We start from the raw sequence: 55,390 nt of genomic DNA on the forward strand, positions 1-55,390 counted from the left end.
TAAAACACACAGAACATTTTGATACAGTTCATTTTTGAGAACCTGTGTATGTAAATCTAAACAAGAACATTATGCATACTTTTAAACAAGTGGCCCAGTGCTTAAAATCTCAATACAAAATTTTCAGGCAAATGTGTTTAGGAAGCTAAATAAAAAATAAAAAAAAATACATAAAACTATTAGCAGCCTCGTCATTTACACATATGGTACGGCTTGGCCATATGGCGCTGATTAACGGAACACCTAAATTTCAAAATTTTAGTGGTACAGGAAAAAAGACTTTTATTCTCATATTAATTTCATAACATTTGATACAAATCATATTTTAAGAAAGAAAATCCCAATCAGAACAGTACCTGTCTGTCTGTCTTTTGTTGTATTTCACTTAGGTCTACAGAGAAACCAAAATGTATCCCTCACATGAGAAAAGTATGTGAAAAATATAGCACATAGTTTGACCTTAAAGTTACTTCTAATTGTGGACTCCTAATTAACCCAAATGCTTAAAAATGGACCGATTTTCCATTACAATGTGCAAGAAAACATCCCTTTTTCATATAAGGAGGAGTCTACTTTCTTCAGTTGGTGTATGTGTGAAAGGCAAATTTCATGCCGAGCAAACGCTGAAATGCTAGGAACTCGTGATATACTCAAAATTACACTTGCTTGTACAGTACGACTATAGTACCTAGAACGTGATAAAAATGATAGGATATCTAAATGCGACTCGGAAGGGTTCACAGACTTACAAGTGCAAAACTAAAGCAGAACATGTGGAGGAGTTTGGCACGACATACAGAAGGGGGACATAGTACTGAGGACCAAATGAACTGCCGCACTACATTTACTGTGTCACATACTTGAATTACAAAACCCACTTAAATAATAAAACATCTACAACACTAATACAGATTAAACAAGGGGGAAAATAATAAAAAAAAGGTTTAAGAATCATGCAAAATTGCACAAGGATGTTTTTAAATAGATACATTAAAAGCGACAAACAAAAGCAGATGGCCAGGGGGGTGGGGGTGGTGCTAATCTCTGCTAAGAGCTGGACGACCCTTTGCTACTGTACTAGGTGCCTTACCTAGTTAGGCATTAAGATCTTAGAGAGAACAGAAAAGGTCCATTTAAAACACTGCGCGGGGCGCCCCCTAGAGGACCGCCCGGCACGTTTCACACCAGTCCGATTACCCTGCTGTCGAATGCTCTATGGGTTTTCAAAAGGCACTTCCATGTTGCACGTATCATCTTCACCCCGCTGAGGAAATTTCATGTAGGGAGGGGACCGGTGGGGGGGGGGGGGAGAGCAGAACTGGGAGAGTAACTAAGGGAAAGCTACACATTCAAGTAAGCGTTACATAAAAATACTTCTTTTGTAAACGAGTGTTTTAAATGCAGCATCACTAAGTCAGATGTTTAAGTATGACAAAAACAACAGACGAAAAAATAAAAAAATAATAAAATAAAATCAGTGCTATATATAAACTTCCTCCTGTAGACAAGTGTAACTTAAGCTCTGTGTTACAGGTTATATTGATTGCAATAATAAAATGCTGACAAATGTGAACAATTTGCTATTTAAATATTGTTCAGTGTATTGTACCCCTTCATGTAGTTAAGGTTTTAGTGTGTGTGTGTGTGTGTGTGTGTGTGTGTGTTTTTCTCTTTCTAAACAGATGCAAAGGCTGCAAGCTTCAGCAGTCGCTTCCACCACATCTACGGAGAGTCATCTGGAACCCACAGGACTTTATTCTGCTCCTGATCAACAATAGTCGTGATCTGAGTGCAAATGTAGGACAGGCTCCCACCTTGGACAATACCTGAAATCAAAATCAGTCGCATTTTAGTCATGTTCAATTTCGTTCAGTGTTCTAATTCAATATACAATACAGAGTTTGCCCTGAAAAGGATGTAAAAAAAGTGCTGCTCTGTGTTCTAGAACTATTCATCTACTCGTCCATGCTTTTCGTAGGTGTGAAGTCCCCTTTAAAAGCTAGTGCAAACGGAGAAACACAAAAGGCGAACCTGTGAAGAACTTGCTGTACTCCTGCTCCATTTTCTGCGCAACCTCAAACTGCTCCTTGGAATGTTTTTGAGACACTTTATCCCGCAGAAACACTGGATCCTTCTGCTCCCTGTAAGAGGAAAAGCAGACGTGTATAAAAATCTTACACATAGAAAAAAAAAAAAAAAAAACATATGACATACCACCTGCAACAATCACAGGAATCTGACAATTCAAAGGAATTCCCAAAAAGTCACTTGACTACTTCAAGTCCTGAATCAAGGCAGATTAGGCTCCCGCTGATCAGTGAGGTAAAGGTCAGGTAGAAGATTAGCTCACTGAATGTCCTGCATCTTGTTCACAATGTCTAGCGTGAGCCAGCTGGCTTAGTACTGTGCCACTAGGTGACGTTTGAAGAGGGCTGTCCCGGGGACAGCTGACTCATGAACTGTGACTGTGGGTCAAACAGCCATTCACCGACACCTCAGAGACAGAATGGCTTTTGATTAGGTGGTGTAATCTGTCTACCATGCTAGAGACCAGCACATCCTGTACTGGCATTTTACACTGGGTGAGGTGTTTGCTCTAAGGACGATGCACATCTTTCAGTGTTTCCCACTGCATTTAACTGCAATGGCGTAGGTTGATGTGAGAGAGCAAAAAAATAAATAAATAAATAAAAAAATCAGAAAGCTGGCCCACAATTTAAAACAAATAAAATGCTCTATGGCTTCATTTCACGAAAGATTGATTTTAGCCAAAATCAATTACTTTATGCAACTGGATATAGCACAACCCTCGGTAATTCTTTTTGTGCTTTGATAATGTTACAATCTTGCCAGGCAGCACTCCTTTACAATTTCATAAATTAAAAATGAAACATCACTTGCGTACTGCTCCCGAAAGAGCCACCAATCTACACTGTTTACAGTTTCAAAGTACTGTGGATAACGGGAGGACAGAGACCAGGCCAAAGAAAATGGTAGCTAATCCTGTTAAAAGTTTCCAAAAAAAATAAAAAATAAAATAATAATAATAATTAAAAAAAAAAAAAAAAAAAAAAAAAAACCACCAGATTTTGGAAACCAGATTTGATCACTATATTAAAAATGGGAAAAACAAGCTCTATGCAATGAGAAGCTCACCCTGTCTTACAAGACATTTTACAGGAAAAGGTCTTTGTAGGAACTCAGATGCTTACTTTATCTGTTTTGCGTTTTTGTACCGAATGAAAACGACGATTGGGTAAATGTGAACGCTGTGAAGCCTTTCAATGGCGTGAGGTGCAATGTCAAGCAAACAGTGACAGTCCTACGAAGAAAATGACAACAATTATTATATACATGAGCAATGAAAATGCACTGCATGAGTCATAATTGCATGGTGATTTAAATCAATTTACACATCAAACTGATGCTAATTTAGCTCAAATGCTAGTTTCAGCCACAGTGTAATTGCAGAGACTTCGCTTCGTTTAATAAACTTACCATTTCACAAAATAAGAAATTGAAGATTTCAAAAAAAAAAAAAAAAAAAGACAGCACAAACCTTTTCTGTTATTTCTGTTATTGAAGCGACTGTCGTTACATCAAAATGGCCGCTTCTCCGTTTGTAATCGATAAAAAGGCAGTCCTTCACGCCACGCTCTATTGCTTGTTGGGAAGCCTTCATCACCTCTAAAAGGCGTCACAAAATTGAAGAAAGTTAGAGAAGGGAGTAAAGGGACTTGGAAAGCAGAACCATGGAAGACGGAATGACAAACATGAATACATAAATGGCAAAGGCTAAACCTAGTTGAATCATATCTAGAAATAAATAATAATAATAATAATAATAATAATAATAATAATAATAGGATTAAATAACTAACCAAGCACACATCTGCAGAACTTCCCAGGAGATTCTTTGACCAGCATGTCCTTGACAGCATCCACTAAAGGCCCCAGAATAAGCACGGGTCGCGGCGAAGCACACTCCACTTTCTGAACCCTCTGATAGGCCAAGCTGACACAGTCTGTCAGCAGCAGAGCACAGCTGTCAATGACCACTCGGCTCAGGCCAGATGTCTCACGTCTATTAAAAGAAATGCGGGACCAGGCGGCTCACCTTCCATGAAGGGGATCGAATCTGTGCTTATGGCGTCGAGGGCCAGCAAATCCTTGCCGTCCTTCGACCCGCTGCGTTTGTGTTTGTTTTTCCTGCGGAAGAAAGACCTGCGGGCGGCGGCTGACAGCGTTTTGCTGGAGCCGTTCTCGTCCTTCATCTCAGACATGCTGTACCTCCGGTAGAACTCCTGGTCCATCCTGTAGGTAATAAGAGAAGCGACGGTGTAAATGTTTGCGAAATCATTTCATTATGCCGTCATAATACACAGTTAAGAATAATTTAAGTATTGACACAGGGTAACGTACACCCTTATTGGAAGACACATTTGATTTTCCATTGACTAAGTATCTATACAGAAAGCGACATCACTCACATGTATTTACTGGGAATTTGTCCCCTTTCCAGCTTTTGAGCATTCTCGTCCAGTTGCCAAGCCATCCAGCAGCCGAAATTACCCTTTGGTAGAGTGTCTTCAACAAATAAAATGTCGTCTTTCTTAAAACTAAGCTCCTGCTCCATCTCAGCAGCCTTGTCATAAAGTGCTCTGTAAAAGGGACAGGGGACCGATCAAGCAAACGGACCTCGGCGTACGTCAAAAACACTACAGCCGACAGCTACTGTCAGCATGATGATCTGCCAAAGACGTTCGCCCTTGTATATTTACAGCGAATTGCATCAGAAAAAGTGAGCAACGGCAGTCATGTTCACAGAGGAAGTCCAGAGAATCATAAAGAACCAGTCAAGCGCATTGAAATCCTAAATGCTACAGGATAGCAAAACAGGATTTTACAACAAGGCATTACTATATTAAAAGCTGTGTCCTCAAAACCTCTCAAAATATTTTAAAAAAAATTGTGTGTTAGCTGACATTACACCGTTTCTCTGCATTGCGTCGATAAAAAAATAATTCAGGATCACCGTGAGTGATGCTTCAAGTTTCTTGACCCTCTCATTCAAGATCAACTCCAAGAAAAACAGCTTAGGGAAGAGTTGTAGAAAGGAACCTCCATCGATAATAAACAAAAGGATATCGGATTCGCTAAACTGCACTAAGATTACAACTGCAATCCAGTGTCATGGTTATGTCAAGCCAATAAACAGCTTTTTGGCACACTGGAGCGTTTGCATGGAGACAGGAGTACGAGGTGCATTTCACAAAGAACTGCATGACTACATTCTTCTTGCATTAACAGCTCCTGGGGCCACTGTTATGATTCATGGAATCCGGATTCCCTCCAAGTTGCAGGAAATTCAGAATTAAAATTAATTTTCCCTTTTCCCAAGTCTGAAGTGTGCCACTAAATGGAATTTAAGACCGCAATCCCAGCCGTACACCAAATTCAACACCACACAACCAACTACCAAACAAACCAGCTCAAAACATTCCTGATCCCCTAACCATGATCCAAATTCATATTCTGTGGTTTCACAAAGGTAAACAAAAAACGCAACACGTGTAAACACACACAAATATCCAACAACACACATTAATGATGCTACGTACAAGACGAAAACGCGGAACATAGAGTCCGTCTTGTAGCTCACGTACCTTATATAGAATGCATCTCCTGGAGTATCTTTAAATACTTTAAACTCATCGATACGGTGCTGAACTTTCAACGTGACAGTTTCTGCAGGTTTTAACATTTCAAGGTAAGCTTCTTCAGCAGTTTTATGTTTCATGCTAACTGAATTGTACTGCAAAAGAAGAGGGGGAAAAAAAAGGTTTATCAAAACCAATTTTCACTGAAGGGGTAAGAAACATATATGACATACAAGATGTCCTGGCTTTGGTGTTCATTTAGCTTTTCTAAAACGGGTAAAAGCTACTTAGCTTTTCTGTACTCCCAAAAAAATGACCTAGATATCTATAGTACAATAAATCGGAATTTAAAGCTTTTAGAAGAGGCACTAATTGCAGGGTCTTCCCAGGGAGGACCAGGGCTTTCCTCTAACCTCTAGTATCATGTCTCCTGGCAGAAGGACATCAGCGTCTTTGGCAGGGCTGCTGTCCTCCAGCTTCTCTACAAAGATCCCACGCTGGTTTCCGCCACAGATCTGGATGCCCAGCTCCCCCTGGGTCTTCCTCAACGTCACCATCCTTGGCTCGGGGATCTTCCTGGAAGCCCCCACAGACATCCTGTGAAGCGGCCACAGACCGAAAAGGCAGAAGAGGAGTGGAACCAAATGGTTTCTGTTTAAAGTCACTTTAGGCATTAAACCTCTCTCAAACATTTTTTCCTCACCACCAGAAAATGCATAAAAAGCCAGAAAAGAGCATATATATTTAATTCGCCGACCTCTAAACTGCTACAGACGTTGCAAAGATCGCAGCTTTATATTCCGCCCGTTTTATCTTATATTTCTTTCAATAAAGGAGATTGTGTTTGAGAGTAACTGAGCGCCGCACCTGACTGAGCTGCGGGGGCTAGTGGTGGGCGTGGTCTGTTTGGAGGGGGGAGTCATGGTGCCTTCATCCTGCTCGCTCAGCGTGTCGATGGTGGAGTGATTGTCTGGGGTCGTGGCACCACTGCCCTGGGGGGTCGACTGATTGCTCATCGGCTCCATCCGGGAGCTGGAGAGGGACAACGCAAAAACCCCACGATGTTGACAGCCCGCTAGTTTGAAGCACATGTGACCACTTTCCTGAGAACCTCTCCACAGATCGGAATGAATGAGGCACATTAATGCATTTCATGGAAATTGCCACAGGATGCGGGTGGAGTCACCTGGACCGCGAGTGGTTGCCGAGCTGGTACATGTGGGGGTTGTACTGGGCCAGGATGGTGATGGTGTCGCACTGCTGCCCGATGATCAGCCGGGCCTGCTGCTCCGTGGCGTTGCGCAGGTTAATGCCATTGAACTGTAATCGGACACAGGCAGTCAGGGAGGGCAACGCCAGGCTTTACCGCCAACTGAGAGAGGAACCGGACGATGGAAATACCTCTAGCAGCTGGTCCCCGTACTCCAGGCCAGCTTGGTGAGCGATACTGCCCCCCGTCACCTTGGAAACGAAGATGCCGCCGTTCTCGCCGCTGACGATGGAGATGCCGAGAGGCTCTGCGCCCTTGTGCACGATGACGTTGCGCGGCTCTTCCAGATAAGGCCTTAAGGAACAGAAGCACAGAGAGCACAGGAGGGTCAGATACACACACACACACTCATTCATTCCACTGCAGAACAGACATACACTGGAAGAGGATCTTCATGCGGTCTGTGTTTTTTCTGCAAGAACTCTGAGCAAATGGATTTAATGTTAAAGACAGCATCCTCACACCACAAGGTAATAAACACAAAAAGTGCAGCAAAGGGGGGGGCGATCACACACAAAACCGACAATATACCAGGATTTAGGAAACATCTCTGATATAAAAGATACTCTGAACATCTATCATCATGGTGGAAATTTCACAAGTCATGTAGATGAGTGTTTCCCGAGCTGGTCCTCGAGGACTACCAGCAGTATACGGTTCTACCCCCTCCCAGCTCCCAGTAGGGAGCAAAAAATGTAGACGGACTGTGGTTCCCCGAGGACCGGGTTGGAAAACACTGGTGTAGATATCATGCAAGGTAATAAATCCACTTGAAAAGGTGGGGGGAGGGGGGATGCAGAGACCAGGCATGCAATCTCCAGCATAAGCAACAAGTACAGTAACATCCCGTGGCAGGCTGTGAGGTGGTCTGTACAGAGCCTCAGGATGTACCCTGGCATGGATTTCAACTCCCATTTCCCAAATGGAATTTTCACCATTTTCAAAACATGAACGCAGTTTGTTTTTTAAAAAGTAAAATGAGTGTTCAGTATAAGAGAGAGGCGTGTCCCACTTTGCGGCTATAAACAAAACTCAACGCCGCAACAAGGGTAATGACCCCCCCCCACCCCAATCCCAACAAATTTACTAAAGAAAAACTTCAGCTATACTTTGATCCAACTGACATTTTCAGCGACTTTTCAAGCAGACCCACATTTTAGGGGTCATTTACATAACCAGACAGTTCCTGTAAGTAACCAGATACTAGCGAAGCACTCCGCAGTGCTGCAGCATGTGTGATCATCATGCTTGATCTTGAGTGAGCGAGCTTTTCACCCGTGAACGCTTTGGGACATCCCCTTCCCTTAACTGGCAGAGACACACACCTCAGGCTTCTCAGTGATGAGAACCTTGGCCTAGAAGCCACAGGGATTCTTAGAAAGGATCTGTTACGGAACAGATATCTGTAAGATTCAGAAAAGTAAAAGGTGAAGGAAAGAGGGATAAATGGAGAGAAGGATCACAGAGAAGCTTAATGCAACACCTTCAAAAATGCGCAACTGTGGGAGGACAAAAGCAAGCAGTCCAGACAGAATTCACAGTGAAATTTATAAAGAACGAGAGATGCACGAGTTAGAACCGAAACGTCATTGGATCATGTCAGATTCTTCATATTTGAAGGATTAGCCAAAACTTTTTTCAAACCGGCATTTCTCAACGCAGTCATGCAGGACCCCCATACAGTCCATATTTTTGCTCCTTTCCAGCTCCCAACGTGCCTGCATCAACCAATCAAGCAATCAAGAACACTGGATACCTGGGTACCGGTGTTGGGAGCTTGAAGGGAACAAAAAAATGCAGGCTGGGTTGAGCAGCACTGTTCTAAACTATTGCACAAACTAGAGCAAGAAGTGAGGGTTCCTCCAACCAGGACAAGTGTCTTCTTCACTGCTAAATTACAGGTTTAAAAACAAATAAAGACGAGTTATTAATGAAGCATTGAATGTAGACCACTAAACTGGAAAAGCAGGCCCTGAGAGAGCAACTAGCACGCTCACCTGTCCTTCCTACGATCTCCCATGGGAACGGGGCTGATGGATATTCTGGGCAGCGTGGAGATGGAGCTCTGCGATTGGCTGCTGGCGAAGGAGGTGGTCTCCAGGTTGAGGGGGGACTGGGGAGGGGTGATGAGGCTGGGGCTACTGCACTCCGAGTGAGACAGCGAGCCTGCCAGGCAAAGGTCAGCCAATCACAAGGGAGCAGCCCAAGAACGCCACGGCGCATCACCGTCCACAAGAATCAGAGGCTGCGGTTCTCCAACTGTTACTTATTATTCTTAAGTCACAGAACCGAAACCACAAATCATCTCAAACCCAAATTTAAAAATGATGATAGGTTTATAAAAAAAATTAAAAAAAAGTCTTTGAACTTTCAAATGTGCAAGGATTGGAGAATGGCCAAGAGCAAATATGGCTCCAGAAAGCATACCTCGATCGGAACTCAGCATGGACCGAGGGTACCGTGGAGTGGATGGGATTTTAATTCGCTCTGTCCTATACTGGAGATTACTCGATGAACCTAGAAAAAGAAAACGGTATCGCTTTAGGCACCCATGAGCAGAAAAACAAGGTCGTTTTACGCCTGACAGAAGCATTCTAACAACGTAGTGGTTTCCCTGCTGCATGTGGGCGGGACTGAATGGAGGTTAGCGGCCGCGTCCCCTCACCCAGTCGAGCGCTCGAGGGCAGGGAGTTGGTTCCGTGAGGCGTCCGACTGCGCGCCGGCTCCGTGAAGTCACTGGAGCGCTTGTGGCTCAAGTCCAAGCTCAGACGCCCTTGGTGCTGGGGGCTGCGTTCCAAAAGAAGGAGAGACCCATGGCTCAAACTGCTCTATTCTCCCCCCAGCATCGAGCATCTGTGGAGATTTGACTTCATGGCAGATCTACATTCTTAGCCTCAGAGATGTTCAGTGGGGACAGAGAGAGTGGGCGTTCTGGGACACTTAGAGGGCTTATAAGGCAAGTTCTTCCCCTGCATTTCTTACACCAACTCTGACTGCCCTTCAGTAACCTTTAATCACAACACTGAAAAGACTTTATACGGTTCTTATGAAGGGAAAACACAGAATTATGACAAAAGGGAAGCGGAAAAAGCAGCACACACTTCCACAGTAAGAAGAACAGCGAGACAAGCTATGAGATCTAAGCAATTGTACAGAAAAGAAATGCTACATTTGTCACGCTCGGAGAGATGTGGAGCGGGAACATTGACTCAGCCAGAGGTTGCGTCTCCGTGGGTACCTGGGGTGTGAATGCGGATGGCAGATTTGGCTGGGGACAGAGCAGTTATTAGTGTGAACCCGGTGACTCCAGGCTGTGTAAATTGGATTTCTCATTACAGCCGTTACCGCAGGGCACGGAGCCAAGCCTCGGTGTGCAGAGTCTGTGACAAAATAAAACGGAAGGGCAGAGGTTTAACACCGAGACCCCTTCAGATCCCGAAGGACGGTACCGACACAGTCTCGTCCAGTTCAGAACAATCGGCCTCATCCAACTGAGGTTTTACTTTAAGATTCGAAACAGTAAATGTTAGTCGTTAAAAGTATTTAATGTAAGCATTTAATGTAATGTAGTTATGTACACCTAGCTAACGACAACGGCTAAACTAATCGTAGAAGTTAAAAACAGACAAGTGCCCAAAGGGGTTCTGGGTATTTATATCACTGAGGCTGTGAGTGAACATTTACAGACAAGACAAGACTCACACATGCTGTGAATGGATTTTGCATATCTCCAATACATTCGACATGACTATTCGTTACACAAGAAAACATCACACGGAGAGGGCCTTATGAAGAGGTCACATGACCCGAGAGTGTGAACTAGATAAGGCTCTGCGTGAACAGAAAGAGCACCACGGGCAGTGTAAAATGACATTCTAGCACCAGAAATGTGTCCAATATATAGAGGAGCACCAGGAAGGCAAAGGCCTTAAGATGCACAATTTCTGTCCACTGATAAGGCTTCTAACAGTGGCAAGTAATAGATAACACTGCAACAACCTTAATAAATTGCATGCATTACTATTTGCACATTCCAGTACGTTCAAGACCACAAAAGCCTAAAACACTGAAGAATAACACAAAGCAAGGAGGTCAGAACACCAGGAGGAAGAAGTCGTTAAATTTATAAGAGAGAACATGCAACAAAGACAACTAGCAGCGTGTCCAGTATGACATACGTGCTGAAATGGTTCCGTTGTAGCCGGGCGGGGCAAAGCCCGTGCTGTGCCGATGGGAGCGCTTGGGAGAGAATCGGCCCATCTCGTTGGGCTCAGGAGACTGTTCATCATTAGAGTAACTCTGAACCTGCAAACATGTGGAAAGGCAAAGCAACGTTATAATCTGACATCCAGCTGCAGCTCAAGGAAGTTGGACAACCCAATATGCAGCTGTGTTTTCCAGTGATTTCCTGCCCTACAATAATTGAGTCACTTAAAGATTTGGAGGTTCCAGAACTACAGCAATGTTGTTTTCTTGCACAAATTAACCAAGGTGCCTTGCCGGCAAGTAATCTGAGTTTCGAAAATTAACTGGGACCATATCAAATAATTCCACTGGTCACAGAATGCTGTGAGTTGAGTTGCCTCCCATCGCATTTAATGCAGGGATTGTTCCATATTGATCCAGGAAAATGCACAATTTGTCCCACACTTTTCTGTACATTCTTAACCAGCTTAGCAAATTTTATTGAGTTCTGCCAGAGAAACCAACAGCAGTAGCGCTAATCAAAGTGGGACGGAGTTTGACGTAGTTTCTGGGGACCTCTGGCATTACCTGAAAGGCTGGCATGGGAATCTGCAGGGGAGTCATCTTTCGCCGCAGTGCAGGCGCCGATTTTGGGCGGGGCCTCTTCACTTCCTGCTCCTCTGTCCTCAGGCGGCCCACGTCGTCGTCACACGACTTCCTGGAAGGCAGGATCTTGCAGTCCACACCGGCCTCCAAGAAGAAATGGTTGCCGTTCCTGTCGCGCACATCCAGGATGGCCTCCTGCTTCACAGTCAACGTCGCGGGGGATGGGGAAGGGGTGGGGGGAGGCGAGCCCTTGGTGATCGTGGAGTCTGACGCGGAGCTGGTCTGCGGCTTGTGCTTGAACTTGAAGGAGTCGCTGCGAGTGGGGGGAGTCGGGGGGGCCGGGGAGGACGCCTCCTTTGAGGGCTGAGGGGAGTGTGGCGGCAACTGAGACGAGGACATGTAGTCCAGCTTGGATGGCGTGTCGGGCCGCTTGAAGGTATCAGCATCGAAGATGGACTTCCGCGGCTTTGGCACCTTGAATATGGAGAGTTGAGCGCTTTCTGTCGCCGACGCGCCTCCCGCCATCATTTTGGGCCACGTGCCCCCGCTGTGCTTCTGGACGAGTTCCTTCTCCAGCGCCGCCTCTGCCATCATGCACTCGGACTCGAAGGCGAACTGGCCCTTGATGGACTCCACGCGGCCATAGCAGCGCTCCTGGAAGGCTTCGCCGGCGAAGGAGCTCGCGGCATGGTCCTCGGCAGGCCGGAGGGAGTGCGTGTGCAGGGAGCCCACGGAGAAGGGCTTGTGGCGGCAGAACGGCGCCTCCTCCGACTCGGCAGGGTCCTTCTTCCCCTCTGCGCTGCTCGGGTTGAAGATGTCCGTCTGGGTCGAGCTGTTGTGTTTCAAGTTCTTGTAGTTGCGTACGTGCAAGTCGGAAGAGTGGAACCTACAGTTTGACGATTTCTCTGACTCTCTTAGGTTCTCGAAGATGTTCTGTCCGGAGCAACTCTGTGGAAAGAACTATGAAAACAAAAAAAGAAGTGATCTCAGCATTTTCAAATAAATTTATTAACACAGATCGGTAACCACGTATCTGACTATCAAATTAGCCTTCATTAATCCTCAATTGGCCAACATTTGCTGATGGGATTAACAGCACATGAAAGGCGTAAGCAGAATTCACCTTCATCAGGGAGAGACTTAGAGATTCCCTGCAGTTCCGTACCAGAGCTTCACATTCAGTCAGTGATTTATTATCTAGTGCAATTCCATTTATCTGGGGGAGAAAAAAAATCAGGTCAGCACTTCAAATGATCAAAGCTTGATGAGCTCCCAGAATTCCCCCACTGCCAGGCAAAGCACGCTTGAAATGAATTATGAAACACGGGCATGTCAAACTACGCTGCGCGACGATGGGAACAGAAGCAGCACAAACTGTGATAACACGGCATGCATTAAGCATGGTTATAAAATTATACCGTGTCCATTGTTCAGCCATACTGAAATTGTTTTGCTGAAACACTGACTACAGACAGAGTATGGCTGCACAATATCACATTGTGATCTGTGATTTAATCGTGATTCTATAGCGCATATACAGCAATAACCAGGTCTTTAGAAAACAGGTAAAACATTTGTCCGGTCGCCGGATTCTCAGCACCATACTGATATTTATTTACACCTACAGTTTGGTAAGCAGATTAGTAGTGCGTCTAAAAAATTCGATGCATATTGTGACACCAAAATGTTGTTAATCTGTACAAATTCAGCGCATCTTTTTGTTTATTACATTTGGTTAACAAGCACTGAAGTGGCGGTGAAGAAACGAACAGCTCAGCAGCCACGACATCTTTTAAAAGGAGAGCTACTGCGGATAGACAAGGTAAAAAGATGTCAGCGGTACTTTTTGCAGTTTCAAGTCCAACACGTTAATTAAACAAAGATACGCCAAATTTATACAGTAACTTCTGGGCATCACAATATGCCGCATTAATATTTTAGGCGTACCACTAATCTGCTTAAAGTGCGGGCATAAACAAACATACGTACAGTACAGGAAAAGCCGGCATCTGGATTAATGTTTCACCCAGGTTATTACTGCGCATGCGCCATACAATCGCGATTAAATCGCAATGTGATGTCACGCAGCCCTAATACAGACAAAATTCACGCCCACTTCTGCAGAAGTCAGATTACTGCTGCAGGTTTGGCACACAGTTTAACGAACGTGGGAGTCCGGCTTGCACATTAGACACTGCACAGAGGCTGTGAAATACCAGGCATAACAGGGGCCGAACGCTAATCCGGTAAGGGACACTCACAGCGATGAGTCTATCGCCGACGGTAAGCGCTCCGTCCCTCGCAGCGGGACTGCCTGGCACTACAGCCGTCACAAACACCCCGCTTTCCAAGCTGATGCCACTGTCTGTAGGGGAGGGCATACAAGAGCACACAGTTTAAAATATCTTGATGCAACCTTCATGCAACAGGAAATAAAACCAGCAGCCTGTTTAAACAGCTACAAACTGACTGCTATGCACCATTCAGAAAGGGAAATTAGACTGAATCTTTTGCAGCACACAAGACAGTGATTTAGTAGCATATATGACTCAAATCCTTCTTCGGCATTTTCAGAAATATTTATATTTCTCTCCTTCGGTTGTCCAAATATCCGGTCAGACTGAGCACTCTAAAGCAGCTTGTTAGGCACCCAAATAACAGCTTCGCATTCTCCTGCTGCTAACAGCCAGTAAGACCGAACTTCAGCTCTGGACACAGAGGGGTGCAAAGACAGCACTTACCTTTATGCCCTGCAAGATTTAAATGTACGGGAGTTATAATTCTGCCGCCTAACGATTTTCTCCGGCGAACCACCATATTGATGACCCCTCCTCCATTGAGCACGGCTTTGATGACCTGCTTCCTGTCCTTGTTAGTGAGGTCTACATCATTAATCTTCAATAACCAATCGTTCACTCTGCAGTACAGGATAAAAAAGGTCCTTATTAGGTTAACGAGCAACATCAGCTACGGGATTCGCTGCTATGTTGAAAAGGTCAGCAGTCTAGCCTCACCTTAACCTTCCATCTGCAATACTTCCTTTGTCCACCTTTGTGACAAATATTCCACAGTCTCCTGGCAAATATGGATCATTTACCCCCTCAGCCACATCAAACCCAAGTGCCTTCAAGTCCATGTCCTCCTGTTAAATTAGCATAACACACATTCCTCTCAGCGACACGCCGCACAATTTTGACAGTGCAAAAGAGCAAAGGTAATTCTCTCAGCCCACGTGTGATCGGACTGGAACCAAGCATACCCGGTCTTTCTCAAACTCCACCACTTCCGTCTCCCACTCTAACGAATCGGTGTCAATGGCCGAGTCGTGAGAGTTGTGCGCCATCAACTGACGAAACCGAGCCTCCTTCTCCAACTGGTTTTCCATCTTCTCTCTGTGGAACAACAGGCACTTCCTTTTGGCATTTCTGCTTGACGCCACAGCAAATCGGGGGCAAGGTTCTCATCAGGCAACAAGAAGCATCGATTTGCTAGTTGTTGCTCTAAAATCGAGTTTCGAATGACAGACTTGGTGGTAGGTTATGCTGTTGGATGGGGAAGGTGTTATACACCAGCCAGCCACCAGGTGGCAATCAACAACAAAAAATCCAAACAAATAAAACCTCCTACTTCAACTCCTTCAGCTCCCGCAAGGCGTCGTGCTTCTGCTTCCTCATGTCATCCAGGTTCCGCAGAGCTTCAGCCAGGTCACTCACCGCTCTGTCCCTTTCTCTCCGGAGATTATCGCACAGAGTCCTGAAGGCCAACACACACAAACACACACATACCTTGAGAGACCCAGCCACCTGCCTGCCTCTCTCCCAGCATTCCCGCCCACAGCTCACTCCCACTTCCGACCACCGCCGCACGTTACCGTATGCTCTCCCTCTCGGCCACGATCTTGTCCCTCTCCTGAAAGGCCCAGTCCCTCCTGCACTTGGCGACCTCGGCCTCCTGCATGGCCTCCTTCAGCTCCTGGGACATGGCTTCGTACTGCTTCCTCAGCATCTCAATCTCTTTGTTCGCTCGCTCCATGTCCAGAGTGGCAGAATCTTGTTTCTGGGTTTTCCCCAAGCACAAAAATAGATTTACAGTTTTACAGCTGGATTCACGGCAACCTTCCAGCAAACCAGCATCTTCCCAAATCGACAGAGTTCATGGGCATCTTTGAGAGGTCATTTCAAGAATGACAGCATAAAAATATTAAATGCAGACATTGTGATTTACAACACACACCTTAAAAAACAGTCTTTGGACAAATCTAGCGCGCTTACAGTTACATTTAATATGGAAGTCCATGTTTGAGGAGACAGCAGGAAGTGCATGTAATGTGAGTGTTTCTGTCAACTTTTAGAGGTAGATGAAATGTTCTCCTCAAGGGGAAGGTACTATATGCACTTTCAAAGAGGGCCATCCTGGTGCATTCTGGATGACTACTGCCAACCTGCCTGGTGTTCCACTCTGATCCTCCCCTAGGAGGGCGATATGCCAGGCAGACAGATGGGGAGAGAGGATAATCCACCAAAAAGCCGGGGCACTCCGCAATTTAAAAGGAATAAGTGGAATAAAATGCAGATATGGCAATGGTCTCCAAAAAGTATGCAAATTTGCAGAAGTTCAAAAACAATTTAAATGACAAACGCTTTGTGTGACTGGTGTAAATGGTGAGTCCCTTGAAACAAGAATATGCCATGACAAATGATGCAACTTCGATGTAAGGTTGCTGGTTCAGTTCCCAGAAGTCCTTGCTGCAGTTCTCTTAGGCAAGACACTTAAGTACCTCTAGTAAAATACTGAACTGCAATGAAAAATAAATATCAGCTAAGCTAATAAGCAAAAGGTACAGCTCTCCATTTGAGCTTGTCAAACGAAACGCTTCCCGCAAAGAGGTAGGTCTCCCTTAATTTTACAACACCAGTAATGCAACTTGCTTGTGTGGCACTTTTACATTACATTTTTCTTATTTAGCAGATGCTTTCAACCAAAGCAATGCACGTTTTTGAAAAAGCAGGGTCAGACAATCCCTGGAGCAACCGAGGGTGAAAGGCCTTGCTCAAGGGTCCAACTGTGAAATCACTCTGCTGACCCTGGGATTTAAACCAGCGACCTTCCCATCAGACTTAGCATCCTAACCCGCTGAGTCACACAGGCCCCCATTCACACTGTAAGCATCATTCTGAGGTCCAGATCTTCCAAATGCGCAAAGCAGCAAATCTGTCCAACTAATCAAGCAATAAAAGGACGACTGCTAAATTCTGTGTGGCAACCAGCCCTTGGTAACACCCACTGAAACAACTTTAGCCGAAGGTACATCAGGCAGGAAGACACCAGAGTGAGTCTGAAAGGAACAAATGCATCCTTCCTCCAAAGATAAGAGTCGAAAAGGGAGAACTCCGACTATAATTGGCTGTCCTTAAGCATGAGGACAGATGAGGGGGGAAAATGATACAACCGCAAGCCTGTATTAATCAGGAACTGAATGTAAAATTTCCAGGTGAATATACAGTAGATACTGCGAAACAGTACAGGCAAGTAACAACACATCATGGCGATCAAGAGGCCAAGCACGCAGTGGACACAGGCTGACCTGTCTGGCCTGGTAGTACTCCCTCAACAATTGGTCTCTCTGGATGATGGCCTCCGTCCTCTCCTTCCGAGCCACGTCCCTCTCCTCCTTGACTGTCTCGATGTCCTTGCAGGCCTGGTTCAGCTCCTTCTGGGCCTCGGCCTTGTCCTTAACTTCATGGCAGTACTTCTCCAGTAGCTCGTTCCTCTCGCAGATGGCCCGATCTCGATCCACCAGCGCCGAGCTGAGCTCCTTAACCACGCCCAAAATCAGATCGCGATCAGCCACATTGCTAAGCCCACACAACGCAAGGTTGAATTTACAGTTCATGATTCATCACGTTTCTTGTTAAATTCTGAACGCTCACTTGGCGCAGAGCTTCCATCTCCTCACTGGCCACCTTCCTCTCAGATGAGGTGTTCTTCAGTTTCGCCTCCGCCACCTCCAGGCCAGACTGCAGCTTGTCCACCTCCTTGATGACCTGGTCCCTCTCGCTCATGATCAGGCGGTACTCATTGAACACCGAGTCGCGCTCCTCCTTGTACTTCTCCAAGTCCTTCAGCGCCTTCAGCTGCAGGGTCTTGTAGCGCGTGGCCTCCGACTGCCAGCGCTCCACCTCCCGCTGCAGCTCCTTGTTCTGAGCCGCCGTCTTGTTCAGCTCCTGCTGGATTGAGTCGAACCTGACCGTAGCAGGAAAAATAAAACAGACACCTTTTTCACTCTAAATCACAGCTATTTAAATCACGGTCCACAAGGTCCCAGCACCCTGTACCATGTTAGCCAGGTGTGAAACCTCTGTGGCCAGTCAGAATCAGTAATTATTAAACTGCCTGGGAGAACTGAAAACAAAGCCTGGATTAGGAATCAAGGTCCAGATTTGAAAAGCCTGGCTTGATTTATATGCATTATATGGTTCCCAAAGATGGCTTTAAAAACAATCCGTGATGCAGCAAAATGTACAGAAGCTACAAGATACAATAGTAATATATGAATAATTGCTTGAAGTTTGGCTTTTATTAGGCATAGCTAATTAATGTTGTTCTGTTGTAGGGCTGGGCAATGAATCGAAAATTAATCAAAACCAACATTCAGAACCTCTAATCGATGTAACATTGCCCATGTCGGTTATTTTTTTATTTTTTATAGTCAATACTTTGAACTTCGGGGGGGGGGGGGGGGGGGGTCCCTACTAGATGACTCATGCAGTCGCCTAATCCAGTTTACAAAACAAAAGCCTCTTGGAAGCATTTCGGTGATGTACAACTGGGAGGAAACCCCAAGGGAGACCCAGACATGCTGGAGAGACTCTCTCTCGGCTGGCCTGGGAACGCCTTCGTATCTCCCCCGGCAGAACCGGGGGAGGTGGCTGGGGGGAGAGAGGTCTGGGATGAGCGGAAGATAACGGATGGATGGATGAAAAACGGGTATAGAACACATCAGTCAGTGGATGGTATACATCAGCTGATCATGTACATGTGAAGGCCATGCTTGCCTTCTCAGGGAGGACGAGTATTGCTGCTGGAAGTGGATGGCAGAGTCCCTCTGCTTCATCAGGATGTCCGTCTGCTTCTGCAGCCGCCGGTTCTCCTCCTCCGCCTTCTCCAGCCGGCTCAGGTCCGTGTTGTGGTTGGCCGTCTTCTCGTTGTACCGTTTGCGTAGTGCATCGTAGTCTTTCTTCACGCCTTCCAGTTTGTCCATGGCAGTGTCGTACAGCTTGTTGAGGATCTCCGACGACCCGTTCTCTCTCAGCACCTGGGCAGAGAGGACACATGCCACCATCTGCCATTTATGGCTGGAAGTCCTTTAACGAGCATCTCGGCGTAATTTGCCATGCTGCACAAGCACCACTGCCACCAGATGGCAGCATGTCGCCATTTTTTTTTTTTTTTTTTTTTAACAGTGTTCTTACAGTGTTCAGTAACCAACAACAGGGTCAGGGAGTTCAAACTCATTGTACAAAGAGTACTCACTGTACTCACTGTATTTCAGAGTCTATAAATGTACTGTAATAAATGCTATATAATCAATGCTTACTATTACACCACAGCACAGAAAAATCTCAGACTTCTGAGCTCATTTCAGGGAACTGGCCTACAAATCCGTCATTTATGAATACTGCAACATGCATGAAAATTTGCAGTGCTACAAAATCAGTTCCCCTGCTCCGAACGATTCTGTTCATGTACAGCATTATCGTGGCCTATATTAAAGTCTATATCTAGTAAGCAACTGACTTTCAAACAAATTCTTGCGCAGCAACCAACGACAACCTAACCATTATCGTTCTAATGCCTCAATCCCATTCTAGGAACTGGGAGGGAACAAAAAAATAAAAAAGTGTGGACTGTCTGGCAGAGAGCTGGGAGGGAAGCAAAAACGTGGACCATCTGGGGGGGGGTCACCGAGGACCGGGCTGAGAGGCTCTGCATTAAATCAATTACCAAATGAGTAAGAAAGTGCAACATTTACTGAGTCTTCATCAGTTCAGAAGAGCACATACTTGGTCCTGGAAGCTTTCGCCTGCCTGCCCCAACCCTTCCACCCTTTTTCACCCGATCTGGAACAGACAATTAATCCCACCATTGGTCGTCTTCTCAAAGTTCATCACCCATGCCAGCTCACGAGGAGGAGTGAAGACCAGCGCACACCACCTCCAAGGTCCATACTGTCAAACACCTGCTCCGCCTCTTTGCTCCAAGGGCAGCCAGCTTCAGTGCGCGACATGACACACTCGGGGAGTGCTACCTACCCGGTCCTACCCAGGTGCCCATCTGCCAGGTGTCATACGCCAAGACAGCCTGTTCACCCACCCAACCGAACACAAACCAATGCGTCTCTCCCCTCTGGGTCCCCTTGCTACAGATGGCCAGCACAGCACAGCACAGATCGAAGTCGTACCCTTAAATCTGACCGACGTAATACTAAACAAGGTCTGCAGTGGGACGACAAAAACTCAAATGCGACACCTCTCAGTCTCGCCTATGAAACTTCTCAGCTAAATACCTGTGGGAAATGTCTCAACACTGAGGGTGCACGCAGTTCGAAGGGGCTGTTTTTTTTTTGCCCTGAACTTTAGATCGGCAATTAAACAAGGGCCTTTGTCAGGTATATAAAGAGGCTGAGGCAGCATGAAAAGGTTCAAGAGAACGCGGGCGATTCAGACCTTCCCATAACCTTTTTACATCGTCAAGGCCCCAGCTAACGGGCCATTCGTGGCCTGCAGACGTGTGAGGAGACGCCGCGAGCTGAACAATGTGTGCTGACGCAAAGTGAAACAAATAAAAACGTCTGTCCAATATCCTTATACGCAAACGACTCAGGAGGACTGGGAACACGCCAAGATTTCTCGCATAACATTTCCTATAAGACTTTCCAATTGAGACGAAATTTACAGAATGACAACGTTGAAATACGCCCAGGGAAACGGCAACCATTCCGCCTGTGATAACAAAACGAGGCATTTCTGTAGTATTTCACATTCTTAGGATAACTTCAGCTTCTTATTTCAATGTCAAAGTTATTTCATATCTCAGCGTCTTAAAACACATCCAACAAAGAATGCATGGAGGTAGCCCCTTTCAGCCCACTGTCCGGTGGAGATAATGTCCGGATTCTTTAATATGAATATTCTTAAAATATAATATTCTTAAAATATATAAAAACAGGAATCCAAGTTTCTCTTTTGTTGCAATTAGCAATTACAATATAAATCATTAATCATGTATTTAATAGATTTCATTGCTGGCTGTTGTAGCTCTTCGATTCCGATTCCATTTACTGCTTATCGAAACATACTGAATTTGTACAACAGAAAGCAACATGACTCATGTGAGTAAACCACATGACCAAAAGAAAAAAGACTGAATGAGTAATTCAGGGGTGGTATGGTGAATAGCACTATTCAGTCACATCTCCAGGTTTGACCTTCAGATTTCCTCCATGTTATCTGCATGGAATTTACATATCCTCACCGTGTCACACAGGTTTCCTCCCACAGTCCAAAGACGTGCTACATGGCATTTCTAAGTTTCCCTTAGTGTGTCACTGAGCACATGCATGCATGTGCCCTACGATGGACTGGCAGCCCATCCAGAGTCAGCCCCAACCTAAACACCAGGTGGTAGGCTCTAGGCCTCAGGCCTCCTGTCATCCTGATCAGGATAAGCAATTGGAAGACTGACAAAGTTTGTTCCAACAAAAAAAAAAAAAGGAGTAAGAACTTTTCCAGTACTGCAGCAGATACTTGGAGACCTGTGGCGACCATGCATGGTACCGGACTGGAGAACGGTGGACCTGTGGAGGACCGGTAGAGCCGAGGAAGTCAGACGACATCCGCACGGACGGGAATCTGGCCGGCGCACCTGCTGCTGCTGGAGCCTCATGTCTGCCGCCTCCTTCAGATCCTCTTCATGCAGCCGCCGCAGCTCCTCGCAGTTCTGTTTCAGGTGGTTGTGCTCCCGCACCAGCTGCGAGTTGTCCCTCTTCATGGAATCCATCTCCTCCTTCAGCTGGGATTGGTCAGTCAAGAGGCGACTGTGCAGGGTGCTGGGGGGGGGAGAGCGACAGGGCAGAGGGTGTTAGCGGCGGGGGACGCAAGCAGGAGAATAAAGCGGGGCAAATCGCAGTGCCGGGTATATCTGCGCACACTGGTGCCACTGTGCAGCTCTGTAGGATAGGACTACAGACAGAAGGTTACGGGTTCAAATCCTCGGCTCTCGAACCCTCATTTGGATGCAGCTTCGGACACAAGCATCTGCTAAAAATAAATGGGCGCAACGCAAAACGGAAACAAAAACAGCATGAATACCGGCACCGGCATTGGCCGTATAGCGGAGCGTGATAGGTCACACCATTATCAACATAATCTGCCGCATGAAATAATGGATTTCGTTTTGGAAGCATGAGGCACAAAACACTGTTGCGTGTCAGGCGGACGTGCATCTCAGGCCACTTTCCAGATGGTTACATCGCTGAAACCCGCAGCCGGATCGTTCATCATGTCACAGCCTAGCACGCAGAGGGATATAAACGTGGCCCCGAGGACGAAACTTAAAATTTTGTCATGGTAATCCCTCATCTGGTCGGGGAGCGGCTGTTTGCGCCGCAGCCAGCTGCCGACATGCCAGACGACGGGGGCAGCGTGCCGCCGTGACGCAAGACGGCTCCTCGTGCCCCCGGAGCCGCATTAGCTCCAGCAGACGAGCCAATGAAGGGCGGGATTATGGCGCCAATTCAATGCAAGCTGAAAGCGACCTCATAGAGCCCCACACATAATTACTTCATAAAAAGGAGACGTCCTAAAAAACAAACCAAAAACAATCATGGAAATGCAAAAATGAATCAGAGCTGCACATCATTACCCCTTAGAAACGAGAACCTGTCCTTTCGAAAGGGTTACCGCAACTCAGGGCTACACACAGCACCCGTCACGTGGTGTTTCAACATGCAAAATGCCCAGATGAACCACGTGCAGCTCGATGCCACATGACAGGATCGCCACAGGTTTACATGATACGCTTCCAGCAGAAGTATCTGCTATTTTTCATACTGTCGCCTTAATGCACGGCTGCTTTTCGACCCATCAGAAGCTGCAGATGGACAGAAGCCCGGCAAAAAGCGCCCCTGCCAGCAGTGGGGTGAGCGAGAAGCCAAAAAGGCGCTGCGAGGCGGCGGCTCGGTCAGGGGAGCGCGGGCTGGTCCGAGCATATGCCAGCCTCCGGGCGTGATGAATAAGCCAGCCTGACACTCGACAGAAACTACCGCTGCACTTTAATACATGGTGACCTCACTAGACTCCTCCTCACCCGCGTGGAGAAGTAACAGGGTGTACCAGGAGGCAACCAGGGGCCAGCTATCCCCAATTAACACCCACCAAGGACAGGCGGCAATACAAAGAGAACAGGAAAGCTTTCAAACTCCAACGTACTGACCAGGACAGTCTGAAAGAACTTACAGGTTAACCGTTTAACAGGACTCGTTCCAAGACAAAAATACTTGGAGCGAGAATGAGTGACGAGATGATATAAACTACAGCCGATTAAGCAAAATGCTAACGATAAAGGATCTACGGAATTCACGTCAGACGGAAGTAACATTTTAATAGCTACATTCGTGGGGCTCTTCTAAGCCAAACAGCCAAGTTGTAGCATGACACAATGAGGACCAACACAGGCTACGTTCACACTGCAGGACAAATGTAGCCAAAATCCGATTTTTTGCTCATATGTGACTCGGATCACATTTTTTCATGACAATGTGAACAGCAGAAGTCACATGGAATCAGATTTTTTCAAATTCCAATTTGGGTCACTTCAATATGTGGTCACAAATCAGATACAGGTCTGATTTTTTGCAATACGAAATCGGAATTCATGCGAATTCATACGCTACTCTCGATCGATGCTCGTCACAATTCTGCACAGGCCGGAAGTCACCATATGTCTCCGTCAGAGTGCCAAACATGGAGGAGAGCATAGAAGCTGGCCAGTGGAGGGACAGTGAGGTGCTGGATTTAATAAGCATTTGGAGAGATAAATCCGTTCAGGCAAAACTGGAAGGCTCATATCGTAACCGTAATTGGAAAAGAAATGGCCAAACAGGGTCATAAACGAAAGTGGCTCCAGGGCCAACGAAAAGTGAAGTGACTTAAGGCAAAAATCCGAGGGGCGAGAGCCTCAACCAGACTTTCTGGTTGACTTCCTGCATCAGTAAAGTGACGTCTGTTTTTGCGCATCATTGCGTCCTTGTTGTTTTATGTGCATGCGGGCCAGTTCAGTATAGTGAACCCTTCACATTGAAATCTGACGAGCAACGTGAACAGGCAAACAAAAAATCCGATCCGAGCAGAAAATCAGAACTGAGCATTAAGGCCTGCAGTATGAACGTAGCCATAGAGTGGGCAGGGGTTCGAACTACATAGTCGAAACTGAAAACTGAACGCAGGGAGGAGCAAGCAGACCGCAGTGTATATAAATTCAAAATCATCCCATATTTCAGCCTGGAAGAAAATAATCCCACTGCTCTTTGGAGCTTCATGAATGATGCAGAGAGATGCGGCAGTGAAGCATGCTGCCGCTAAAACCCAGCACTAAGTGCTTCCTGAGCACCCGCTGCCTGTGGCCCCGCTTATGCAGATCCAGCAGCAGGGTCGCCTCGGCCAGCTGACCTGTCCCCATTTCCACCCCGAGCGCCTGGACTGTGCATCAGTGTGCACTCCCTTTCCGAGATGACGACACGCCATTTCTCGCGGAGGGGGGGAGGAGGAACGCGGCAGGCACTTACTGATAGAAGTCGGCTTCCTTGACAGCCTCCTCGCACCTCTTGAGCGTCTTGGTGTGCTGGTTCTGTAGCGACTGCAGGTCGGCCATCGCCTTCATGCACTGCATCTTCAGCCGCTCGTAGTCGTGGCTCAGCTTGGAATTGGGCCTTGGGGATGCAGGACGGGAAGCACATTTCAAAAGCGAGGCAGGATACGACTTTGCTCAGTAGGATGATGCTTTACCCTGACGTCACAAGACTGCAAAGCCAGCAACTCTGGCATAAGCCCTTTCATGGGAACTGGACCAGCCTATATTTGGGTAACCAATGTTAAACCATGTGTAGCTGTAATGGCTGAAAGCGGATCAAACTGCATACTAATTATTAACACATAAGAGCCTCCCCCCCACCCCCCCAAGTTTAGGAATCTAGTTCCTGAGCCGTTTCAACCGGGAAATTTTGTAGTTCCTGGCCACTTGTGTGTCTCTTTCACGCCACACAACAGGAATTGGGACCTTTATGCTAAACAAGCACAGTTTGTGGGGTGAACGTCACATGCAATTTCAAAGGAAACCACACTGCCTAGGGCTGCTCGATTGTGGCAAAAATCATAACTGCGATTATTTTGGTCAATACTGAGATCACGATTATTTAACTCGTTTACTCATTGACTTTAGAAATATTATGCATTCACTGAACTTAAAAAAACTCAATATTATTCAACTGAGAAACAATTAGGGTCTGAAAAAAAGGGGCACTGGATTTATAGCAAGACTAAACCGGAGCACCATGCATGTTGCACAATAATCATTTTACCGCAATTATTTTTAATTGATAATCACTGGAAACCAAAGTTGTAACAAATTCGATTAAATGGCCATTCCTAACACTGCTACAGTTATGCTTTCGTTTTTTGGAGTATTGATAATGCAGTTTGAAAATATGGGACAAATCACATTAATACTCACGCAGCCCAACATGTTTATGACTCATTATTAAATCTGGCCAGGAGATCAACTTCCACAGTACAAGAAACCATGAAACGTTATTTCACTAATAAGTGCTGGCAAGTTTCACTGCCAGCATGGGCAATGTATGTCGGTTATCGATCGAATTTTCCGACGCAGAAATATGGAGACGCAAGCAAAAATTGTATCTGTAAGCAAGGCATGTAATGCAACCAAGATAAAAGAAAAAAATTATTCCATCTTCACATTTTTTTGCTCTGCTGCTTCTCTCTCTTTTCGAAGTTAGTGCTGGTGCTTATGGTCAACTGATTAGCAAATTTTATCCCTATAAGCCCCACCCAGTAGTTCTTGGTCGAGCAAACAGTACCTACTCTGGAGTAGGGACTAAAAAAGGTCTAGGAAATACCCCCGAGGACCTACAATAAGGCCAAGCTCCTGTGGTGGGAACCAAACTTAAGTTCCTGAAAAATGTTCCTGCAGTGAGAAAGCGCCTATTCAAAAGGGCGTAAAGAAAGGATGAGCACTATGCTACCACTGCACCCAGTGGCCTGCATGGTGACACAAACACCAAGCCGTCATACCCAATTAAGACGAACTGAACACAACCACTAATAGGTCATTGACCTCTGTCAGGCAAACCACAGCGACATCAACAAACATCGGTTTCATGTTACGCGTCTGACTCTTCAGTAATTACATCTACTCACCAAAAAACATTTTTTAATAAACACTTCTTTCACACTCAAAAGCCCAAAACAAACAAAAACCAATTTAATCAATGAGCCACAGAGGAACCGGTTTTAAATTTAGGCTGCTGATCTCACTGATGCGCAGCAGAGAGGATGCACACAAACTGGGAGCTGCTCCGTGTCCCGTACCGGCAGTCGTCGAAGGTGGTGCCGGGGGAGGAGAGGGCGAGGCGTTTGCGTAGCTCATCCCGCTCACGGGTCACCTGCCGTAGCTGGAACAGCACCGTCTCCAGCTTGTCGTTGGCCTGTTTGCTGTCCGTCAGCGCCGGCGGGGGGGAGGAGGCTTTGCCGGTCGTACCTGCAACGGTAAGCATGTGACTGCGGGCAAAGCAATTCCCTCGAACGACGGCGCATGGGAAGCAATCCAGGGCCCCAGGCCAGGGCACGTACAAGTATAGCTACTAGCTTACAGCAGGACAGGGCCTTAGAACTAGTGATATGATCATGTCGGCATAACTGAACTGATCATATAGACAGTATGTGTTTACAGCGTTATTAGCTTTAACAATTAGCTAGCACTTACGAAAAAACTTAAGAAAATGGAAATCCAAGGGCGCATATGCTGAACATTTTGCAGTACTGCAGAATGCAGCAAATCCAAGTGCATTAGGAAGGGAAACTGTTATGCTCTACAATGATGACAAGGCGTACAATTACAAGGGACAGGATGCTGACTGGCATGCCGAATCCTTCTGCCCTCGCTTCTGCACATGTCAGAAGCATTAAACACCCAAGTGCCGCACAATGACAAAGCAGTAATCATTTTCCGAATGACAGGTAAGCCCGGAGCACAAGTAAGTGCGATGTGAAAAATCTCCGATACCCTTCCCTCCCCATATTCACATCAGCTACACTACAAAGCATTTACTTTACAAAATTCATTGTGCAGTTCGGAATAACTGATCTGGGTCTTACAAAACATTCCTGACAGCAATGTCGCAATTAAAATTTACTGCTGTAAAATGCAGCTGGGAGCTCCCCCAAGGACGCATGTAGCACCTTTAAAGGCTACAACATATTCTTTGCATTGGGAGAAGAAAACTACGATGGCAGCTACTGACCACTCCCACAGCATCACACAGTCACCCAATTGTCGACATTGGCTGAGATAATCGTTCCTATGCTGTATTGCTGCAACAATGTAAATTACGTTCAACGTATGTGGCTCCCTTCAGCCAGGAGGACGACAATTTACACCTCATCTGCTGTTGAATAACGACATTTAAATTATAGCCCTTGAAAAAAAGACGATCCAGGGTTTTTAGATGCATCTCTTTTTGGTAAAAAAATAAAAATAAAAAATAAAAAACACCATCATATATTATACTTGCAGCAGTTCATATAAGAAAATTACAGACATATCATAATACCGAGGATCGTGTGTGTGTATTGAACCATTGGGGGCGTACCAAATGGTTCGGTAATATACTGTGTACCATAACACCCCTAATAAAAACACACTAGACTAACACACATCAACCATGAAACATTCAGCTGAATTTGAACCTCATACCTACCTACACTGCTGAGCGAGCTGCTGCTTTCAGAGTCAGATGGCATCGTGGACAACACACTGTACGTAGAACCTTTATAAGAGCGAGAGGAAGAGAGAAGGTTAGAACATAACCACAACACTGCAAAACAAGCTTTCCGTCAAAACCCAAAATGTACAAATAAAATGGAATGGATGGAAAATGGGATGACTGGAATATGAACCTGCAACTTTTGTGTGGTAAAAGGCTACCAACCAAAGTTGTCCAAACAGAGAAAACCCCCTTCAAGGTCTCATACAAGGCACTGGTTTCCAAATTCTGAAAGCTGAATCCCATTCAAAGCCAAACCAATGGGTTCTTCTGCAATCCACTAGCCTTTTCATTCCGGCTAAATAATCATTTATGATTTCTTAACGGAGTATAACATATCCCCAGTGACTATTTTTCTGTCATCGCTCTAAAAGACCAGATGATCCAATTGACGACTTCCTGAGCTGGGTGGGTTTCAGCAGGGAGCTTTGGCTTTACCATCAGAGTGCCGGCACGGCTTACAGTACATGAGAAACCGAATGACGCCCAAACAGAAGAGTCACACTTACAGGAGAATTCCATCTGTTTAAAATGGCCCAACGATGTTGCAAGCATTAAAGAGAAATAACAGCATATTGACCGCAAACAGAGCGCCTGCAATTCATCATATGGAGAGAGGAAAAAAAAATAAAAATCACCACACTCTAGTATCACCAGAAACTCGAGCTCCAATTCATGCCGGAGGTCCAAAGTAGTAAGACTTACAGTATTTCTGGCATTACAGACAACACCGATATTACACTGTCAGATCTTCCCTACCCTTCCATTTGTAATCCTCAGTTTCCCATGAATCCGTGCTACTTTGAAACCTGTAGTCTAAATGGTGGCGAAGTGCTGCCAAGGACCATACTGTGCTCCATATGGCGCACGAAACAATCCCCGAACCGTATGAGCAGGGAAAATGGACGTTACTTCATGGTTACTCCTACTGCAGCAACCATGAACCTTCTTCAGTGTCTCCTTCAACAACCCAGACCAAAATCACAGATCCATGATCAAAATATATCACAGACTTTTATACCTAAAGAAATAAAAGACACAAAGTTAAGCTTTTCTATAATGGCAGATGTCATATTAATGACACGAGGCAAGCAAAGGGCAGATGCTAGCTAATGCCAGGTGATCCAAGCTAGAGAGTATGCATGGAAAAACAGCAAGTTATCTACATAATATCCTCAATGAATGCCCTTTAATCCGGTCAAAAATAATAAAGGTAAAACAACACAACCCATCTTTCCAAGCATGTATCTATTTAATTAAATAGCAAACCACTTTTAAAACCCTTTTAACAAAAAAAGAGCAAACAATAGGAATTCCCTTATTGATACTCTTGAAAAGTCAGAGTGAACAGTGCAGCTTAAAGCCCCCACCCCCACCAATACACACAAAAAAAAAAAACAAAATCCCTCCTACCCAAAGGATACCCTGGGGCTGTGACAAGGCACAGACTAATTAACTATGAGACATTAAAGCCTTGAAGCTGTCGAGGCAGGCCCACGCAGCAGCTGCAATACACCCAGCAAGGCCTTGGGAAAGGGGGGGGCTTTCATCTCCTCTGACAGACAGTGGATCTGCCCCTGTTCCAACAATACTCCACACAGTCACTTTCCAGAAAGCTCTGAAGCAACACAGCAACCCCCCCCCCCCCTAAGAAATGCAGAATACTCTGAACAAAATAATAAAGATGAGGTGGTGTGGGGTTCAGCGGGTTAGGATGCTGTACTCGTTATCGGAAGGTTGCCAGTTCAAATCCTGCAGCTGGCAGAGTGATGTCATCGGTGAAGAAGGCCCTTAACTCCGAATGCTCCAGGGACTGCCTGACCCAGCCAATAAAACAGCGGTGGTTCTCATCTCCAGTATGGAGGACCCACTGTTATTGGCTGATTGAGAGGTCATCCCAAAAACCCTCACCCATAGGTGCTCTTCATGGATCAGGTTCCCTACCCCTGTGCTACATAAAATGAACACAGTTCACATTAAGAGAGCTTTCTGTGCATTTGCTCTACCTGGTTACCACTGGCTCAATGCTGTTTCGTGTAAAAGGAGGTGTCATTAGACTTAACACTGCACAAGACATGGCTCATTTTAACCTCTGGTATATGGGCAGCTCACTAAAAACACCACCTAGCTGAATTCCTAGCCCAATCATGAGACAAATTAACTATCCTTTAACAGGGAGATCTAACAGAAGTAACTGTCACACAAATCTAGTTTTTACCGAATTTTCCAAACAGACAACTGCTGATCGGTTACTCAAAACTAAAATCTGAATGATCTAAAGTGATAACTGAAAAAACATAGTTGCAACCAGAAACCAAGTTACTTATGTCATTGGTGAGAATATATGGTGCGAAATATTCTTTTCTGAATGCTGAGCATCGTACGACGGTTCCACATTTAAAAGGACCCAAAACATAGGATTGTGCCGTGCATTTGCACACACAAAAAGAAACCCACAAATACAGTTCAGCGTATTAAAATATGACATCACTCCAAAGCAAACGAGAAAAGCTTTTCAAGCACTAAATAACTAGGTCAGTGGAGGACTGTGCCTTGCCGGGGGTAACTTCTCTTTGAAATATGCACATTTCATCCTATAACAGTCGCTGCTTTTTTTTCCCTCCCCTCTAACCAACACGAACCCGATGGCAGAAACTCGCAGTGGTTGTGTGTGTGTCTGGACACCTGAACCCACTTAAAAAAATACCTCATTACAAAGACACGCCTTAAAATATTTATCAGCCTCTATATTATGTATAGCATTCAATCACATAAATTTGTGCTGTCTTTATGTTTTTTTTTAAAAAAAAGGAAAATACCCAGATCATTTATTCTAGCCGCACACACACACACACACACACACACACACACACAGTCGGAGGACTGCTCCATTTACAAACGACCAATAAAACTGTGAGCTCACTGGACAGAAAGAACAACAAAACCACTGCAGAGCTACAGTGCACTAGTGCGGACACAAGCTCCAAAGGCTAATGCTGGACCATTCCCTTCTCCCCACTAAGGCTAGTAAAGGTATTTCTTCCAAGACGAGAGGATCAAGTTTGTTTTCCTGGTTTTCTAAATTACCTTCACCAACTCTACCAGGATGATCGTGACGTGCAAGGAGCCCTGAAATGCGACTCATATCAGCCTAACCCAAACCATGATTTACCTTCTCAGTACAGCTCAGTACCGATACCGGTGAGCCATTTCCCTGAACAGGCTCCCCGGTCACAGCCCAGCATTCTCTATGATCTACCCCAACATACAACCTGCAATGATTTAGCCTGAAATGCTCTCTGGCCACTTATGTTCGTATACAACAACAGAAAAAAAAACTATTCTGCTTTTCAGCACTAATTAGTTTCTGCTCTGCTGTGGGTGGAATTGCTGATTCAACTTTTTGTCAGCAACCTCTGTCCCTGATGTAAAACCTCGTACTCGGGATAAAGAGAGAGCCTGACAAACTGTTCTGTTTACCCACATCTCAGGACACTAAATCAAACCGACTCTGGCAGTTTCTCACTTGCTGTAGGAGCCTTTGCTGTGAGTAAGCCAGGCTCAGGCCAGTTTTAATCAAAGTCCCCCTTCCCATCAGACAACTGTGAAGGGGGGGTAATATGCCTGCAGAGCAGGGGCATCACATGGATCAGGCGTTCTTTGTTTCCTTTGCCTGCAGTTTCCCATGAGTCTGTTTGGCTAGACATCCTCACAATGGGCAAGGTTCACAGCAGCCAGCCACTTGCTGCTTCTTGGCAGTCATGTGATCTTATGCTGTACGTGGTTCTTCAGCACTGAACATGAATGGGCAGTTGTCTGCTGGCGATTGTCTCCTTGAGAAGTCCAAGACGTTCTGGCCCCCCATTTCTCCACTACACAGCCTTTTGGGCATCGTGATCCCAGATGCCACCCAAGGTGAAGCACAACCTCCCACATAAACACTGACTAAATGCGCGCAACTGTACTTAGCCGCTGAATTCTAGAACAACGTATGCCTATTGTGAAACCACCATGGCCACCAGCCAATAACTGCAGAAATTGTATGATTGAAGACCGGTCCTCTAAGGGATGTTGCAGCACTAAATACCACCCATTCTGCTTCTCTGTGGTTTTTATTAGGGCTTGGAGATCTCCTCCCTTACTTTTCACATTCCAGTCCTCCATCATCTCCCACATTCCAGGTTTGTACATACAAAGCTGCCGTACCTCCCATACTGATGAAGGAACACATCTGGTAGACCTTACATTAAAATCCAATTTAACATTTTTCAAAGAAAAACTTTAAGAAGATAAGGTTTAAGAAATATTAAGGTGAGGGATGAGGTGGCCATCGATCCCACATGAATTGACAGGTCGCTTACAAGGCACTGTCTCAAAAGTAAAACACCCCAGGACTTTCTCATGGGTTTCAGGACCCATAAATAAGGGACCGTGGGAATGGTGGGTTCTCGATATTAAACACCAAGATGTTCTCACTATAATACACGCCGCATTATAACCACAAAGCATGAAAAGTCAAGCAGTCACAAAAAAAAACTGGTTAAAAAACCCTGAAACATAAACCTAAGATATACAAAGTTTGTGTGTTCAAAGATTTAAATTTGGAACTTTAATTTTAACCTGATTAACGCATCAACTCCAGGTTCACAGACACCAGACAATAGAACCGTCTATAGCAAGAGGAACTCAGACGCAACCCTTCAACCTTGCCACTGAATCTTCTACAGCCAAAGGCACAGGATATTATTTAGCTCCCTAGCAGTGCAGTTCTTCCTGTTTTGTTGCATCATAAAACCTCACTAAGGCTGACCGGTGAGGTCACCGAGTCTCTCCTGCATCCTTATGGGAAGTGAAGTTCTCACAACACAATGGCGGCCATTTTCTGTAGTGCTGTCTTCAGCACGCCACAATACTTGCTCATTTTATATTAAAAAAAAAAATACATACATGCACGACAGCACTAGTGAGGAGAGAGAAAGATCTAAAAATAAGGCACAATAAGAAGCTTTCCTTTAAAGAGTTGTCAGGGATTATATAAAAAAAAAAAAAAAATGGTTCTTGATATGTCTGAACAGCCAGAGTCACTGTTTAAGTGAGAAACGTTTCTTTTCAAAAGAGTAATAGTGACCTGACCAAACAAAAATGCCACTAGTACACAAAACCCTCAGTTAATTTAAAAACTTTAATTATAAGATGAAAAGAGGCAGCAGTTTCATTCGCTTTCAAAGCAGGCCGATCACTTAAGCACAACATTACTCTCCTGAACGGGAATTGGCCATCTTGATCACCTGTTACCAGGTGCCAGCAACCTGGTACAGAACTGGTGTCTTTAATGTGCATATTAAATGGGGGGGGGGGCGTCAGAGACATGGCAAGGATGTCTAGCTATCATGAGTGTCAAAATTTTGCTCCCTCATTCTCTGCACCAACACACAGACAAAACAACAAAAAACAAATGTGCAAAAAAGGGACAGATCTGCCTCCATCCACCAAACAAACGTGGGCCACATTTGCAAAAAAGCACAGTTTATCCATAGCAGGGGCGTCACAGTGCGTGCATTATGCTGCAATCTCCAGCACCACTTTGCATATGGCTTTCATCAACCACTGGTGAACACGGCAACAGGCACACAAGATGGATTAGCTCGTCTTCACTAATTATATATGGCAAAAATAGAAGCCTTTTCTGAAGAAGTGTACACAGCATATGCAACCAATCATCACCCAGCATCACAACTTGCGACATTAAAGTTACAACTGCATGTCTTTATGTGCACAATATCCAATAAGAGTGTGAAAAAGAATCACAACTCAGGGACGTGTAAAACAATGATGCATTATGCAATATGTAATATGCTGTAATATGACGCATTTCATCATATTATCAAATGAGTAAAATCATTCGTAGAACAGGGCACCATACTCGTTTCACTCCCACCCGCCATGCACATTAAACATGAGCCCCATTATGACATCAAAACACAGATTAATGGAATAAATCAGCCTTTCAGGATCAGCTAGCGGCAAATGTACGTTCGGTGATAAAAAAGGTTAAGCGCTCAAATGGAGTGGTGGAAATGAAATGATTCTGCACGTGGTGAAAGGTCATGTGACTGTATCGCAATGATTACAATATCAGATGAAACGGACAACAGAGTTGGCAGTATGGGCACACTGCTGGTCCCAGGTCAGTAGGCTGTGGCACCCCCCGGGCCAGGATACATGCAGAGATACGGCGCGGAACGGACTCGTACAGCCGTTATATCCTCTCCTGCGGCAAGTCGACCCACAGCTGTTGTACAGTAACTGGCCCTCGAGATCCTGCAGATTGGCACTGGGTCTGAGCTGATCCCACACATGTTCGATTGAGGAAAGATTGGGGGACATGGCTGGCCAAAGGAGGACCTCAACATGACACAGCCAGTCCATAGACACGTGTGCCGTGTGTGGATGGACGCTGTCTTGTTGAAAGACTGTGCCAAGGTGCTGTCTCAGGAGGGGTAAGACATGCAGATGCAGGATGTCACCCACATGTGCAAACCCACAATGCAACCCCCATTAAACTCCGTCAAGTGCTGATAATGCTGTCTAATGCGTATAAGGAGCATCCTCTGTGTCTGGTGACTAGACATGCAAGCTCCTTGAAAATCGAATCATTTACATGCCCATTGCTGATCTGCACGTGTATCAAATTACATCCAAATCGGACCAGTACTGCTGGGTGCCTAACTATTTTGTCACTGAGTGTATGTTGAGGTGTTCCTATTCTGGATGCCAAGTGCATCAAGCCATATTTTTTTATTTATTTTTTTTTTAAAAAGAGGGATATGCACCTCAGGTTATCCAGCAAAAAGCCTTGATTTCTCTGCAAAATGCCATTTGTCATCCAGACATCGTGTTTGCACGTAACCTCAAAGTACTTCAATCCGTTGCGGAAACAAGCAGCAATACTATGGCAGGGTGTGGTTTATTTGTGAGTCATAGCACACCCACGTTTTATTATGTGACGGTGCACTTTTAGACATGCACAGAGGATAGACGTTTAATAATACCAGAAAGTACATCCAGCTTAAAATGAAAGGATTTCCATTCAGCTAAAAAAAAAAAAACATTATATCTGGGGAATTTTGAGTGTTAAATTGAGGAAAAGCCAGTCAAATAATCATTTGTCTGTATTGGTGATAAGGGAGTGAGCGACACTGGAAACATTAAGAGAAAAGCTGCCTGATTTCCTCCCCGATCCATTTTCATTAAGCTACACCTGTTTCAGTACTTCCTCCCACACGATAAGGCATCAAGGCTAAGAGCAACACAGAAAGGCACACAGAAAGACATGAGGGTGGAGTTTTATACCACATTAGCCTGTAAATCATTTTTCTGAGTATTCAACCAGCTTTGGACTTCATATTCTGCCGTTCCACAACCTACGTTTGAGACTTAAGAGTCACCTTCTTAGCACATTTTCACCATAATAGCAAAAAGACACTTCTCAATAATAAAGGGGGGTTAATGTCACATAGAAAAGTACCTGAAAATGTGTTAGATGTTTTGCCTGTGTCATCTGACGAAGTATTACATCTTTGCCACTCTGGCCAAGTGAATTTCTCTGGGGAGAGAGAGAGAGGGGGAGAGAGAAAGAGAGAGAGAAAGAGGGGAAAGAAGTATTAGGTGAGTACAGCAGATGTATTAGTAAATTGTAAGTGTTGAAGGTTTGAAAAATGAATAAGCTGAGTAAAAGAGAATACATGCATTTTAATTGATGTTATTTGAACAGTTTTAGGTAGAATGACAAATTTTCCTTCCATTCAAAAGCATCTTGTCACAAATGTAAAGTAAATGAATTAACCATGAACGAGACCTTTCCCAAAACCTTTAACAACAAAAACAATATTATGAACATGCAATTTACAGGACAAAGAAAATTCTTTCACGCAAGTTCTGAGCTTCATCCATCTATAAATCTATAAAGATTGCAGGCTTCATGGAAAGTTCCCCTGCAGACTGGGGAGGAGGGGGTGCATTAGAAGTCAACAAAAAGCCCAGGCGTGTTTACTCGCCTAAATTATTTACTACCGTTGCCACTAGAAAGACAGGAAATGCTCTGGAAAGCCAATCTATTTACTAAAAAGTCTGACAAGGACATAGTCAAAGAAGCAAAAGTGTGGTGCATGCAGCTCTGGGCAGTAACGCCTCTCCCGAGGTTACGATGGGGTTACATTCCGATAAACCCATCGTAAGGCAAAAAATGCATTTTAACACAGTACACCTAACAAACATAGTTTAACCCAGCGTTTCCCAATCCAGTCCTCGGGGAACCCCGAACGGTCCATGTTTTTGCTTCCTCCCAGCATTACATTATATGGGATATGGTACACAACATACCATGAAATAAACTTGCAACATTAATCCCTGATAGAGAAGCATTCTGCCTCTGCAACGGGACAGCTTTCAGCCACGGAGCTTTCCAGACAGCCTGCACTGCACTGATCACTGCAGAGACCGTCTGCATAGAGCTAACATTTGGTGCAGTTAGACCTTAAGGCCTTTCTTTGCGTGTCAACACACTAGGTTTTTTTTTTTTTATTTCAGTAAACATCATGTGTAAGTACACATAATTGGGGTTGGCTTTCTCCAGAGATGTCTACAAATTCAGCAGTAGCGCTGATATAGTGCTGTGTGACACAGTTCAGTAGGCTACTGCCTTGTTTTAAAAATAACCATCTTGTGCAAGGATTAACTTGCAGAAAACAAATTACAATGCTATGCATTAAACTAAAAATATCTTACACAAAACAGGAAGTTAAAAAAAAAAAAAAAAAGACTAATATAGTCCCCTGAGGATTTTCCATCTGCAATTAGACTGATAAAGAGGAGGTCTGACTTAGATGTGCTGAAGCCTGTGGACAAAAATATAATCCAGGAAGGTTTCAGAACATGTCATTCAAGGGAAAAATCCCTCTGCTGTAGCATACAGATGCATAAAATAACTATCCTAAGGCACTTCGAAGTTCAGAATAAGTCTATCACAGCCATTTACTTCGTTTCTCCTTCAAAATTCAGAGGGGGATTAAGCTCTGCAGCACATGCCACACAGCACAAGGCTGAGTAACGTCATGTGACCGAGCATTTCTGCAGGAGAATGTAAGTGACACTGTCTTATGGGGGGGTGGGAGGAGTTTAAGTGGCCCGGCTCTCTCAGCTGACCGCTGCATTGGAGCCTCACGGGAACCTGCTGATGTCCTGGCAGCCCACATTCAAAGATGTGCCATTCCACCCAGAGAGACTGGCTCTTCTGGACTGCGCTTTGTAGCTTTGCAGTGTGACAAACAGCCATTGGCTGGCAAACGTGTCTATTGGGGGGAGGAGGGCTCTCTGGCCTCCGTGCTTCCTGGGAAGGATCAGGGAAGGGGGGAGGGGTAGGCAGGGAAAACAGGAAATAAACAAATGAAAACATCGGGATAGACTAAATCTGTTTCTGATAGACAAATCAAAAAGGTACTCTACAGAGGGGGGTTAAAAATTTCAATGGTGAGCGGAGGGAGGATTTGAGTGCAATGTTTAAATTTAGGCTGAAAGGGAAAGTTCACCGTATCAAAGATTTAAAATCCAGACAAAAATGAGTTTGATTACATTAAAGCTCAAAAAAATAGAGAGTAGCTGAAACATTAAAATCTACAAACTGGAAGGATTGTTTGACCAGAGATGGAATGTGTGTGGCAATGGTTAAAAGCATTAGCATTAACTCTACACACAGAATCTAAGTGTAGTTCTACAGTGTCGAAACATGCACACTGCTTCCAGAAACATCTCTCTCAAATGGCTCATACAGCAATTCCATACTTACTAATCTAGCACATTTCAAGGTTGTGGAAGCACTGCACATAATCTGTTGTGTTTTTGTTCTTTTGTATTTTGGTGGAGGGAGAAAGCAAAAATAGAATGCTAATACTAATATTACCGCCATTATTCACAGGAGATGAAACTCCCAACAGGAATAAGGAGAGAATGTTCGGTTTTATACGCAGTAACACCACCATAATGTTACATCCTTAATCAACTCTACTGGGCTTTTACTACCCTCTCCCAAAATATTACTCATTACCCTTTTCCACAATACATATCACTAAATGGCATCTTCAGACCGGAAAATAAAAATTAACCACAGTAATTTTGCGGTGGGCTCATAGAGGCTGTCTTTTACTGCTCCAGGCATGCAGGTGACTGAAGATAAAAAGGTCGTTTCCGTCTCCCGGGCAATGTTGACGGTGACATATGTTTAGGGGCTCCGTAATGAAAGGGCCCGTGGACACGTTTAACACCGGTGTAGTCACGCGCGATAAGAGCATGCGCTTTGATTAAAGCGATTTTTTCAGGATGCTCTCCGTTACGCAGCTTTATCTGATCTCGGCTCCTTCGGGGGAGTTGGCAAGCCTGACTGTCTTCCCCCGAATGCTCACTTACGGCGCAATTCAAACGACCAGGTCAAAACGAAACACAAAAAGCTTGTTGTTTCCCTGGCCTGGGCCCTCCTTTCCGGGGCACAGTAGCAAAACCAGTTAGCCCAGTAGCGTGGGGACTACTGTAACCACGGCTCAGCTTCACAGCCTCCCATGAACCGGTGGTTAATGCGCCGGTGTAGGGTTGCAGCGCCATGCTTCTAAAGGAGGGGGGAGCTCACGGTTCAGGTGCGATGGGACAGCAGATGCCGGGATTCTTGGGGGCGTGTCATGGGGCTTCCGCAGGGCCCACTGGGCCGGAATGAAGCGTGGCGTTCTCCACCCAAAACGCCCCCAGCAATGATACATCTGCATATTAACTCAGAGGGCAAACAAAAAACTGCACGCAGACGGCAGCCTAGCAAAAGTAACACAGACGGAACATAGTAACTCCTGGAGTGATGCTGACCTGAACTAGACACCAAGAGCTTCAGAAGTCAACATCTTGCAGCAGATTTCCCTCCTGCCCCCTTTCTTAAATCTAATTAAACTGTTGAACAGAAGGGAATACATATTTGAAAACAGAAATCATCAATTACATGACCACTCTTGGGATACACAGGCTTGTACGCATATCTTTGTGGGGACTGTCCATCCATTTCTTCGCAAAACTTCTTAATCCCAACAATGACAACCTTAACCCTTACCCAGCTCTAACCTTAAGTAACTAAACGAAATGCAAAACTTTTGGCATGTTTAAGTTTTTGGCTGCATTCACAGATTTTAGAAAACCGAATTTCCTCATTGAGGCCAGAAAAGAAATGTTCCCCACAACATCAAAACAACAGGTTTTAATCACGTTGTGAGGACATTTGGTCCCCACAATGTAATACATCCCACACACAGTCCAAACTCGAAAAAAGAAAGAAAAACCTCAATAAGGAAAAGGACCTATAGAGGGGGGTTTAATGAACTGAAAATAGGTCAACAAGGGTGGGGGAAGGGCTGCATGCGTGAGACACGCATCTCAACCCAACATTGCATGAAATATTTCACAGTGGAACAAAATAGAAAAACTGTTGGCTTTTATTCAACTCAAAGTCCAATAAAAACACCTTTGTTACCGATTAACGTACCACAGCAAATGGTGAGCAGAGCACCAAGCAGGGCGAGACACCCGCTGAACTTATGCGTGTGAGAAGATGTTAAATATAACGCTGCGCCATTCATAATCTGGGTTGCCGCGCTTGTGCAATCGAAGGGGACAGGCCAGAGGGAGGCAGGAAGAGCAGCACTGCGAAACAGACTGGGAAAAGTACAGCGGAAATTGGTGGCTAGCAGCAATCCCAGCCGTCTGTGCCGAGGTGCTCGCTGCCAGGGGGGTGGAGCCAGCCAGGTTTGTTTTCCGGACACTTTAGGTAAATTATATCAGCAGAATCGAGTGAAAAGGAGGGGGAAACCAATCAAAATAAGCACACTTAAATCCAGATGGCTGCGGGAAGCCTGTTGGTACGCAGATTAGAATCATATAAACGTGAAAAGTACTGCCAAAAAACAAAAAAAGACACTAAAAATGCAAAACAGCGGAAGACAGCGGTGCATTTTTTACTAGTTCATTTTATGTTACTTCACTCCACAGAAGAAAAGCTCTCTGAAAACAGCTCCCTAGAAAAGTATCCCATCCAGAACTGGGTTCCACGAAACCCCTATAGACTAAGGGAGTCTAGCTGCTGTAGCTGAGCTAAAGGCAAAATTGTTTCCAGAGGAAACCAGTTGCTAGACGAAAGAGTCATTTAACAACAGAAATTGCAAAACACAGTTGAAATGAGTCTGTGGAACGCAAAACTTGTAACATAGCAGATGAGTCCCAGAGCAATGATGTATTTTGGAATGCATAGTGAAACTCACCCGCAAACCATTAAAAAAAATGCTCAGCTTTATTTACAGGTCAACAAGGGCAATCGGCAGTTCCTAAATTCTAACCACTAGAGGGGAAATCCATCTAATCACATACAATTATGATTTCAATGATTAAATATATATAGGAAAACAATGTACATGCTTTTACAGTTTAAAACTTCAAATAAAAGCTATTGGAAATACAAAACAGAAGAGCATGCATTAAAGGATTACACAGGGCGAAATCTATACTATAAGATTTACTATATTTTGTAAAGTGTTCAACATGTATCATACTACTGGTGACAGATGCAAATTTATATTTGTACAAACGTTGAATTTGTAAAATGCATGCAAGTATAAACTGAAGACTGTCAAGAGATTGAAAACCACCACACCACACTTCCACTTCGTTCCGCCAAGCAGATACTGTAATTATTTCAGCTGGCATAGTGCTAGTCAATGTGATGGTGCTCATACCATCTTAAAAGGCGTACAGACAGAATAAGAAATCAACAGCCCTTATTTGCTAATGTGCAGATTGTCTGAAATTCAGACACTAGATGCATGGTTTTCCCTTCTCTTACGTCATGTGCATTAAGGTCAATGCAGGTCACTGCCGTTTCATTAAGCACTACTTGAGAAGACAGGGAGAAATTAGCCCAGAAGCTCCTAATATTTTACTGTGAAGTTGAAATCAATAGACTTCCAGCAAAGGAAGGATGATGTAACCGATTCACTGCGGTAACCATGCAGTTTGTCAGCTGGTCTACATACACACTAATTTCTTGTTGTCGCCCAGCTTATTCTTACTACTGAACCAGATGGATCAGCCTTATTATGATCTAACCCATTTTTTGCTTAAAAGCATAAACAAGTACAGGGGGAAAGTTACTGAATAACTGAAAAATATAAATACAGGACAAGGGACTAACAAAAACAAAAGTTTAGCAGAGCCTAATTTTGAAAATGTTCAATTGAGAGAGACATACAACATAAATTCATATTTTACTGCTTGGAAAATCTTCAGACAGGAGAGCCCACACAGATTCTTAGTTAATTTCACATACCACCCTCCCCCCCCCCCCAAATGATAAACTGGAGATAAAATGGGGTAAGAACAATCAATGCAGCCTAATTTCAAACTTATTTATACCCCATATACAAAATTATGCGCAAACATACTTAAATATATGGTTGAAACCATGGAATGTTCCATGCTTATTTACTAGGTCATTACCATTAACTGCTCAGTACTTTAATTGCAACAAAGGTTTTGAAGATAAAAAAAACTAAGTTGCTTCATAGTTCTGTGGTGAAAATGAGATCTTCCCATCTGTCACTGGAAACACACAACTTCCTAGCGAATTTTATGTCCTGTCTATTAAGGTCACCAACAATCCCTTTATCGTTCTGTGCGGTTCCAAAAACAATTCCGGTGTTATTGCAGTTATAAGTGAATTTAATTTTCAGAATGAGATCATCATTAACTAGTTCACAAATGTTGTAGATGTTATCTGGTCCAAGCTTTTCTACCGTTACTTGCAATAGCCGGGAGGAGAAAACTTTTCACTGAAGCAGATGACCAAACAGGAGCGTGTCTTTCATCATAATAAAAACAGTTTTAGTGTCACAGAAATATTCCCCTTTGCTAGAATATAGATCAAAGATGCAAAAAAATTCCTAACAATTGCATGAGATACTTCACAGCTTTCTGATACAATCAGACCCAGGAGGTTTCAGATTCTACCCTAGAAAATTTAAGAAAAACTGTGTTATACATTTTAAAAGAAAATTAGACTCTCATTCTACACTACAGCAGAGTCAAACGTTAATTCCACAGATGACTGCATGATTCCCCATGCTTTCCACCTTGACCTATACTGGACAAGCAGTTACTAAAAAAAAACTGACGTTTACACATGATCAGGTCATTCCATAGGGCCCCGTGAGGCAAACCTGGGTGATTCTTTCACTACATCAAGCACTACCACTCTGACATCTTCCTGTCAGCAGAATTCAAATTTACCGTGGATCTACATAAAGCTCCACACCGTAAAGAAGGGTCTAGCCTTTGCACGCTGACATTAACTTTGGCTAATATGAATTTCCTACGCTTGGAAAGTCTCAGATTTATGAAACACTTCAGGTTGAAACACGGATAAGCGGGCACAATTCGCAGAAGAACGTAATCCGTATTTTTTTTGGAGATGAAGGTACAACTAAAATGGCTTGTTATGAAATGGCGCACATGCATACATACTGTCCTGCAATATTCTCCTACTCTTATGTTTCTGCAAAATGTTAATACCGCTAGAGATCAGCAGACGAAAGTTGCTTGGAAAACCAAGTATTTCAATAGCATTAAAGATCACAGCAAAACCCTTGCACAGACTTCCATCCCCAAAAATTCAAACATTAGTTACACTTAGAACTTGCAGTATGTAATGAGAAATCAATATTATCCTGCATACACTGAAAAAGGCGGCTCCGAAATTAGGTTAGTCTGTGGCTGCTACATTTCAAAATTCTCAGTATTACACTGAGCAAATGCTTGTTCACGCTATTGACAAGTGTGCCTATTCATGAATGAAAAAGGCAATGCAGTGCACCATAAGGTCTTAAAACATTACACATCATCTGCAATGGTCGAAACACACACTAGTTATCATACCTCACTAAATTCAGCATAAAAGCTTCAGAACACACAAGATGTATTTCATTAGAAAAGTACAATTTGAAGGCCTTTTAATTATCAGTTACTTCTTGTAAATGAAATGATCAGGAAACTGCACCAAGACCAAATCAAGAAGCAATAAGACTCAAAACATGGACTTTACAGGTGTCAATGAAACCAAACTAAAAAAATGTACATGCACTGTTGTTGACCATAGGAAAAGGATGCATTGCACATTATGTATAAAGGATTTGATAGGCATGTTGGGGAACCGCAAACATTAAATATACTTAAATATAAATGTAAATGCAGGGAAATCATAAAGAGAAATATGTAGTCCTCAAATCTGTCATACTGCAATTCACTGGTTTATTACCGGTAAACAACTAAGCAGGTGTTTAATAAACTACTCACAATTGTCATTTGAACTGAGGTCATTCAATAAATGTTTCGTTAGAAGAATGGAGAGATTACATCACTATGTAATTTAAAACCCACTGTCTTCATTTCATGGGTTGTGTTTTACTCACGCAAACAATTGCGGGCATAAATCTTCGCTCACCTTGTAATGAACGCAACCAAAATTATCAAAGGAGGACTGACATCAGGAACAGCAGCCTACTAACTGACCAATGCAAATTTCTTGAAAGAAATTCCAGAACTTTACCAATTTTACAAAACACCTTAAAAAAAACACTGGTTCTATCCCCACTAAACCTAAAAAAAAAATATTTTAAACCAGGTCACCCTGATCGGTTTCCAGCAACACACTTATTCTTGACAAGTTTCTGAATGTTGTTCAGAAAAACTTGTCACCTACGAAGTGCAGAGTGCCGCACCATCACTTTTACTTTTTAAATTTTAAATAAAGTATCCTCTCTGTTTGGGTTTTCATTAGCACACCCCAGATTAAAAACTAGAGATTAAAAAATTTATTATAATGCTAATATGGGTTTTATTAAGAACAATCATCATGTCTCACAATCCAAACCAATTTTCATCAGTCCAGCAGCATATTTAATATAAATTCTAAGAACAACAAGATTTTAAGAAAAAACAAACTTCCATTCCACAAAAAAGCATGAACGAATTAAGACAGCTATCCATATAGTCATTCTGAAGTATAAGAGGGCCTTTGTATAATCTATATGACATTTCTGTTTTGCTTTGACAAACTACTTGCGTATTCACTATGAAAGAGAATCAACGTGACTAAATTTACCAAAAGTTTTCCCCTTATTTTTCTGGGTCACAAAAACAAGCTGTCAGAAAAGAATACAAGTCAGTGCCACCCTCAAAGACAAGCCACTCCACTCTGCAAGAATCAGCCATCGCCACACTTGCATTTTATTCATTCACTTCTTCCAAGTTTCTAACACATCAACATCAAATCTAATCCTGGAATTTTCGAAACTACACCAGAATTTGACTTCCACCGCTAAATTTAAAAGTAAATATTTATTTGGTTTTGGATTGACTGTGTGCAACTCAAATGCATTTTTAAGTATCCAGTATTTAATCTGGAGAACATATTGGAAAGCAAATTATTGACATAGAAATGGATATTTTCACTATTTTATTGCCAAGTAATTTCAAAAACCTCAACCGAATCGTAGCAGAGGAATACAGCTATCAGACATTTAGGCATCCTGTTTCCACACTTCTTTATTACTAAGGACAGGTTGAGGGTGTAGGACAGCCACTAAATAATTAAGTCTGTAGCTACAGAACACAGGAGCAGAACTGAGAGGCTTCTTTTAACTTTCAACATACTACTCAGATCTACACGCAACAGATGACGTGACGTTCACAAATTTCAGAAATATCTTACCAGTAAAAGGGTATTGATTTTACCCTTTTCAGATAATGGAGAAGCACTTCCTAGATCAGACACCAGACTACTGTTAACAGCAGCGCCATCAAATATCATTAGAAGATTTTCCCTTTTTGTAATTTTCATTCAAAATATCTACAAAAAATATACAGATACGTAATGAAAAAAGCAAGGCCTTACTATGCCCCCTCCCCCAGGATTCCTTAAAAAGCAGGTAAATAAGGATAATGCAACAAAGATAGGCCACCACCCTCCATAGCTAGGCTTAGGAACTAGTATTCTGGTTACAGGGTTGGGCTTTTAAGTCTAGTTTTATAAGTTACCTAACATTTCAATCCCTTCTAAGCGGTACAATGGTTACAGCTAAAAGCATTAGGCATGGGCCAAAAAAAAATGAACCACACACACAAGATTTTTAGCTATATATCCCACTTTTATTTATTATTATTATTATTATTGAGACCTGTACTTTCCCATTAATAAAAAAAAATCCATTTCATATTACAAGAATGAGTATTCAAGAGTCACACTATAAAATTTCTACGGCATCCAGACCTATATCTTATATACAGACCCCAAGAGAGGCAGCTGAATTATTGCTATAACGCCCAATTATCACAGTTTAAAAAAAAAAACAGGCCTTCCAACGCATCAAAATATCTGCATGCTGTGCAAGTTTTGGAGCTGTGAGCTCCCCTCAAAAGTCAGGGACTGAAAAAATGATGGAAAGTATATCTGAAGAGATACAGAGCTACACAGCAGACAACAGATGACAGCTGCAGTAGGGACCAAAGCTACAATTTTAATGTATAATAAGAAAAAGACTTAAGATGGATTCACTACATATTAAGCATTAAATAACTAGTAGCTATTATTCTTACTGTCGGCAGAGCTGTACCATTTCCCACGAACTAGGTGGAAGTATAGGACAGCCAAACGTAATGTAGGTAGTCAAAAATAATGCGCAGGAAGGGGCTCTTGACGCCAGGGAATACAAGTGGACGTTGCCGTGACTGACCTATCTATGCTTCATAATGAAAAAGTACACCGAATGTCTCCTTCAGTTACACAGACGTTGTAACATTCATGTTGCGTAAAAATCAGCTTAACATAAGTAGCTACTAAATATTAAGTGTTTATTCCAGCTTGTTACTTCCTTTTAACATAATAGGAAAATAATCATATACATGGAGCTATATTAAGATTAAAATTATGTTAATAATCAAATTTAAAGACAAATGGGTTTTTATTTCATACAAACCTATAGCCGGCTATCCCATCCCCATTTAGGAAATCTTAATAGTTCTATACACAAGACCATCTAAACTTCACATGGATGCATAAGCCCTTTTAAACTGCCAATTAAATAGAAAATCACCTACATCGTATGAAGTGCATATAAAATGATGCTTCATTGGGTTAAAATACTGATATGAGGTTGCTGGAAAAATGTGTATGCCACAGAGTTATGGATTAAATACGCACAGCCTGTGCCAAAAAGATGCTTCTTTAACTCCCAAGGTTATTGGGCAGCACCTCTCCGTACAGCGCCCAGCCACATTTTTTTTAATGCCATGATTATACAATACCCAATCTTTGGCTCTGAGAGTTAAACATTTCATTGAGCACAATATTAATCTCAACACCCCTGATTTTATTACCTATATTCCCAAAAGCCACTGACGACTACATAAATCACATCATAACGTAAGATTTAATTCTAATTACCGTTTTTTTCGATGGGAGACATCAGGCAGAGAGGAAAAGTATTAACTAGCACAACGAGCAGTGTCATGGTCAAGTAAGAGTGTGTGTGTATGCATGCATGCATGCATGCATGCATGCATCCAGGCATACATGCATGTAGCAAGAAATGTAAGACAGTGTCGATTTGTACGCATTTAGGATGCACGGTTGTACTATCGGAACACATTTAAACCGGTCATGCATGCATTTGATATTACACACGCTGGGTTACGGGGTGGGTAGAAGAGCTGCCTACTAGACGTGTTGGAAAACCGTCGGGCGAAAAGGGCCGATGCCCGGCCCCGCTGGGTGCCGGTAATACCGGTCGGAGGTTGTCTCACCAGAGGAATGGTCCACAGGTCCTCCGCCGTTCACGAAGAGGGCTGAACACAGGTGCGGCTGGGTCTTCTCCAGAGCCACACACAGCTCCTGGAAATGGTCTCTCTCCTTATTCGCCAGCATCTTCAGAAGAAGGTCCACTTTCTCTGAGCTCGACGAGCAGTTGTTGTCCACTTCGTACCTCTCCAGCTGGCTCAAAGCGCCCGATTTGGCCAACTCCTCCACCAGGCTCTCCGCATCTGTAATGGACTCCACTAAGTTCTGGTGGCATTGCTCTAACAACTCTTTGTGCTTGGGGTCCATTTCTTCTCGCCGCGTCCTTCGCCCTCCTTCCCGGCTAAAGCGAGCAGAACTGCCACAGCGATTAACGCGAGAATTTTTCCTAGGGCTGGTCACTTTTTAAGAAAACGCCACCGCAGCCATTGCAATGAATGGCCGAGCCGAGCAGCTTTTCATCACAAATTGAAAGAGACACAAGTAGCCATATTTGTTGCCTACGGCTGTTGACTGCGCTAAGAAACAGCAGTACATTTTCCCAGCTCCCACAAAAAAAGTCCTACGCTTCGCCTTTTTTCCTAACTAGGTCCATCGTAAGCAGTTACAACTGCATCCGCCCCGCACTTTCAGTCTTTCACCCCCCACCTACTTCGCCAAAAAGAACAGCGAGAAAGTAGGGAAATTTTCACATGAGCTCCCTCAGAAAACGGCAAGCTCCGCCATGTCTCGGCAGCTGAGCAGCTGCTGCCCCCTGTCAATCAAGTTTCAGTATAATATCCATGTAAGGTAATGTGGGCGTGGCTTCCCACAGACACACCTGGCCCTCGCGCTACGCGCAAGTTCGGCCCTTTGACAACAATCCGTAGCGCGAGCTCTCCTGGGTGCAAACGGGCGCGTTCTTCCTTGACTCTACGGCGCTTCCATTCACTAAAGGGCGCCTGTCGCCTGTCAGCTGACACGACATACGCATTGTGATTCCAGCCATTCATGCTTTTCTCTGTAAGGTTCTTTGCACATGCACCAAGAACAAATTTAGTATTTAAATATCATAAATATGTATGTATTCATACGTATTCTATGAATAAAGGGACATTATGGTTTTTGTTTTGAATTAAAAAGCAAAAAATGCACTTATGAATATGTATTACATTTCGGTAGCATGTGCTGTGATTTTTATAATTTTGGATTTTGGTTATGGTGCCTTCATCTGTAAATGACCTATTGGTCATAGTTAAGTACGAACATGGGATCAGTATGTAACTGACACTTTTCTAACACGTTTCTGGTTAATTAATTCATTAAGTAAGAGTGTACTATATTTTTTGTGCCCCCTCAAGTAAAGTGTTATAAATATATTGATAAACATTTTACATATCCACCATAACATAATATTGATCAAGGTTGCAACATGAACTTTAATGGGAAATACTGAATCCAAATGCATGGTGGTGCAGTGGTTAGTATGTTCTCTCTGAGTCGTTTGGGGTTTCCTCGGTTTACTCCGGTTTCCCCCCACAGTCCAAAAACATGCTGAGGCTAATTGGAGTTACTAAATTGCCCATAGGTGTGCATGTGTGAGTGAATGGTGTGTGAGTGTGCCCTGTGATGGGCTGGCCCCCCATCCTGGGTTGTTCCCTGCCTCGTGCCCACTGCTTCCGGGATAGGCTCCGGACCCCCACGCGACCCAGTAGGATAAGCGGTTTGGAAAATGGATGGATGGATGGATGGATGGATGAAATACAAATGAGTACTGCTGCGATTGGCTGGCCCCCCATTCTGGGCTGTTCCTTGCCTCATGCCCATTGCTTCCAGGATAGGCTCCAGACCCCCTGCGACCCAGTAGGATAAGCGGTTTGGAAAATGGATGGAAATGTGAACTGACATAATTTCTCCCTCATATCAAATGATTATGAAAATAATGCAGGTACATCTATAGTCAGATATAGAAGTATCACCTTGTTTAATAATAACAGTAGAGGTTAGACCCTTCTGAATAACTCAGACTTCCAATGACTTACAATAACAATGATGCTCTTCATGTGTATTTGAAGTTGAGACATCGATGGATACTCCACGAATTAGGACCCCGGGTCCACTGAGAAAGCCAGACGTGCTAGGCTAATATTTGGGTAGGATCTAACTTTGCTGGGGTTTGCAAGTGTAAATCCAACGCTAACGGAAAAAGTAACCCCAAAAACCTGCAAACACTGTGATCCACTGTGGCTCTGCTACGATGAACTGCGCTGCAGTTTTTCACAAGAATGTTACTGTATTCGCCAATGATGACACTCTCAAAGTCTGGTGTTACAGTTTATTTTTGTAATTTCTTCTTCTATTATTATTATTGTTGTTGTTGTAGATGTTGTTTTGTTTATCTTCAACAACAACATCTACTCTCATCGTTGGATTATGGTTGGATCATCATTCTTGAACCTCTTCATCTGTCTTCCCTTGTAAGTTAGATGTTTCTAATTTAGCATTCAGAGTAATATACCAGACCATTTCACTCTAGACATGGCACACTTAACCTTAAATTTTGACCAGCCTACAACATGTTGTCAGCACTAAGGCATGGTTGGGCCTAGTGCTGGCTAACAGCACTGGTGATGTTATGAGTAAGTAGAATACATAATCAATGCAAGATCAAAAACTTTATTTTACCCATCCTTAACATTTCTGTTCAAAAGATGCCTTCATTGTGGATTGTTCCACAGACAAATTAACATAATCTACTTTCTTCTTTCTGCACAATGAGAGCTCCCCTCAATATACCTTATATCCTTTTTAACAAAAGAAACATGAAAAATGCTCTTCTGTCCACAGATACACACCCATTATTTTCATTTGATTGTCAGAGACACAATACCATTATAAATTTCATTAGTATGGATAAAAATATCGAATTCCCTAAATTATTTAATAATATTCTAGAAATACTGTTATTCATTTTTGAAGCATAAAATGCCCAAGTATACAAAATATTTATTGTTTTGACTGAGTAACAGAAAAGCCTTATATGATATGTGCAGCTCAGAGTGTTTGCTGCAAAATAAAATATTTTCATGCATTTTTTTAGGCTATTTGGGATATTTAGCTGTGCCTACTCGTTGGCTCATTGATTTGAAAAAATGTTAGCACTTTCAGTAAATGAAGATAAAAAGAGAAATGAAAATCCCACGACACTGTAAGGCTGTACTGGAAAAGTGGTTACGGAAAACTGGATGCATGATGGGAAAACCAAAAAGCCAAGAATTAAATGCCAAACCCAAAGGATCTGCTAAGCACCTTGCATAAGAAACTTCCAGACTAACTTAGCACATTAGGTAATCAGTCAGCCTCATAAAGTAACTGACCAGAATTTCTATGCAATGTCCAAACGTTAATGGTGTTTTTCTCCTTCTAGACAAAAAAGATTAGTTATGTCACCTACACTCTCGGAAAGAAAGGGTAACAGTTTGTACCTTTGCTTGTTACTGGGCCTGCACCCTTAAGGATCTGCCAACTGTACCCTAAGCTGTAGGTAAATGTACCTTTTAAAAGGTATAGCAATGGACTCTGAGGAAGGTTTTTGTACACCACTGATGGTACATTAGTGCTGTTCCTTGTTCGGGATGTTCCTCAGAGTCTATTTCTGTGCCTTAAAAGGTACAATTACAAGGGTACAGTCCCAGTGACAAAGGTACAAATGTTTACCCTTTTTATCCTTAAGAGTGTATTTTTATGTAAAACATACACTTGAAAAGATGGCCACTGTAATAATTACAGAATGTATTTCCTGTCACGATCGGCCGGTGAGATGGTTGATCGTTTGGGCAGGAGAGCGAGCAAGGAAACAGGCAGGCAGGCAGGCAGGCAGGCGGACTTTGGGGTAAACGGCGATTTAATCAAGATAAGGGCAGGACGGAACACTGGCACTGACTCTAACGAACATCAATAACAGACAAGGAACACAGGCAAGACTTGGACTTAAATAGACAGGACTGATCAAAATAACTAGACACAGCTGGGTACGATCAGGGAAGCACACATGGATAATCAGGGGGGTGTGGCACACACGAGGATCGTACGAGCTGGGTATGACATTTCCACCCATTTTAACCAGTATGCAGCGGTTGTAAGCCTATCCTAGGCAGCACTGGACACGCCCCAATTGCAGGAGGAAACCAGAGCACCCAGCGAAAACCCACACGAACACGGAATGAACATGCAAAACTCCACATTCAGAACCAAGGCAGGACTCGAACCCACAACGCTGGAGGTCTGAAGCCATACTGCTATTCACACCACCATGGATTTGGAGTTACGTCTTTACACTTCACATAAAACTTCACAAACTGAATTAAATACTCTAAATATGTGTTTATAGATCATGATTGACAAGAGTGTAAAAAGCAAAGTATTTAATGGAAGTGTGGCAGCCATAATTTATGCTTTGCGGCCAGAGGAGATTATGAAGAGATCTGTACTCTGCAAAAAAAAGATTTATAGCACTTCAAAAACATTTTTTAAGACTTCAATCCAATGCATGAGCCAAATTTTCTAATTGCTTAGTGATCGTTAATGAAGCATGAAATAGAAACTTCTGATAACATTATTTTGCTTTGAATTTATTCCTTGTGCCCAGACGTTCTTTATAAGCATGAACACCAAGGTATGAACAACTACAGGCAAAAATTGCGATTGATCCATTCACTTGCTACACATAATTGTCATGGCAACTGTCACATCTGTTTTGATGGCAACCCTCTGATCTCATATTGTGTCAGATATTATGTAATTTCATAAGTTTTAGTTTTCACGTCATTCCTGTATAATGGGAAAAGATACAGGAGACAGTTAGGTAACCCAGACTACACAGCCAGATTAGAGTATGAAATTGAAAACCCCACCTACGCATGAACATTAAATGTACATTAAAACATGTGATACTGTCTAACACGGATGTATTTCACCAAAAACAATACAATAAAGCTGCTGCGACCCTATGAACAACGTTTACTAAGGGAGGAAAAATTCTATCCAGTCTGATTTTCGGTTATTTGTGCTTTCCCAGCTAATTGTTGTTGATTTGCTCTCATCGTCGAGTTATTACTTGAGAAACGATTTTGCTATGGTCTGGTGACAGCACTGGGCATGTTTTATGCGGTTTCTTACTCTAGTGACGTTGTCTACCATCAATTTCGATGTCATCGGTGTCCCTCAGGGAATTATTGATCAGCATGCACACACATGCAGTCTCACCAACAGACTGGATAGCATATAGGGTTACTGTTTATTTTTGTGCTTTAGCAGGAAATGAAATGGATCTCACTGACATAACCTTGACTAGGTCATTTGGCACCATTCCACCTGAAATAGTCACTCACCCACCATATATACAGTCGGCCTATATGTGTATAACATTAGTGATGCTAGAAATTGATCGAAACTATTCAGAATATTAATACAGAACCCACCAAATTAAAAGATAGCCATGCAAATTTTTATATACTCCAAAAAAGTATACACAAAAAATATCCCCTGAAACAATCCAGGTTTAAGGTAATATTTTTCATCAGTATCTCAAACTGTATTTTAATTTTGTGTTTTTCCTGCCTACAGTTATACACACTGGGCAACACCAGTAAAGACACAGGAACACAAACAAACAGACTGGCTAATTTAATGATGGGCGGGGAGAGTGGCAATGTTCCCGTGTGGTACAAAGGTATGATAATAAAAACACTTTACTAACTCGACGGTAATTTCGGCAGCACTACCATCCTACCTATTGAAATCTACGCCTAAAGTTTCGAAACAAACACTCTGTTAAAAATAAACGCGCACGCTGCCGCCGCCGTTCACCGGCAGCCAAGGCGGCGCCGCTGCCCCTCCGCTACTTGCGGTATTCCATCTAATATTTGTGCTGCACCAGTTTTTTTCATTCGCTTTATAGAACTTTATTTTTAGCTGCAAGCAAATCTCCCGCTGCCATGGCACTGCTCCACGGCGTGTCAGCAAGCCGAGGAAAAGGCTTTCGCCTTGAATGAAGCGGCAGATACGGGGAGAGGGAACCGTTTATATAAGCCGCATTATTCCCTACCTGTGACAGCCACCGCTCGCATCTTTTCGCAGCTACACTGCGACACTTACTCGATCCCCGGCTGTTTTAATCGCGGCCTATGCGGAAATGTAAAGGGGCGTGAAGGTTACTTTGAAATGCAAATGCATCATTAGAATCAGTTCCCACGAACCATTTTAAGGGTTTCTCGTCCTTCGGCAGGTTTTTACGCTAAGAATTACAAAGCTGACGGACTAGTAGCTCGGATTTTTAAGATAAATTGACTGGTAGATCGATAAATCTATTTTCATTGCATTGCTGTCAGTAAATTTCAAATATACGAATGGTATACTGCACGAGGGTCACGCCATTTTTTCTTCTTTTCAATAAAATGCAGAAGAGCCTGTTAACATATTGGCCTGCTATAATATTCATTACTTTGAAAACCAACAATGCAGAAAAGCAATTGGGATATTAACGGGAGTCTCAGGGCTTGTAATGAATTTTGTAATGGAGGTACATACCAATGGATGACAGAAAATATGATTCCAGCACCACCAAAGAAGAGGGTGGAAAATGAAGGCACAGTGGTAAATACACCACTAGCATACCACCATTCGTACCACCATTACCTGTGCTCTGTAGGTGGCCTAAATTTGACATCTCCAACCTGGCTGAGAGTGTAGGTACGGAACACAGTAAATAGGCTATTACAACTATGGTCTTCTCGTCAAGGTTATGTTAAGGATATACAGTCATTGCATCTTTATTATATTTTTTATTACCAACAGTACTGATTCACAGACTACAAAGATGATGATCTTGAAATAAATTGCACTTTTTAGCAATAACTAAAGAACAATCCCCTGATGACCCCCGAAAAGGGAGCATTTTTATTAAAGGGGAAAAAATTAGGCGCATCACCACCACACATTATAACTCTCTCTAGTTCTTTCTCAAAATCACGGATTTTTTTGCATATGAATCGAAAACATGGAAGTACTTTTACTTGCCATTTTACCAGCGCTATACACACTGGAGTTCTTGGGTCTCCACACATCCCTCCATGCTCTCTTACGAGACCTGCACTCATAAACAGGTGAGAGAGACGCGTGACGTCAGAGCACAGAATCATCCATTTATGTAGCGCCCCTGGAGAATTTTTTTATTTTTTTTGGGGGGGTGGGGTTCAAAGGCCTCCTTAAGGGCCCAATCGTGATATGATTACTTTACTGACCAAGGGTTTCACACCTGGGCAAAGGTCCTAACCCACAGATCTGCACCCCACCAAGATAAGACATGGGCAAATGGGAAAAGCAAATGATTTCTGAGATGTTTATGCATTGCACCAAAAAAAAATATAAAAAATTTGCAAAACACACACTCAGATGCCCAGATAGGAATAGAGTGTGCAACATAGTGACCGTGGCACCACTCAGACTAACCCGCCCTTCGCTTTTGTGCTGCTCCTGTGATTGAGACGTGGTATCAAAGCAATGTCAGAGCAAGGATGGCTCGTGGCCTGATTTCTGTGGCAGCAGTCAGCTCGACATGAAAGCGCAGGCCCCGGGACAAGATGCTCGCCCATCTCAGGGCAGCATGCCAAATTTGCAAATTCATCCTTGCAGCGCAGTGTGCTGAGATGAACAGCAGAGCAACATTTCCTGCATTGGTATGGATGTAGCTTACAGTTCCAGCTACAAATGGCCAGAATTAAACCAGAAACTGGTATATGGTTTAGAGGGAGACACAGTCATTGCGATGACTCATTTAGGTGGCTGGACCAAAATTTCTTGTACATAGAGATTATCCTGTCACAACGCTAATGCGCTAGTTTTGGATAGCGAAGCAGTTAGCACAATGATGGCATAGCATAATGAATTTGTACCAGAATGGTTCCTAGCTAAAATACTCCCACTTCCAGTTGCATTATCTCTGTGTTCATAACAAATTGGATACAATGTTACGCAGTTTTGAATGGAACAGCCCTACACATGTACATGACACACAAAATCAATAAGGAAATAGAATATAGCACGAAACAGCATTTTTGAAAAAAATCTGGGGCGTTTAATGCGCATTAGATGTTTATTGATGTTTCCTAGGTTACTTTCTGTTGGACTTTATTCTATCTCTGTTCTCATTAGGTTCAGAGGAGATATCTATCTGTTGTGATCACATCCTAACCAAAAGGGAAATGTGTGAGCATAGGCAGGATGTAATAAGGATCTGTACTTTAACCCCAGCTGTAAAATCATACATGCATATATATCGACCTCATCTCAGACAGCATCAAACACTCATATCTTGGCTCAGGCCCAAGGTCTCGGATATATCTTTTGTTTATTCTCCAATCTGTATCTATTCTACCACAAAAAATGAAAATATCGACACAGTGCTGCGAAAGGGATCGCTTGAGTTGCATAATGTTGCGTACGATTTTTTATTTATTTTTTCTCAGTGTTGGATCTTGGACATCATTTTTGTGTTTCCCAAAATGCAGCAATAACCAGTGTAAATTCCTCTGCCATTTCATTTGTCAAATTGAAGAACCAGTGATTAATGTGAATGACCCAGATTA

At 43.5% G+C, this 55,390-nt stretch overlaps 1 protein-coding gene across 10 annotated transcripts; it reads right to left on the bottom strand.

Moving 5' to 3' along the window:
* Window positions 1–256: 256 nt before the first annotated feature.
* Window positions 257–47,594, bottom strand: dlg5a (discs, large homolog 5a (Drosophila)). 10 transcript variants are annotated; one of them, XM_048987303.1, is made up of 35 exons: window positions 46,775–47,594; window positions 35,370–35,447; window positions 27,776–27,844; window positions 26,388–26,541; window positions 24,566–24,709; window positions 21,646–21,829; window positions 18,777–19,036; window positions 17,652–17,964; window positions 17,306–17,536; window positions 15,593–15,777; window positions 15,349–15,474; window positions 14,981–15,113; window positions 14,736–14,863; window positions 14,463–14,638; window positions 13,983–14,086; window positions 12,845–12,937; window positions 11,704–12,681; window positions 11,109–11,235; window positions 10,169–10,310; window positions 9,596–9,717; window positions 9,358–9,447; window positions 8,928–9,096; window positions 8,256–8,333; window positions 7,062–7,224; window positions 6,847–6,980; window positions 6,528–6,692; window positions 6,074–6,257; window positions 5,667–5,815; window positions 4,491–4,661; window positions 4,118–4,314; window positions 3,882–4,025; window positions 3,560–3,687; window positions 3,213–3,322; window positions 2,032–2,141; window positions 257–1,826 (listed from the first exon to the last, which is right to left on the bottom strand). In XM_048987303.1, exons 1-35 carry the CDS (start codon window positions 47,073–47,075, stop codon window positions 1,723–1,725), a joined length of 6,144 nt encoding a protein of 2,047 aa, XP_048843260.1. In that variant the 5' UTR covers window positions 47,076–47,594; the 3' UTR covers window positions 257–1,722. The 10 variants fall into 10 exon arrangements, with proteins under 10 accessions (XP_048843260.1, XP_048843259.1, XP_048843264.1 ...); XM_048987302.1 differs by having other exon boundaries at window positions 26,388–26,556; XM_048987307.1 differs by lacking the exon at window positions 35,370–35,447 and having other exon boundaries at window positions 46,775–47,592.
* Window positions 47,595–55,390: the final 7,796 nt, after the last annotated feature.

This window comes from Brienomyrus brachyistius, chromosome 20, assembly GCF_023856365.1.
Source record: "Brienomyrus brachyistius isolate T26 chromosome 20, BBRACH_0.4, whole genome shotgun sequence".
Classification (NCBI taxonomy): Eukaryota; Metazoa; Chordata; class Actinopteri; order Osteoglossiformes; family Mormyridae; genus Brienomyrus; species Brienomyrus brachyistius.

What these genes read in the sequence shown, in the direction of transcription:
- dlg5a (XM_048987302.1), bottom strand. Translation starts at nt 47,075, where the DNA reads ATGGACCCCAAGCACAAAGAGTTGTTAGAGCAATGCCACCAGAACTTA. An exon ending in ATTGCAGATGGAAGGTTAAG is followed by an intron (nt 14,639 to 14,735) that starts GTGAGGCTAGAC and finishes CCTGTACTGCAG; the next exon opens with AGTGAACGATTGGTTATTGA. An exon ending in GGAGATCGTAGGAAGGACAG is followed by an intron (nt 8,334 to 8,927) that starts GTGAGCGTGCTA and finishes TGAATCTTACAG; the next exon opens with ATATCTGTTCCGTAACAGAT.